Raw genomic sequence first — 72089 nt, forward strand, 5'->3', positions numbered from 1 at the left:
CTTGTGCTCCATAATAGCACCATGTTCTTCATGATTGACAGCCTCTCGTTTCGTCACCACCATATGCTAGTGGGAATCTTTATTATATAACTTGGCTAGTATATTCCAATGATGGGCTTCCTCAAATTGCCCTAGGTCTTCGTGAGCAAGCAAGTTGGATGCACACCCACCAGTTCTCCTTTTGAGCTTTCACATACTTATAGCTCTAGTGCATCCTTTGTATGGCAATCCATACTCATTCACATTGATATCTATTAATGGGCATCTCCATAGCCCTTTGATATGCCGAGTCAATGTGACCATCTCCTCCTTTTTGTCTCACAACCACCACCACACTCTATTCCACCTATAGTGCTATATCCATGGCTCACGCTCATGTATTGCGTGATAGTTATAAAAGGTTTGAGAAAGTAAGAGTGCGAAAACAATTACTTGGCCGATACCGGGGTTGTGCATGATCTACATTAGTTGTGTGAGGATGATGGAGCATAGCCAGACTATATGACTTTGTAGGGATAACTTTCCTTGGCCTTGTTGTTTTGAAAGTCCCTGATTACCTTGCTAGTTTGCTTGAAGTATTATTGTTTTCATGTCAATAGCAAACTATTGTTTTGAATCTTACGGATCTGAACATTCATGTCAGATGAAAGAAGTTGCAAAGGACAACTATGCTAGGTAGCATTCCACATCAAAAATTCAGTCTTTATCACTTCCCTACTCGAGGACGAGCATGAGTTAAGCTTGGGGATGCTTGATACGTATCCAACGTATCTATAATTTTTTATGGTTCCATGCTATTATCTTGTCAAACTTTGGATGTTTTGTATGCCTTTTATATCTTTTTTGGGACTAACTTATTAACTCAGTGCCAAGTGCCAATTCCTGTTTTTCCGTGTTTTTGACCCTTTCCAGAGGAGGATTTTAAACGGAGTCCAAACGGAATGAAACTTCCAAAAAGATTTTTTCGAAACAGAAGAAGATCGGGAAGCTTGAGAACCAAGGCAGGGGGTCTCCAGGGACCCCACAAGCCCCTAGCCGCGGCCAGGGGGGCCGCGCCTCCCAGGCTTGTGGGCTCCCTGGGCCTCCCCTGCCCTAGGTCTTTTGCCTATATATTCCCATAAATTCCAGAAAAAATCAAGAGATCATCGAAAGTACTTTTCCGCCGCCGCAAGCTTCTGTCTCCGCAAGATCCCATCAGGGGCACGTTCTGGTGCCCTGCCGGAGGGGGATTCGGATATGGAGGGCTTCTTCATCAACACCATGACCTCTTCGATGATGCGTGAGTAGTTCACCATAGACCTACGGGTCCATAGCTAGTAGCTAGATGGCTTCTTCTCTCTCTTGGATCTTCAATACAAAGTTCTCCATGATCTTCATGGAGATCTATCCAATGTAATCTTCTTTTGCGGTGTGTTTGTCGAGATCCAATGAATTGTGGATTTATGATCAGATTATTTATGAATCTTATTTGAGTTTCTTCTGATCTCTCTTATGCATGATTTCATATCCTTATAATTTTCTTCGAGTTGTGGGTTTTGTTTGGCCAACTAGATCTATGATTCTTGCAATGGGAGAAGTGCTTGGTTTTGGGTTCATACCGTGCGGTGACCTCACCCAGTGACAGAAGGGGTAGCGAGGCACGCATCGTGTTGTTGCCATCAAGGGTAAAAAGATGGGGTTTTCATCATTGGTTTGAGTTTATCCCTCTACATCATGTCATCTTGCTTAAAGTGTTACTCTGTTCGTCATGAACTCAATACACTAGATGCATGTTGGATAGTGGTCGATGTGTGGAGTAATAGTAGTAGATGCAGAAAGTATCGGTCTACTTTTCTCGGACGTGATGCCTATATGTATGATCATTGCCTTAGATATCGTCATGACTTTGCGCGGTTCTATCAATTGCTCGATAGTAATTTGTTCGCCCACCGTAATATTTGCTATTTTGAAAGAAGCCTCTAGTGAACACTATGCCCCCCGGGTCTACTCCACACCATATTTTCAGCCTTACTCTTTTGCTTCGTTGCACTTTCCGCCTTCAGATCTCACTTTGCAATCAATCTTGAAGGGATTGACAACCCCTTTATAGCGTTGGGTGCAAGCTCGTTTGTGTTTGTGCAGGTACTCTGGACTTGACGAGATTCTTCTACTGGATTGATACCTTGGTTATCAAACTGAGGGAAATGCTTACTGCTCCTGTGCTGCACCACCCTTTCCTCTTCAAGGGAAAAACCAACGCAAGCCCAGCCTCCGTCAACGTGTCAATCTCTGGCACTGTTGTCTGTTGCCGCAGCAGCTTTTAGGATACGGAGGCGCCGCCACATCCTGTTCTTCATTTGGAGGGCAGATCTCGAGTCTGTTCTGGGCTCCGGAGAGGGGAGATCGTCGCCATCGTCATCACCAACGTTCCTTCATCACCAATTCCATGATGCTCTTCACCGTTCGTGAGTAATCTTATCGTAGGCTTGCTGGACGGTGATGGGTTGGATGAGATCTATCATGTAATCGAGTTAGTTTTGACGGGGATTGATCCCTAGTATCCACTATGTTCTGAGATTGATGTTGCTACTACTTTGCCATGCTTAATGCTTGTCACTAGGGCCCGAGTGCCATGATTTAAGATCTGAACCTATTATGTTGTCGCCAATATATGTGTGTTCTTGATTCTATCTTGCAAGTTGTAGTCACCTACTATGTGTTATGACCCGGAAACCCCGGAGTGACAATAGCCGGAACCACTCCCGGAGATGACCATGGTATGAGGAGTTCATGTATTCACTAAGTGCTAATGCGTTGGTCCGGTTCTTTATTAAAAGGAGAACCTTAATATCCCGTAGTTTCCATTAGGACCCCGCTACCACGGGAGGGATGGACAATAGATGTCATGCAAGTTCTTTTCCCTAAGCACGTATGACTACATACGGAATACATGCCTACATTACATTGACGAACAGGAGCTAGTTACTTATCTCTCCGTGTTATAATTGTTGCATGATGAATAGCATCCGACATAATCATCCATCACCGATCCAATGCCTACGAGTCTTTTCCTACTGGTCCTTGCTATGTTACTTTGCTGTTACTGCTGTCACTGCTGCTACTGTTACTCTGTTGCTACTTCTGTTACTTTGCTGCTACTGTTGTTACTTTGCTGCTACTGGTTACTGTTGCTACTGCTGCTATCACACTACCTTGTTACTGATACTTTGCCGCAGATATTAAATCTTTCAGGTGTGGTTGAATTGACAACTCAACTGCTAATACTTGAGAATATTCTTTGGCTTCCCTTTGAGTCGAATCAATAAATTTGGATTGAATACTCTACCCTTGAAAACTGTTGCGATCCCCTATACTTGTGGGTTATCACTCTCCAGGAGCACAAGGACATGGCAATGGCGGCGGCGCACCTTCTGCCAGCGGGCGCGCGGCGCAGGGCCACGGCGGGGAGGTGGATCCGATCGGATCTGGTCGGCCAGCACCAGAGCCGGCCGTTTTAGAGGCGACGGCGACCGGAGGGGTTGGGGCACCGGCGAGCAGAGGCTCCTGGTGAACAGCAACGGGGCACGGGAACCGCGCGAGGGCTCCGGAGTGGCGAGGCCCTAGCCCAACGACGAGGGATCTCCGGCGAGGGGAGGCGGGGTCGCTGCGGCGGGCTGAGGATGCGGGCGCGGAATACTGCGGGAGGCAGGCGGTAGCGCAGATGCTTGTGGGAGCTCGGGCTCCTCCCGAGGGCGGCGCGGCGGCTCGATCCGGATGGGCTTGGAGGGCCTTGCATGGGCTGGAGCGGGCTGGCGGCGGGAGGGGGAGAGAGAGGGCGCGACGGCTGGGTCGGTGGGCGCGGTTTTTGACGCACAAGGCTAGGGTTAGCCATTTTAGGTAGGGTAGGGCATCTATTTATAGGAAGGGGCTAGGTTAGAGGGTTTTGGGGGGGTTTTCGACCCTCCGATCACGATCGGACGGTCCGATCGGAGAGGTCGGTTAGGGTTGGTTGTGTAGAGTAGGCTAGGTGGGGATGAGAGGGAAATGGTGTGGCGCGGCAACGACTTTTAAAGCACCGATAAAACGTCCGACGATAGACCGAATACGGTGCCGCTACGGTCGACCGTTCGGGTACCAGACGGACTCCGATTGCGACGAAATTTGGCAGGCGGTCTACCTATAACTAAATACGACCGCACGCCAAGTTCCAACCCAATCAGAGAAAGTTTTACACACACTTTTAAAAACAGGATTCGAACGATGCCGCGGGCGCGTGCGAGTGTGGTCGGGCTCAAAACGGGCAACGATGAGAACACGAGAAGAACCGGCAACTAATTAACGGATGCAACTTTAGAAAACTGGCGGAAACGGAATGTCGATGCAATGCGGATGATGCGAATGATGCGATGATGATGCGACAAATAAAAGTAATCACACGACAAAAATAGAATAAAGGTGGAATCTTCTGGAACGTCGGTCTTGGGTTGTCACAGCTCCTCCACGGGCTTATCGCTGCTTTGCTTGGGTGTGGTATCGCCCGTGTCACGGGGCGTGTTTACCATGTAAACATCATAAGTGGACTTTGCGGTCCATCGCTCAGTGTTTACGGGGGTGGGGTAGTAGGCCTCATCGTCCACGTCCTCGAGCTCTTCGGAGGCATAGTCTAATGTGTCGGTTAAATCTTCGACGATGGGGATCAAGTGGGTTGTGGGTGGGCCGTAAAAGTCCTCGTAACCCACCTCAGAGACGATCTTCGCATAGGTTGGCCTTCGGTTAAGTGAGATTTGGAGTGACTGGATCTGGTCGAGCATCTCGTTTGGCATCGAGAGGTTGTCTTGATCGATCTTTTTGAGATTTTTGGAGTTGTCCTCTGTGACTTCCGCAAGGAATGCCAATTCAGCAATGGTCGTTTCCTGTCATCCGGGCACCATGGTCGAGTCCAAGCTCGAGGCTGACTCTTCGACTAGGAGGGACCGAGGTCGTGGTCGGACAAGGGACCCAGAGTCAAGGCTTCGGGGTTTTGAGTTTCATCGGCCGATGTCGTGGTTTTAGCGGGGGACAGATTGCCCTGTGAGTCGGCGGAGAATTTGAAGTCTCCAAACCTTATTTGTTGACCGGTGACGAAACCTACGATCTGGCCGAGAAGGCCGGTTGAGTCCACGCGCGGCGTGATGCTGCCGAGCGCGGGGACCTGTCCAGGGGTGAAGATGCCCATGTTGTAGATTCGATCGCTGATGATCAAGCGAGCCATCGACCCTTCCAGTGATCCAGCGGCGGAACTCTCAATGAAAGCATCAATGTCGGTGTCAAAACAGGTAGATATCAGGTAGGGGGTCCCGAACAGTGGACCTACGATCGATGGGCATGGGGGAGAAGGGGAGACGATGTTTACCCACGTTTAGGCCCTCTTGATGAGGTAAATCCCTACGTCCTGCTTGCTTATATTGATGGGGAACAATGGTTACAGAGTTGATCTACCTCGAGATCGTATGAGCTAAACCCTAGATGACATAACATGCCTATATCCCTAAGAACCTCTGGTTTATATAGGCACCAGGGTTCCTCGGGTTACATGTTACCGACCTTAGTCGGGGATAGATGGGTCGAACTAGTCCTCTTGACTTAGAGTGCATGCCTAGTCTTCGGAGCTTTCCATCATGATTACGAAGTCATCACACAATCCGGTCTTCAATGATGCAGCCCACAAGGGATAACCCGACCGCCCGAGGACCCCTTAATCCAGAACTCCCTCATGTGGTTTGCGCTCATGTGTTGAGTGAGGTATAAAATGCTGAAGCGGGTTAAGAAATACAATCCAATTACTTGGCTTAACACCGTGGTGCTTGACATTTCTATTTATGTTGTGAAGACGGAGCCATGCCATGATAACATGATAAAATGAATGGGGAGTAACCATTTTTAGGGATCATAAATTTTGAAAATTGATGACTGTGTTACTTATGTTTATGGATATTACTATCTTGATGTTTATTAGTTCATCGTTCCTCAATTATCATACCTCAAAAATCTTACATGTTCGGTAGCATGTCACGTGAAAAATTATGCTTTTCTTATTTACCTACTCGAGGGCGAAGAGGAATTAAGCTTGGGGATGCTGATACGTCTACAGCGTATCTATAATTTTTGATTGTTCCATCCTATTATATTATCAATCTTGGATGCTTTATATGCATTTACATGCTAATTTATATCATTTTTGAGAACTAACCTATTAACCCAATGCCTAGTTCTAGTTGCTATTTTTCTACGTGTTTTTGGCTTTTCGGGAAATCAGTACCAAAAAATTCCAAGTGCAACAGAACTTTTTGGTGATTTTTTTGGGCCAAAATAAGACCTCGAAGCTTCACAAGGAGACCTGGCGCCACACGAGGTGGCGCCAAGCCAGCAGGGCGCGCCCTTATGGCTTGGGACCACCTCCCGGTGCCTCTTTCCCTAACGCCGCCTCTATAAATCCTAATATGTTGGGAAAACACCTCAGAGCCACCCGAAATACTTTTTCCGCCGATGCAAGCTTCTGTTCCACCGTGATCCCATCTGGAGCCCTGTTCCGGTGCCCTGATAGAGGGGGGTCAATCACAGAGCCTCTACATCAACCTTGATGCTCCCATAGTGATGTGTGAATAGTCTACCATAGGCCTACGGGTCCGTAGTTAGTACCTAGATGGCTATCTCTCTCTATGTTCTTCAATGCAAAGATCACCGCGATTCCCGCGGTGATCTATTCTATGTAATCCTCTTTGTGGTGTGTTTGTTCGAATCCAATGAATTATGGGTTTATGTTCAGATTATTCATGAAAATTATTTGAGTTATTTACGACTTCTTATATGCCTGATTATGATAGCTTCGTATTTCTCTCTAATCTATCAGTTTGGTTTGGACAACTAGATTGATTTATCTTCGGTGGGAGTGATGCATTGTGAATGGTGATAGGTTCACTCTTGCGGTGCTCAATCCCAGTGACAGAAGGGGACATGACACGTATTGTATTCTTTCCATTAAGGGTAAAATGACGGGGTTTCATCATATTAGGTGAGTTTACTTTGTCTTATGAACAACACGATCTAATGCTATGCTTAGGTTTGGGTCTTGTCCATCACATCATTCTCCTAATGATGTGATCCCGTTATCAATGACATCTAATGTCCATGATCAGGAAACCATGATCATCTATTGATCAACGAGCCAGCCAACTAGAGGCTTGCTAGGGATACATTGTGATCTATTTATTCACACATGTATTACTGTTTCCTGTTAATACAATTATAGCATGAACAATAGACGATTATCATGAACAAGGAAATATGATAATAACCATTTTATTATTGCCTCTAGGGCATATTTCCAACAGTCTCCCACTTGCACTAGAGTCAATAATCTAGTTACATTGTGATGTATCGAACACCCATAGCATTGTGGTGTTGATCATGTTTTGCTTGAGAGAGAGAGGTTTAGTCAACGGGTCTGCAATGTTCCGATCCGTGTGTACTTTACAAATATCTATTACTCCTCTCTGGACCTGGTCCTGGATGGAGTTGTAGCGGCGTTGGATGTGCTTCGTCTTCCGGTGAAATCTGGGCTCCTTGGCAATGACAATGGCTCCAGTGTTATCACAGAAGAGTGTCATCGGACCTGACGTGCTTGGAACCACTCCAAGGTCGGTGATGAACTCCTTCACCCAAATCCCTTCATGAGCCGCTTCTGAAGCATCTATGTACTCCGCTTCACATGTAGATGCTGCCACGACGTCTTGCTTGCTGCTGCACCAGCTCACTGCCCCACCATTCAAAACATACACGTATCCGGTTTGTGACTTAGAGTCATCTGGATCTGTGTTGAAGCTAGCATCGGCGTAACCCTTTACGACGAGCTCTTCGTCACCTCCATAAACGAGAAACATCTCCTTAGTCCTTTTTAGGTACTTAAGAATATTCTTGACCGATGTCCAGTGTTCCATACCGGGATCACTTTGGTACCTCCCTACCAAACTTATGGCAAGGTTTATATCAGGTTTGGTACATAGCATTGCATACATTAGAGAGCCCACAGCTGAAGCGTAGGGGATAATACTCATCTTCTCTCTATCTGATGCCGTGGTCGGTGACTGAGTCTTACTCAATCTCATACCTTGCAAAACTGGTAAGAACCCCTTCTTTGAGTTTTCCATATTGAACTTCTTCAATATCTTGTCAAGGTATGTACTTTGTGAAAGACCTATGAAGCGTCTCGATCTATCTCTATAGATCTTGATGCCTAATATGTATGCAGCTTCTCCAAGGTCTTTCATTGCAAAAACTCTTGTTCAAGTAGGCCTTTATGCTCTCCAATAACTCTATATTATTCCCCATCAATAGTATGTCATCCACATACAGTATGAGGAAAGCTACAGAGCTCCCACTCACTTTCTTGTACACACAGGCTTCTCCATAAACCTGTATGAACCCAAACGCTTTAATCACCTCATTAAAGCGAATGTTCGAACTCCGATATGCTTGCACCAGCCCATAGATGGAGCGCTGGAGCTTGCATACCTTGTTAGCACTCTTAGGATCGACAAAACCTTCTGGTTGCATCATATACAACTCGTCCTTAAGATACCCGTTAAGGAACGTTGTTTTGACGTCCATTTGCCAAATTTCATAATCATGAAAAGAGGCAATTGCTAACATGATTTGGACTGACTTCAACTTCGCTACGGGAGAGAAAGTCTCATCGTAGTCAACTCCTTGAATTTGTCGAAAACCCTTTGAGACAAGTCGAGCTTTGTAAACGGTCACATTATCGTTTGCGTCAGTCTTTTTCTTGAAGATCCATTTATTTTCTATGGCTCGCCGATCATTGGGCAAGTCCACCAAAGTCCATACTTTGTTCTCATACATGGATCCTATCTCAGATTTCATAGCCTCAAGCCATTTGTTGGAATCCGGGCCCTCCATTGCTTCTTCATAGTTTGAAGGTTCACCGTTCTCTAACAACATGATTTCCAACACAGGGTTGCCATACCACTCTGGTGCGGAACTTACCCTTATGGACCTTCATGGTTCAGTAGCAACTTGATACGAAGCTTCATGATCATCATCATTAACTTCCTCTTCAGTTGGCGTAGGCGCCACAGGAACAATTTCCCGCGTTGCGCTACTCTCCGGTTCGAGAGCGGGTGTAATTACCTCATCAAGTTCTACTTTCCTCCTACTTACTTCTTTCGAGAGAAACGCTTTCTCTAGAAAGGATCCGTTCTTGGCAACAAAGGTTTTACCTTCGGATCTAAGATAGAAGGTATACCGAATAGTTTCCTTAGGGTATCATATGAATACGCATTTCTCCGCTTTGGGTTCGACCTTGTCTGGTTGAAGTTTCTTCACATAAGCATCGCAGCCCCAAACTTTAAGAAACGACAGCTTAGGTTTCTTGCCAAACCATAGTTCATACGGTGTTGTCTCAACGGATTTAGACGGTGCCCTATTTAAAGTGAATGCTGCAGTTTCCAATGCGTACCCCCAAAATGATAGCGGTAAGTCGGTAAGAGACATCATAGATTGTACCATATCTAATAAAGTGCGATTACGACGTTCAGACACTCCGTTACGTTGTGGTGTGCCAGGCGGCATCAGTTGTGAACCAATTCCACATTTCCTTAGGTGTGTGCCAAACTCATGGCTCAAATATTCTCCTCCACGATCAGATCGTAGGCACTTTATTTTTCTGTCACGTTGATTCTCAACCTCATTCTAAAATTCCTTGAACTTTTGAAATGTTTAATATTTGTGCTTCATCAAGTAGATATACCCATACCTACTCAAATCACCGGTGAGAGTGAGAACATAACGATAGCCTCCGCGAGCTTCAACGTTCATTGGACCACACACATCAGTATGTATTATTTCCAATAAGTCGGTTGCTCTCTCCATTATTTCTGAGAATGGAGTCTTAGTCATCTTGCCCATGAGGCACGGCTCGCATGTGTCAAATGATTCAAAGTCAAGAGACTCTTACAGTCCATCAGTATGGAGCTTTTTCATGCGCTTAACGCCGATATAACCAAGGCGGCAGTGCCACAAGTATGTGGGACTATCATTATCAACTTTGCATCTTTTGGTATTCACACTATGAATATGTGTAACATCACGATCGAGATCATTAAGAATAAACCAGTCACCAGCGGAGCATGACCATAAAACATATCACTCATATAAATAGAACAACCATTATTCTCTGACTTAAATGAGTAGCCGTCTCGCATTAAGCAAGACCCTGATACAATGTTCATGCTTAAAGCTGGAACTAAATAACAATTATTAAGGTTTAAAACTAATCCCTAAGGTAGATGTAGAGGCAGCGTGCCGACGGCGATCACATCGACCTTGGAGCCATTCCCGACGCGCATCGTCACCTCGTCCTTGGCCAGTCTCCGCTTATTCCGTAGTTCCTGCTTTGAGTTGCAAATGTGAGCAACAACATCGGTATCAAATACCCGGGAGCTACTACGAGCACTGGTAATGTACACATCAATAACATGTATATCATATATACCTTTAACGTTGCCGGCCTTCTTGTCCGCTAAGTACTTGGGGCAGTTTCGCTTCCAGTGACCTTTTCCCTTGCAATAGAAGCACTCAGTCTCAGGCTTGGGCCCATTCTTTTTCTTCTTCCCGACATTTGGCTTACGGGGTGCGGCAACGGCTTTGCCGTCTTTCTTGAAGTTCTTCTTACCCTTGCCCTTCTTGAAACTGGTGGTCTTGTTGACCATCAACACTTGATGCTCTTTCTTGACTTCTACTTATGCAGACTTGAGCATCGAGTATAGCTCGGGAATGGTCTTCTCCATTCCTTGCATGTTGTAGTTCAGCAAAAAAACCTTGTAGCTTGGTGGGAGAGACTGGAGGATTCTGTCAATTACAACGTCATCCAGAAGTTCGACTCCAAGCTGAGTGAGATGTCCGTGCAACCCAGACATTCTGAGAATATGCTCACTAACAGAACTGTTCTCCTCCATCTTGCAGCTAAAGAACTTGTCGGAGACTTCATATCTCTCGACCAGGGCATGAGCTTGAAAACCTAGCTTCAACTCCTGGAACATCTCATATGCTCCGTATTGCTCAAAACGCCTTTGGAGCCCTGGTTCTAAACTATATAACATGCCACACCTAACCAGAGAGTAGTCATCACTCTGCGCTTGCCAGACGTTCTGAACATCTTGGGCTGCCGCGGGAACAGGGGGGTCACCTAGCGACACATCAAGGACATAAGCCTTCTTGGATGCAATGAGGATGAGCTTCAAGTTGCGGACCCAGTCCGCATAGTTGCTACCATCATCTTTCAGCTTGTTTTTCTCTAGGAACGCGTTGAAGTTGAGGTTGATAGGTGTGTTGGCCATTGGATCTACAATATTTGTTAAGACAACTTTTAGACTAAGTTCATGATAATTAAGTTCATTTAATCAAATTAAGTATGAACTCCCACTTAAATCGACATCCCTCTAGTCATCTAGGTGATACATGATCCATGTCGACTAACCCGTGTCCGATCATCACGTGATACGGACTAGTCGTCATGGTGAGCAACTTCATGTTGATCGTATTCAACCATACGACTCATGTTCGACCTTTCGGTCTCTTGTATTCGAGGTCATGTCTGTACATGCTAAGCTCGTCGAGTCAACCTAAGTGTTTCGCGTGTGTAAATCTGGCTTACACCCGTTGTATGCGAACGTTAGAATCTATCACACCCGATCATCACGTGGTGCTTCGAGACAACGATCCATCGCAATGGTGCACACTTAGGGGAATACGTTCTCGAAATTTTATGAGGATCATCTTATTATGCTACCGTCGTTCTAAGCAATAAGATGAAAAACATGATAAACATCACATGCAATCATATAGTGACATGATATGGCCATTATCATCTTTGCTCCTTCGATCTCCATCTTCGGGCATCGCATGATCATCATTGTCACCGGCGTGACACCATGATCTCCATCATCATGATCTCCATCATCGTATCTCCGTGAAGTCGTCACGCCAAGTACTACTACTACTACTATAGCTAACCGTTAGCAATGAAGTAAAAGTAGTAAACACATGGCGTTGCATCTCATACAATAAATTAAGACAACCCCTATGGCTCCTGCCGGTTGTCATACTCATCGACATGCAAGTCGTGAATCCTATTACAAGAACATGATCATCTCATACATCACACGTGTAACATCACAACCTTTGGCCATATCACATCACATGTCAAACCCTGCAAAAACAAGTTAGGCGTCCTCTAATTGTTGTTGCAAGTTTTACATGGCTGATTTGGGTTTGTAGCAAGAACGCCTTCTTACCTACGTGACAGCCACAACGATGACATGCCAAAGCTATTTACCCTTCATAAGTACCCTTTTCATCAAACCCAATCCGACTAGAGTGGGAGAGATAGACACCCGCTAGCCACCTTATGCACCTAGTGCATGTTGGTCGGTGGAACCTGTCTCACATAAACGTACGTGTAAGGTCGGTCCGGGCCGCTTCATCCCACAGTACTGCCAGAAAAGAATAAGACTAGTAGCGGCAAGCAATTGACAAAATCATCGCCCACAACCTTTTTGTGTTCTACTCGTGCATAGAATCTACGCATAGAAAACTTGGCTCTGATACCACTGTTGGGTAACGTAGCATAAATTCAAAATTTTCCTACGCCATATTCAGATCTTCCTATGGAGAGACCAGCAACAAGAGAGGGGAGAGTGCATCTTCATACTTTAAAGATCGCTAAGCGAAAGCGTTGCTAGAGCGTGATTGATGGAGTCGTACTCGCGACGATTCAGATCGCGGTGTGATTCCGATCTAGTGCCGAACCACGCCACCTCCGCGTTCAACACACGTGCAGCCCGGTGACGTCTCCCGCACCTTGATCCAGCAAGGAGGAGGGAGAGGTTGGGGAACATCTCCGGTAGCACGATGGCGTGGTGTCGATGGAGAGACGAGGTCTCCCGGCAGGGCTTCGCCAAGCACCGTGGGAGAGGAGGAAGACGAAGAGCAGGGTTGTGCCGAGAGAGAGATGGAAAACCGTGTCTCCAATGGCCAAAAACCCCGCTATATATAGGGGGAAGGGAGAGTGGCGCCCCTTTAGGGTTTCCCACTTGAGGGGGTGACAACCCTAGATGGGGGAGGGGTGGTGGCCAGGAGGGGAGGAGGGGGTGGCGCACCCCCTGGTGGGCCTTAGGCCCACCTACGCTAGGGTTCCCCCCTTCCCCCTCTTAGGCGGCATGGGCTGGGTGTGGAGGGCGCACCAGCCCACCCAGGGGCTGGTTCTCTCTCACACTTGGCCCATGTAGCCTCCTGGGGCTGGTGGCCTCTCCCGGTGGGCCTCCGAACCCTTCCGGTGGTCCCGACACTTTGCCGGTGGTGCCCGAAACATTTCCGGCGTCCAAACCCATCCATCCTATATATCAATCTTTACCTCCGGACCATTCCGGAGCTCCTCGTGACGTTCGGGATCTCATATGGGACTCCTAACAACCTTCGGTAACCTCGTATAACAATTCCCTATAACCCTAGCGTCATCGAACCTTAAGTGTGTAGACCCTACGGGTTCGGGAGGCATGCAGACATGACCGAGACACCTCTCCGGCGAATAACCATCAGCGGGGTATGGATACCCATGGTGGACCCCACATGTTCCACGATGATCTCATCAGATGAACCATGATGTCAAGGATTCAATCAATCCCGTATACAATTCCCTTTGTCTGTCGGTATAGAACTTGCCCGAGATTCAATCGTCGGTATACCTATTCCTTGTTCAATCTCGTTACTGGTAAGTCTCTTTACTCGTTCTGTAGCACGTCATATTGTGACTAACTCCTTAGTCACATTGAGCTCATGATGATGTTCTACCGAGTGGGCCCAGAGATACCTCTCCGTCACACGGAGTGACAAATCCCGATCTCGATTCATACCAACCCGACAGACACTTTCGGAGATACCCGTAGTGCACCTTTATAGTCACCCAGTTACGTTGTGACGTTTGATACACCGAAAGCACTCCTACGGTATCCGGGAGTTGCACAATCTCACGGTCGAAGGAAAAGACACTTGACATTAGAAAAGCTTTAGCATACGAACAACACGATCTAATGTTATGCTTAGGATTGGGTCTTGTCCATCACATCATTCTCCTAATGATGTGATCCCGTTATCAATGACATCTAATGTCCATGATCAAGAAACCATCATCATCTATTGATCAACGAGCCAACCAACTAGAGGCTTGCTAGGGATACATTGTGATCTATTTATTCACACATGTATTACTGTTTCCTGTTAATACAATTATGGCATGAACAATAGACGATTATCATGAACAAGGAAATATGATAATAACCATTTTATTATTGCCTCTAGGGCATATTTCCAACAGATAGGTGCATCACCTAGCGGTGCATCAAGGACATAAGACTTTTGGGAAACCGTGAGGACAATCCTTAGATTACGGCCGAGTCTACAAAGTTACTTCCATCATCTTTCAACTTGGCTTTCTCTAGGAACACATTAAAGTTCACGGGTGCTACTGTGCAAGCTATTGATCTACAACATAAATTTGCAAAGATTACTTAGACTATTGTTCAAGATAATGAGTTTAGTTAATCATATTACTAAAAACTCCTACTCAAATTGGCATCCCTCTAGTCATTCAAGTGGTACATGATACAAATTCACCAACCCAAGCCCGATCATCACATGAGATGAGGTGGTTTCCATGGTGAACACCTTCATGTTGATCATATCTACTATATGACTCATGTTGGACCTTTCGGTCTCTTGTGTTCCGGGGCCATGTCTGTACATGCTAGGTTCGTCAAGTTTAACCCGAGTGTTCCGCATGTCCCAAACTGTCTTGCACCCGTTGTATGCGAATGTACAGTCTATCACACCCGATCATCACCTGGTGCTTCGAAACGACGAACTTTCGCAATGGTGCACACTTGGGGGGAACACAATTTTATCTTGAAATTTAGTGAGGGATAACCTTATAATGCTACCGTCGTCCTAAGCAAAACAAGGTGCATAAAAGGATTAACATCACATGCAAATCATAAGTGACATGATATGGCCATGATCTTGTGCTTTTGATCTCCATCTCCAAAGCACCGACATGATCTCCATCGTCACCCGCACAACACCATGATCTCCATCATCGTGTTGCCATCAAGGTTGTCGCACCAACCATGCTTCTACTACTATTGCTACCGTTTAGCGATAAATTAAAGCATTACATAGCACTTAATGATCGACACACATGTCATACAATACAACCCTATGGCTCATGTCGGTTGCTGTAGCATCGACATGCAAGTCAATATTAATTATTACAACATGATCATTTCATACATCAAATATATATCATCATGTCATTCGGCCATATCATATCACAACATACCCTGCAAAAACAAGTTAGACGTCCTCTAATTTGTTGTTGCATGTTTTACGTGGCTGCTATGGGTATATAGCAAGAACGCTTCTTACCTATGTAAAACCACAACGGTGATATGCAAGTTGCTATTCAACTTTCTACAAGGACCGTCTATGTCGAATCCGATTCAACTAAGGTGGGAGAGACAAACACCCGCTAGCCATCTTATGCAACAAAGTTACATGTTAGTCGATGGAACCGGTCTCTCGTACGTGGACGAGTAAAGTTGGTCCAGGCCGCTTCATCCCACAATATCGGTGAATCAAGAAAATACTAAGGAGGGAAGCAATATGAATATCAACGCCCACAAACTCCTTTGTCTTCTACTCGTGATGTCATCTACACATAGACCTAGCCCATGATGCCACTATTGGGAACGTTGCATGGGAAACAAAAAATTTCCTACGCTCACCAAGATCAATCTAGGAGATGCACATCTACGAGAGGTGAGATTGTATCTACATACCCTTGTAGATCGCTAAGCGGAAGCGTTAAAGAACGCGGTTGATGTAGTGGTGCGTCTTCACGATCCAATCACGAACTGTCCATGAACTCCAGATCAAGCGCCGAACGGACGGCACCTCCGCGTTCAACACATGTACGGCCTGATGACGCATTCACCTCCTATATCCAGCGAACGATGGTGAAGTAGTCCTCCAGCAGCACGACAACGTGGTGAGGTGATAGTGGTGACAACTCAACAGGGATTCATCGTGCAATATTTGGAGGAGAAAAACTATGAGGGAGAGGAGGAGCAGCGCCATAGCACGTTGTGGTGATGCTTCCCTCCCTCTACCTCTCTATATATAGGGGGAAGGGAGGAGGAAAGGGCACCCTAGGGTTACCCCTAGGGGCCGGCGACCAAGGGGTGAGGCGGCGGCAGTTGGGGTGGCCCCTCCCACTTGGGTGCCTTGCCACCCAAGTAGGGCTGGCGACGCCCTAGGGAGAGCCCCACTCCTTTCGGCTAAAGTGGGCTGAGGTGTGGGGCGGCTCCCAGCCCTCTCGTGGGGTACAGTGCCCCCTCTCCTTGGCCCATGAGCCCCCCAACAATTTTCGAGGCCTCCCGAAACTCCTTTCGATATTCCGTCACTTCCTCGGTGTGCCCCGTAACACTTCCGGGCTCCAATGACCTTCATCCTATATAACAATCTTCACCTCCGGACCATTCCGGAGTTCCTTGTCACGTCTGGGTCTCATCCGGGACTCCGAACAACCTTCGGACACCAACACGATGAATCGATTATGCTTCTATCGTCACCTAACCTTAAGTGTGTAGACCCTGCGGGTTCGAGAACTATGCCGACATGACCGAGACACTCTCCGGTCAATAACCAATAAGGGGATTTGGATGCCCATATTGGTTCCTACATGTTCTATATATCGGTTGAATCTCGATGTCAATGATTCAATGGATCCCGTATACAATTCCCTTTGTCCATCGGTATGTTACTTGCCCAAGATTCGTTCTTCGGTATCTCCATACATAGTTCAATCTCATTACCGGCAAGTCTCTTTACTCGTTCTGTAATACAAGATACCGTGGCTAACTCTTTAGTCACATTGCTTGCAAGCTTGTTGTGATGTTGTATTACCGAGTGGGCCCTGAGATACCTTTCCGTCACACAGAGTGACAAATCCCAGTCTTGATCCATGCCAACTCAACAGACACCCTCGAAAATACCTGTAGAGCACCGTTATAGTCACCCAGTTACGTTGCGACGTTTGATACACACAAGGTACTCCTCCGGTGTCAGTGAGTTGCAAGATCTCATAGTCATAGGAACATATACTTGACATGCAGAAAATAATAGGAATAAACTGACACGATCATATGCTACATTCATAGTTTGGGTCTTGTCCATCACATCATTCTCCTAATGATGTGATCACGTTATCAAATGAAAACTCTTGTCTATGATCAGGAAACCTTGACCATCTTTGATCAATGAGCTAGTCCATTAAAGGCTCACTAGGGACAATGTGTTGTCTATGTATCCACACATGTATTTGAGTTCCCATTCAATACAATTATAGCATGGATAATGAACGATTATCATGAACAAGTAAATATAATAATAACTATTTTATTATTGCCTCTAGGGCATATTTCCAACAAATTGAAGCACCTTCCACCTGCAAACTTCCCCCATTCAAGAAATGGCTCAAAGAACGCAAACACATGCAACAAGTTCTCTCCGAACACCTTCATCGAGCCCCTAGTATCATGAAAGCCCAAGAGGACAAGAAGCGCACGCTCCACACCTTCTTTGTGGGCGACAGGCTCTTCGTCAAGCTGCAGCCATACGTCTAGACTACGATGGCCCGCCGCACCAAGCACAAGCTCACCTTCCGCTACTTCGGTCCATTCAAGATCACCCACGTCGTCAACCCCTTTGCGTACGAGTTGGAGCTTCCGGCAGGCGCCAAGGTCCACCGTGTCTTCCATGTGCCCCAGTTGCGTCACGCCCTATCTCGAAGCACTCCGATCGAGTCCAAGCTACCGGCGCCCTCCGATGAGCCTCTACGTCCGGTTGAGGTCCTGGACACGCGCTAGCGCGCGACACCCAAGGGACAACATGAGTAGATGCTCGTGCGCTGGGCCAACCCACCCCCCTCGACACTACCTGGGAAGATGCCAAGCTCCTTCGCGACCGTCATCCTACGTTGTTGGCTCGAGGACAAGCCAACTCTGAAGGAGGAGGGGATGTTAGCACTCGTGCTGACAAGGCCGCTGCAACCATGATAGATCACGGGTTCGACCCCAGGCACGCCTCCAACAGGCCGCCCCGGATCGCACAACCCAACAGGAGGTACCTTGGGCCTGAATGGGCCAACTAGGCCCGACGCAATCCACCTACCGCTACTTGTACCCCCGAGCGCGTCATGACCGTCGTCCATTGGGATCAGGACGAACCAGCGTCTCTCTTTCCCTTTCTCCACTCTCTTCCTCCTCCGCGAGATCCGCGCGGCTGTCGCGCAAAATCGAGCTTGTATGCTACCGCGATCTATAGATCGAATTGGTACCTAACATAAAAAAAGACGTTGCGAGCGTCCCTGATGTGTCCCGCAGACGTAAACTTATTCCAAATTTAGATCAAAGATAGATCTTAACATAAAAAACTAGACAACTTTACCTTAAGGCGTTGGAGCTTATATTCCGTGTCCTCGCGTTGGAGTTGACCTAACGACTCGCCTTTGCCCGCGGTGCAAAGAGACGATAGCTCATCTAGCCCCCATCCATAATCCAACGGCTGGGAGCAGAACCAGTTCTTACAGTCGAATAGAGGGATTTTTTCACTGTTTTGATCCTAGGGGTGCAAGTTAATCACGCAACGAACTCGTTTCGAAAGAATTTCACGTTTTGACCCTTTTTTGAAATGCCATAGGCCGTGGCGTTGCAGCCTTGTTATGAAACGCCACTCTATTGTGGCGTTGCAGACCTTCGGTGAAACGCCTGTCTAATGTGGCGTTGCAGACGTGAGGTGAAACACCTGTCTAATGTGGCGTTGCAGACCTGAGGTGAAACGCCAGTTGCTATGGCGTTTCTTGCCTTTATATTTTGCCACCCCGACCCCCTCGCCCACCAACCACCATTTCTCCTCTCCTCTTGTTCTTCTTTGCACGAAAAAGCTCTCCCTTGTCCTCAAGATCCCCCCTTCGATCTCCCTCTCCCTCAACCTTTTAGTTGGTTCTTTGGGGCAAATCGAAGAGGCCGGTAAGCTCCTCCAATCCCTCCAATTAGTTTTTGCAATGATTTTTTATTTGTGTAGATTTTTTTGCACTAGGTGTTCTATTTATGTTGCATTGTATTGGTTGGTTTCTTATTATTGAGGAGATTTAGTGTTATGGTTAGGGTTATGCCTAGTTTGGTTGGACAAGGGTTAGGGTTAGTGTTAGGTTTTGTGTTATGCCTAATTTGGATGGACAAGGTTTAGGGTTAGGGTTTGTGTTAATGCCTAATTTGGATGCAAATGGTTAGGGTAATGTTTTGTTAGTTGTTTTGTTATACTTAGAATTGGTAATTTTGTCCCCTTTTTTAGATGGACAAGATTGTGAATATTCATTATGTTGACAAAGAGGCATTCATGAATGTTGCTATTGTTGACAAATATGAGGAAGTGTTGACATTTCTTGATAGTCCTACTTATGAAGAGGTTGTGACAGAAACTCAGATAAGATTGAAGTGGGTTGATCCAAGTGACCAAGTAGAATTATTAGGAAGATATGATGTTGGGTCGGCACACAAGTGTCGAATGAAGATAATGCCTATCAAGTCTAATTTGCATTGGATTGCATACAAGGAGGCTGTTGCATCCTCGATAGACGGTGGTCAATGCTCCTCTTCATGTTGACTTGAACCAACCCATAGTAGATGATTTGAGCCCGTATAATGGTGTGGCACCTATTGTAAAGTAGAAGTGCAAGTCAATGAGTATCCCCAATATGAGTTTGGAGGTAGTGCACCGATCAAAGATGATGGTCATGAGTCCGACGAAGAGTATGAGAGGCAACACAACATTGTTGGTGACGTAGAGGCTCAAGTAAGGCATGATGACATGAATCCTGACATTGTTTATCAGCGTGCTTGTGTGGATAAGTCGGATGATGAAGGCCCGGTGAATGAGTTGGATGAGGATGGCTTCACTGAGAAAGAAGCGGAGTGGTATACAAAAATCACCGGTAGAGATCACAAAGTTCCCTTGTTTTGTGATGTTAGCCTTGCAGATCGAAGGGTGGATCTGGAGGAGGAGGGAGAGCTTTTTCGTGGAGAGGAAGAAGAAAGAATATGAGGTGGATGAAGGGGCGCGCGCTGGGCGCTTACATAGCCCCGTGCAACGCCAGCCTCTTTGGCGTTTCTGTTAAGGTCTGCAACGTCGAGTAGACTGACGTTGCACATGAGGCCTGCAACGTCCAGTAGACTGACGTTTCTCATAAGGCGTGCAACGTCATGATTTTCGACGTTTTCAAAAAGATCAGATGGTGAACAGCTTTGAAATCGAGTTCATTGTATGAATTTTTTTTCGTTTGGTGGGTCAAAACAGTCAAAAAAAAAACCGGGATAGAGAAGCAGTACCACTCGTGAGTCGTGAGTCAGACGCCCATTCCTCGCTCGAAATCCCGTCCAGACTCATTCGGAGATGGCGCGAGAGGGAGGAGGGGCAGCCATGGCGCCCGCAGCGGCGGTAGTGAGGTACGGGATAGTTGGGGTCGGCATGATGGGGAGGGAGCACCTCCACAACCTCGCCCACCTCGCCGGAGAAGTCGAATGGGAGCAGTCCGTCCGCGTCTGCGTCACCTGCCTCGCCGACCCCCATCCGGAGTCCCTCCTCCTTGGTCTCCGTCTCGCCGCAGAGCTTGGCCTGCCACCTCCCCAGGTACTTGCCACAGCCTCCAGTCACACGCATATGATAGTACATATAACCGCTGCCTTGCTGGTCGTAGATGTAGAGCCAGTCATACACAATCTGCTAGATTCGGTTGTCTACCGTGGGTTGGTACTCCCTCCGTCCTAAAATAAGTGTCTTACGGTTAGTACAATTTTATACTAGAGCTAGTATAAAGTTGAGACAGTTATTTTGGGAGGGAGGGAGTACTTTGATTCTAACTATATCTGGTTGGAAATATTAGGTGCATGGCAACAATGTTAAAAACACCAGCTGTTCCACGAATCCTTAAACGGCAGATGATAAACTGTATGTACCGTGCAATTGTGCGAGTTTCTGGTTTGTTACCAAATCCTGAGAACTAGAAGGTTTCAAGACATTTTCAGATCACCGCGAGTTGCTGGACAGCGGACTCTGTGACGCCGTTGTTGTGTCGTCGCCAAACATGACACACTCTGAGATACTCATGGACATCATTGGTTATGCCAAGCCGCACCACGTTCTTGTTGAGAAGCCTCTGTGCACCACGGTTCAGGACTGTGAGAAGGTGAGGTCATATCCTGGTCAGGGATGTGCTATTCAATGTGCTTGCTGTACAGTAAAATATACCTTTCTGATATACGAGGAGAAACTACTGTATAATTAACCATTTAAGGGAACCATTAAAACCAACTATTATGATTTGTCCGTCCATCGAATCTCTGCAAGCTCATTCATTTTGATATCCGAAATTTCGGTGTCCCCGTATAGGTCATAGAAGCTGCCAAACAGAGACCGGACATACTCGTGCAAGTCGGATTAGAATACCGGTATATGCCTCCGGTAGCTAAGCTGATAGATACTGTTAAAAGCGGCACACTAGGGCAGGTCAGAATGGTGGCTATCCGTGAACACCGGTTTCCTTTCCTTGTTAAGGTACAGGAAACAATCTGTGATACTTGTAATAATTAATAATTTCCTTGTGTCTGTAACTGCTAAAACCTTGCAGGTGAACAACTGGAATAGGTTTAATTGCAACAGTGGGGGGACTCTGGTTGAGAAGTGCTGCCACTTTTTTGATTTGATAAGATTGTTTGCAGATGCGAACCCTGTTCGTGTAATGGCCTCTGGAGCTATTGATGTTAACCACAAGGATGAGGTTTATCATGGAAAGGTGACTACAAGCTTGCTCCTCTCATTGTACTATTCATTATGGTCTTGCGAGTTTAAAAATATGCATGCTGAAGTAGTAGTACAGATAAGGATTCCTTATTAATTTGTTCTATTCTGGGATTTATGGAATACTGGATGGGATTAGAACTCGTCAAGTGACTACGATATATTAATTTTCAAGCTATCAAAGAATGTTTTAGCTCTTCTGATTATAATATTAGTACACATGTTTCAGTTAAAACAGTGGCGCTTGATTCCTGAAAGAATCTCTCTGGATGCAGGTACCAGATATAATTGATAATGCATATGTGATCATAGAATTTGATAATGGCTGTCGTGGCATGCTTGATCTCTGCATGTTTGCTGAAGGTAGTAGAAATGAGCAGGAAATTTCTGTTGTTGGTGACACTGGAAAGGTACAAACAGATGCTTTTACTATTTTGATTTTCGAAAATTAGATGCATGCAGTAAATAACTCCAGATATGTGTTGTTTTTTATGGTCAGTTTACAGTCTGGTGTCAATTATATTTTGTATTCACCCCCATATTTCCTAAACGATTTCAGTTTTCTAGGAGTATATATCATTCAGATGCTCAAAATATGTATCATTTTCATTAATTTGTAAGCAACTGAACTCCTGGAAAATCACCTGAATTTTGATATATATAATAATGATGCATATTACATGCTTTGCATATGATTGAACTACTGATTTAATTCCAGCATGGTCACATTTAAGTAAAATATGAATTATTTGCTCTATTGTTGTTGGAGATACATAATACGTTTCCCAGCAATGAAATGTTGTAGATTTGCACAATGTTATAGCCAAATAATGAGTGCCGTTTTATACACTGGCTGTACGTAGGCCTTGCCAACTCACGACACAGCAATCTTTGTTTAAAACATCCTCCTGTTGCTAGCAGCCTACCAGGTTGATACCGTCCTGCAATATTGCAAATAATTCTTCAGCATGATCCGGGACACAGATATTGAACCTTAATCTACAAGGAGATAACTTGGGTAGGGTAAAGGTTCAAGGACCAGGCACCAGGGATAGGGCATTCAGCCTCAACAATCCGGCGTGACATGGCTCGTCCCTGACGAGGAAGACAGGCTCTGAAGCTTAATATTTAATTTATTTCATTGCTTAGTTCGAAGAGTTATAAGGTAGTTCGTCATACAGGCAACTCAACCTGTCTCATTAGACAAACTCTCTGTATCTTCCTAACTAAATTTGTCTTGCCTTAATTAACTCATCTCTATCTCCTAATGCCATCATAGTTCTTAATTCCTAACAGCCTAGTATGGCCTGTCCTATAAACAGGCTGGGCTACCTCGGCAATAGATGTATATCAGATGTTGTAGTACAAACCATATCAAATGCATGGTATTGGTCTGTGTGGGTAATATTTCATCCTCTCTGTGAGAGCTTGCATTTTTTTTATATTTTTTTTGGAAAAGGAGGATCACCCCCGGCCTTTGTGCATGCTCAGCCTTTCGGAGAGGCTGCAACTCACTGGTGGATCTATTAGGAATGAATCGTCAATGGCCCTTGGTGATATATCACATGCATCTCTACATTTGATGCATATCAGATTAGTACAAACCGTATCAAATGTGGGGCCTGTCTGGGTAATATCACATCCTCTAGGCTAGCCCTTTTGCAAGCTCAGGTCTTCAGAAAGGCTGTAGCTCACCGGTGAATCTACTACATGAATGAATCATCATTATTTACCACAATCATTGGAGATAACAGTATCCAAAGTGCTCTAGTGTTCAATCTGTTGTTGATCAGCAGCCAATAAAAAATCTTATGTTTGAGTTGGCAACATGTCTTCTTTCATTAGCTCCTGTATAGATTTTTTTGTTTCTGGATTTTAAACACTTTCTTTGTACTATTTTGTGAAAATCAATAAAAATACACAGCAGAGCCCTAAAAAAAACTGAAACACCTGAAAAAAGGGTTAGCTTTGTGTAGAACTAAGAGTGTGAAAGGAGACAAATGTTTTGACGCGTAAAGGAGACAAATGTCATGAGCCATGACACAGTTAATACATGGTGGGATCAAATAAGAAAGGGAAGCATCGTGAAACGAAGTTCAAGCTGTTCGTGAAACTGAAGCTCCGTTTCTCTTATTACTAGGATTTCACGAAACTTGCTTCAAGTTGTTGCATTGGAGTGAGGAGCAAGCGCTAAGCGTGCTTGTGTTCCTCAAACAATGGACCTCCTGTCTTCCCAACCGGTGTGCTAGCTATACCTCTTAGAATGTTAATTGCATGTGTAGGATAAAAAAGGTCATACTTTAGGCACTCCAGAATCCAGACATGTAAGGCTTGCATATTAATTCAATTTATGGAATTCTAGTATTTGTTTGTAATAGGAATTTTCAAACAGGGTGAAGCTTTTGTTCCAGAGAGCATTATGAGGGTTGGAAAGCGAGCAGGAGGCAGAGATGGAGTTGTAACGATAAAGGCCGAAGATGAACGAATCAAGTATGTACTATGTATCAATGTTTTCCTGATCTTAACATTTCAACAGAAAAATATTAAGAAAATATTAGATTCTTCTGATGGGAGATACAGTTCCTATTGTAATAGTGATTCTTCTGTTAGGAAGTATTAGTATTAATCTAGGAGTCCTTGTTAGTCTATTAGTATTAGTCTAGGAATCCTTATTAGTCTATGTTTACTTTCCTTGCACCTCAAGTCATGTGTAATATATATATATATGCCCCTTGGACCTTCAATAAAGATAAGTTGCTTTCCTAACATGGTATTAGAGCTTAGGTTAATTTTTTAGCACGCGCAACTTGTGCAGATCCAATCTCGCGATGCCACCATCCTCCTCTGGCCGTCTCGCGCTGCTCTCCCTCCCCCTTCACGCACCCTGCCCAGGTCCTTCCTGGTCAACGCTCTCTCCATGTCAGGAGATTGGGCCGCCCCAGTCAAGGCTGGCTCCAGATCTTGCACCTTCAAGATCCCGCCGCAGGCCCGCTCTCCACCACTCGCACGGGCGCCTTGGGCTTGGCACGCGGCACTGGGAGCAGCGGCGGCAGACGGCGCGGCCGCCCCAGGCACGGCGCCCTCGTTCTCCCGTCCTCCCGGCCTGGTTCCCGCATGTTCCGTTCCCGTAGGTCCCGGCGCCGCTGCAAATCAACTGCCCCGCTGCTGATGTTACCCGGCCTCCCGATCTGGCGACCGCGCCGCGTCTTTCCCGACCTGGCGATCCAGTCCCCAGCGGCCGTTGGATCTCGCGCCCCCAGCCGCCGCTGGATCCCGCCGCCTCCCTCCTTATTTCATGCCCGCATGGCGGCATGGATCCAGATCGACCCGGGCCTTCCAGATCGACAGCCGCCTTCATCTTCATGCGGCCGTCGGGATGCTGCCTGCCTCGAGCAAGGAAGTGGTGTTGAGTAAATAGGCAATTTTCCGAGTAGATTAATCCATGAAATAATTACTAACATGGCATTGACTAGGTTCATGACATACTGATCACGGAGTATACTAGCAAGTACTACGCATATAGCAGAAACATCTACGCATATAGGCAGTACTACTAATGCAGACAGAAACAGGAGAGAGATAAACATATCATACCCTACGATCGGCCAATTGGCCGTAGCAGCAGCAGTGGCGGCGGCAGCATCCTCTGCCGCCTTCTTCTTGGCTTCGGCCTTCTCGCGGACGAGACGGTCAGCTTCGCTTGGTGAAGACATGGCGATGACGAGGGCGACGCGGACGTAGACGAAGCAGATGGACGGAGGCGAGCAGTTGCGTGATCGCTCCCCAAAAACCTAATCGCCCCTCTCCCGTACAAGAACCGGAGAGGCGGGGTTTCAGAGGCCTGCTCTCCCGTCGACCGTGTACGCGGTAAACGGGACGGAGTCGCCGGAGGCAGCAGCAGCAAAAGGAACGAACGCGTGAGGCAGATGCGATCTGATTCTCGTGACGGCTAGGGTAGGCGATAGCCTGCTTATAAAGGCGGCTGGGTGGAGAGACGTGGGCCGAACCCATGTCCGAGTCGGTAACAGCCCACGATTCGACGTCTCGGATCGTGCCGTGTCCATTACGTATTCTCCGTTCCTGACCGGCAAAAATAAGCGCGTAGGTATGAGCTCGGCTCGGCTCATTCCCGCAACCCGCGGCGCGTCGTGACGAGGCGTGGCGAGGCGGGCGGCGGAGGAGGAGTGCGCGAGGGCACCTTCTCTTCTCACTCTCCAATAGCATGTGGAAGAGAGATCCTTATAAAGGGGTCCAACTTCTCCTCAACGAGCGGGGTGGGACTAAACTTCCCACCACCTTGTCATGCCACCACCTACATGGGCCCTTGGAGATTTTTCTGAAATTCTCTAATGGGCCTAAGGCCCACTACCAATTTCAACAATCCCCCACCAGATCTCAAGGGCACATCGTGTTCCCTCGTTCCAATCACTGTTTTAATATACCAGCATTTCAGTGAAGACCTGTTAAGGTTGAGCTTCACCTAGAGCAAGTAGCTACACCCCTTTACAACTGAACAATGGACTATGCCTTGAATTGTCAGTTTGGCGTAAAGGAGCTTCACCACAAGTCTTACTAGTACTAGGCTGCCGAAGGTGACCCCTCGGGTGGAGCATATTAGTCACACTCCTGGCCTATTCATGAGTTTACTAGAGATCACCCAAATCTCATAGACTGTGATCAGCAGTCAAGCTCACATAGGTGTGTTCCTCCAAAGATCGCTCTGTAGGACAACATCTTGCTTACATATAAGCTTTAGAACACATTAAGACAGTAGTCATCCTACCATACAGTATCCGAGAGTATTGCATCTCCAACGGAGTGGGTTAGTAAAGTTACTCTCCTCAGTTCACCACTGGCTTGTTTTCCCAGGTCCTACTTCACGGCATCTCCCATCATATAGGTTGGGTTACTACCATGGCAACTCATGTGGGTCTCATACCCATCTCCCTCGATGCACTATCTATCACAACACGTGATAGCCCTTTAGTAAAGGGATCTGCCAGATTCTTAGCCGTTTGGATGTAATCCAACGCTATCACTCCGGAGTTTCTCAAACGTCTGACAGACTTCAATCTCATTCTTATATGTTTGTTGGATTTCATATTGTCCTTTGAACTCTTCACTTTAACAATAACTGTTTGATTATCGCAGTTCATAAGGATAGCCGGAACCGGCTTCTCAACCACAGGTAAGTCCATCAAAAGATCTCGAAGAAATTCTGCTTCGACACCAGATATGTCTAATGCTGTTAATTCTGATTCCATTGTCGATCTTGTTAAGATCGTTTGCTTGCAAGACTTCCAGGAAACAACACCACCCCCAAGAGTAAACATATACCCAGTAGTGGCCTTCATCTCATCAGCATCAGAGATCCAATTCGCATCACTATACCCTTCAAGTACCGATGGGTATCCCGTATAGTGAAGCCCGTGGTTGACAGTACTTTTCAAGTAGCGCATAATTCTTTCAACAACACGCCAATGAACATCGCCCGGGTTTGCAAAAAACCGTCTAAGTTTGCTCACAGCAAACGCAATGTCAGGCCTCGTTGCGCTAGCTAGGTACATAAGCGAACCGATAATTTGAGAGAATCTCAATTGATCTATAGCTGTGCCTTTAAACTTTCGAATAAGCACACTAGGATCATATGGTGTTTGAGAAATTTTGCAGTCTGAATATCCAAAGCGACTCAAAATCTTCTCAACATAGTGGGATTGCAGAAGTGTAATCCCACCCTCATCATCTCTCAACAGCTTGATGTTCAAGATAACATCAGCCACCCCAAGGTCCTTCATCTCAAAGTTTTGAGACAGAAAAGACTTAACCTCCTCAATTACTTTGAGGTTGGTTCCAAATATCAGTATGTCATCAACATACAGGCACAATATAACTCCTTCGCCCCCACCATGGCGATAGTATACACATTTGTCAGCTTCATTAACAACGAAGCCAACAGATGTCAGAGTTGTATTGAACTTCTCATACCATTGCTTAGGTGCTTGTCTCAGACCATATAAAGATTTCAGCAACTTACACACCTTTCCTTCCTGACCTTCTATCACAAAGCCATCTGGCTGTTGCATATAGATTTCCTCATTTAGCTCTCCATTCAGGAAAGCCGTCTTAACGTCCATTTGATGAACGGGAAGACCATGAGAGGCCGCCAATGAGAGTAGTACTCGAATGGTGGTCAGTCTAGCCACAGGTGAGTAAGTATCAAAGAAATCTTCTTCTTCTTTCTGGGCATAGCCCTTGGCCACAAGCCTAGCCTTGTACTTTTCAATCGTACCATCGGGCCTAAGCTTCTTTTTGAACACCCACTTGCATCCCAATGGTTTGCAACCATAGGGACGATCAGTGATTTCCCATGTCCCGTTAGCCATGATGGAATCCATCTCGCTACGGACCGCAACTTTCCAGTAATCAGCATCTGGAGAAGCATACGCTTCTGAAATAGAAGTGGGATTATCATCCACGAGGTATACGAAGAAATCATCACCAAAGGTCTTTGCAGTCCTTTGTCTCTTGCCCCTACCACGGGCTTCCTCGTCATCCTCCTCAGGATTTTCATCATGTGTTTGTTCATAGTATTCCATAGGAATGGCAGGCTCAGGAGTTATCTCAGGTTCCTGTCTAGAAGTGCTTTGCATATCTCTCATGGGAAATATATCCTCAAAGAATGTAGCATCCCTCGACTCCATTATTGTACCGACCTTCACGTCAGGTACCTCAGATTTCACTAGTAGAAATCTATAGCCTACGCTATTCTTGGCGTATCCCAAATTAACGCAGTCCACAGTCTTTGGTCTAAGCTTACGCTTCTTGGGGATCGGTACATTGACTTTCGCCAAGCAGCCCCAAGTACGTAAGTACGAGAGCGTCCTTCTCTTCGACCACTCCTCGTAGGGAGTGACCTCATTATCTTTTGTAGGAACTTTATTCAGGACATGACACGCGGTCAATATAGCCTCCCCCCACCATGCCTTGGATAAACCCGATGTATCTAACATGGCGTTAACCAAATCAGTTAGAGTACGGTTTTTCCGCTCGGCAACCCCATTTGACTGGGGTGAATAGGGAGGCGTCCTCTCATGAATAATGTCGTGTTCCGCACAAAATGAATCAAATTCGTTTGAGAAGTACTCTCCACCACGATCAGACCGGACTCGATTAATTTTCTTTTCAAGTTGATTCTCAACTTCCGCCTTATAGATTTTAAAGTAGTGTAGAGCCTCATCTTTAGTATTTAACAGATACACATAACAATATCTAGTGGAATCATCTATCAATGTCATGAAATATTTCTTTCCACCTTTAGTCAACACACCATTCATCTCACAAAGATCAGAATGTATGAGTTCTAATGGTGCCAAGTGTCTCTCCTCTGCAGCCTTGTGAGGCTTGCGAGGTTGCTTTGCTTGCACACACGAATGGCACTTAGAACCTTTGGCTAAAGTGAAAGTTGGGATTAAATTCAGTTTTGCTAGCCGCGACATAACACCAAAACTTATGTGACAAAGACGTGAATGCCAAACTTCAGATTCATTAACACTCGAATGAATATTGTTCACGACTTTATTACAAAAATCTGTAAGAGAAAGACGGAACAAACCTCCGCATTCATAACCTTTTTCAACGAAAAGTCCATATTTCGTAACTACTACTTTATTAGACTCGAATACCAACTTAAACCCTTCTATACACAGAAGGGAACCACTAACGAGATTCTTCTTGATGGCGGGGACATGCTGCACGTTCTTCAGCTGCACGATCCTTCCCGAAGTAAACTTCAGATCGACCGTGCCAACACCAAGAACAGAAGCACTCGCGCCATTCCCCATCAATACAGACCCGCGACCGGTGGCCTGATAAGAAGAGAACAATGATAAGTCAGCACACACATGAATATTTGCACCCGTGTCCACCCACCAATCGGTGGACTGACAAACTGTAAATACAGTAAGTAAATTACCGTACCCAGATGCACCACTTTCATTGTTGCCCACAATCATATTGGCAGACTTGGAGTCCTGCGCCGGCTTCTTGTACTTGTTTGGGCATTTGTTCGCCCAATGTTCCTCTGAACCACAAGTATAGCAGCCATCTCCCTTCTTATTCTTCTTGAAGGACTTCTTTCCCTTCTTCTTGAAGTCGGTATTCTGTTGGACAGAATTCTTTCCCTTGGGCTTGTGGGAATTGAGGTTCCTCTGATGTACCATATTGGCAGCAGAAGAGCTTTCCACCGCTTTTCCATTGGAGTCCTTTGCTCTCGAGTTCTGCTCAACACTCAGATGGCCGATGATGTCCTCTACTGAGAACTCACGCCTCTGATGTTTTAGAGTAGTAGCAAAGTTCCTCCAGGAATTAGGGAGCTTAGCAATTATACAACCCGCGACAAACTTGCCCGGCAAATTGCACTTAAGAACCTCAAGTTCTTTAGCTATGCATATTATCTCATGAGCCTGTTCAATACAGAACGGTTGTCAACCATCTTGTAATCGTGGAACTGCTCCATAACATACATCTCACTCCCAGCATCGGTGGCCCCGAATTTAGATTCGAGCGCCTCCCACAAGTCCTTGGCAACATGCATATGTAAATATGCATCAACCAGCTTATCTCCGATCACGCTAATGACTGCTCCAAGGAATAGGACGGTGGCCTCCTTAAACATCTTCTCCTGTTCAGGAGTGATAGTTTCCGTAGGAGTGACACCGGCTACCCAGAACACGTTCATAGCCGTGAGCCATAAGGTGGTTCTCGTTTGCCAACGCTTGAAAAAAGTACCGGTAAACTTATCCGGTTTCAGTGCAGCAGCAAAACCATTACTTGAAAAATTCCTACACACATTAGGTTTTTGGATTGTTGAGTAAATAGGCAATTTTCCAAGTAGATTAATCCATGAAATAATTACTAACATGACATTGACTAGGTTCATGACATACTGATCACGGAGTATACTAGCAAGTACTACGCATATAGCAGAAACATCTACGCATATAGGCAGTACTACTAGTGCAGACAGAAACAGGAGAGAGATAAACATATCATACCCTTCGATCGGCCAATTGGCCGTAGCAGCAGCGGTGGCGGCGGCAGCATCCTCTGCCGCCTTCTTCTCGGCTTCGGCCTTCTCGCGGACGAGACGGTCAGCTTCGCTTGGTGAAGACATGGCGATGACGAGGGCGACGCGGACGTAGGCGAAGCAGACGGACGGAGGCGAGCAGTCGCGTGATCGCTCCCCAAAAACCTAATCGCCCCTCTCCCGTACAGGAACCGGAGAGGCGGGGTTTCGGAGGCCTGCTCTTCCGTCGACCGTGTACGCGGTAAACGGGACGGAGTCGCCGGAGGCAGCAGCAGCAAAAGGAACGAACGCGTGAGGCAGATGCGATCTGATTCTCGTGACAGCTAGGGTAGGCGATAGCCTGCTTATAAAGGCGGCTGGGTGGAGAGACGTGGGCCGAACCCACGTCCGAGTCGGTAACAGCCCACGATCCGACGTCTCGGATCGTGCCGTGTCCGTTACGTATTCTCCGTTCCTGACCGGCAAAAATAAGCGCGTAGGTATGAGCTCGGCTCATTCCCGCAACCCGCGGCGTGACGAGGCGGGCGGCGGAGGAGGAGTGCGCGAGGGCACCTTCTCTTCTCACTCTCCAATAGGATGTGGAAGAGAGACCCTTATAAAGGGGTCCAACTTCTCCTCCACTAGCGGGGTGGGACTAAACTTTCCACCACCTTGTCATGCCACCACCTAGATGGGTCCTTCAAGATTTTTCTGAAATTCTCTAATGGGCCTGAGGCCCACTATCAATTTCAACAAGTGGCGCCCTCCTGCAGCTGTTGCCGTTCCGCCTCCAATTGCGTCCCGAGCCTTGTGGACATGCACGAGTCTCTTCCGGGAGCAGCTGGTAGCGTGCATGCTGCTCTGCATGCTCTATTCCGCTGCACCCCATGTTGCCTGCTGGTGCTAGCTGCTACTCGCTATCACCTGGTGTTGCCTGCTGCTACGTCGTGCTACCTGTTGCTAGCTGCTTACCTACTGCTACTGCTTGCTACTTTCTGCTGCTACTTCGTAGCTTAGCTAAAAAGATTTCTGCTGCTACTTCGTAGCTTAGCTAAAAAGAAGTACAATGTCTTCTGCATACACGATGGATTTTGCATCTTTGTATCGTGTATGCTTCCTAGCTTTTAGCTTTCATGTTTTCCGCTGCGTTCATCAAATCCGATGATATTTTGTGTTTTCTCATGCCATGCGAGTCCATCATACCTTAGTCCGTCAGCCTTTCTCCGGTCCTGATCCTTTCTATCCAACTTTTGTGGCCTACTTGCCATTGTTGTTTTCTACATGATTTTCTGGACTTCTTTTGCATTGTCGATCTATGTCCATCGTGCCTTATCCGCCGAGCTTCTTTCGCCGACGGTTGTCGTGGACTATGATTTTCTGCACAATCTTTATTCTCTTGGTGTGCCATCTTCTTTTGACAACCCATCTTCTCTTGATACTTATCTTGTATCTTCAAGTGATGTGGTGTCTACCTCTGATGTGCCATCTCTTTGTTATCTCCTTCGGCGACTCGACAAGTTTTGAAGACTCTTCATGGTACGACGACACTCTCAAGACACGGATTTGGATTATCATTTTTTTTAGTATTACACTTCTTCAAATGCAATGCTATTGCATACGCTTTGCATTTGAGGGGGGTGTTAGGAAGTATTAGTATTAGTCTAGGAGTCCTTGTTAGTCTATTAATATTAGTCTAGGAATCCTTATTAGTCTATGTTGACTTTCCTTCCACCTCAAGTCATGTGTAATATATATATGTCCCTTGGACCTTCAATAAAGATAAGTTACTTTCCTAACATCTTCAAGAAATGTAACCAACTGGTTTAGGGTTGTATTTGGTTCGGGAACGAAGTGGAACGGAATGTCATGGTTCCATTCCATTGGAACGGGTTGGTTCCGTCCTTGTGTTTGGTAGAGGAGATTTAAAGGAACGGAATGGTTACATTTTGATGTTTGGTTGGAGGGATGGAATGGAATGGAATGGATTTGTTCATCCTCTGCTGCATCTCATCGTCGCCATCACGGCACCCCATGGGGCTGCGGCACGTGCTCCCGGCGGCGGCGCAGCAGATGCAGGGGGCGGCGATGCAGCAGATGCAGGGGGCGGCGGCGCGGTAGAAGGGCCTCGGTGGCGCAGTAGATGCAGGGGGCGGCGGCGCGGTAGAAGGGCCTCGATGGCGCAGTAGATGGAGGCCGCCGGCGCAGCTGATGGAGGGAGGAATTCGGCCGCCGACGCAGCTGAAGGGGGCCGCCGGCGCAGCTGATGGAGGGATCTGGCCGACGGCGCAGCAGAAGGTGGCCGGCGGTGCGGCTTAGGGAGGGAGGGAGGAAGAGGGCCAGCGAGGTTATGGGAGAAAGGGGGCAGCGTCGGGGGAAATGTGAGAGCGCGAGGCGTTCCGCGTCGTTCCACCGATTCGGAGGTACTAGCGCGTTCCGGATCTGGGAGGAATATGCCATTCCAGGGAATGAGTGGGTTCCGATTCCTGGACCCAACTAAACAGAAGAACGACCTCTAGGGACGGGACGGACCCGTTACATTCCACCCGGTGACACAAACCAAACACACCCTTAGAGTTGAGACTTGAGACCTTGTACTAGCTTTCAGTAGAAGCTCCTTTCTGACTTTCGGTACTTTAGGGTGAGTGGTTTACCATCAAATTTGCCATGTAGGGTAGTGTCTAACGAGCTATACATACATTGCTTAGGTACCAGGGGCTTCACCACGGATCTAGCTACTTGGAGCACCTCAATTTCCTGTCTGCCATCAGGTCTCAAGGTGCATGTTGCCCAGCCATCAGTTTGGAGGACGGCTTATTATCTGTCGCGATCGGTGTGGCCGGCCAATTGTCGATCGAGAAAGGCCGTTTCGTCACCATTGAGGAGGTGCTATCAAACTGATAATCGGTGATTGTTGATGTACTACAGATTTAACAGCAGTTGTATACATCTGTAATAGCATAAGCCGATTTTCTTCAACTTGCATTGCCTGTCTTGCTCGGTAAAGCTGTTAAGGAATGATCATATTTTCTTTCTCGTTCTTTCTAAGAGCAACTGATCCACAAAATGGGCAACGATGATCATGTATGTATAGATATGTTCTACTAGTAAATATCAAATGATTTCTGATATCTGCCTTTGATTCCCTTGGCCGTATCAAATTTGAGGGAATCACCTAATCTGCAGCCAGTGGCGGAGCCAGCTATCTGGCTAGCTTTGGCCTCCGCCACACCTAACTTGCTGCATTTATTAAGATAATACATTATACATACTAATACAATTTTCAGATTTGGGCGAACACACTACTGTAGATCAATAGATAGCTGCTTGTATGCCGGGACTGGTTGCTGGTTAGTATAGATGATAAATTGATGACCAGTTATCCTCATTCAAGTGATTGCTAACACAAAGTAACATGTCCGTATATAGTACTCCCTCTGTAAAGAAATATAAGAGCGTTTAGATAACTAAAGTAGTGATCTAAACACTCTTATATTTGTTTACGGAGGGAGTATCTAGTAAGATTTTGTATTATACATAGTTTTTCCTTTCGTAAGCTCCGCCACATCTAATTATTTTTTCCTGCCTTCGCCACTGTCTGCAGCTTCCAATTCAATTTTCCCCCAAGTGTTTGAAACTGATTGGGGCGGTGCCTGTGGAAACGAGATACTCAGTTATGCGAGAGATGTATCGTGCATTTGTTGTGCACTAGTAGATGGTTGGTAACACAGTGCGTGGTTATAAGCTCCTCACAGAGCCACCGAGTTTTTTTTTAAACAAGGCAAAAGATTTATTATTTCATTAATTAAGGAGAAGGTTCAGACAAGCCACAAAGTTGCCAAAAGTAAGGTCTACTCCCGCGGTATTATATATTACTCAATTGGTTGGCGCCTGCCAACGTCCAAAGCTCCTCTTTTATCTTGCTAATGGTAACGGTCAAAGGAGCCGCTTTGTTGTGGAAAACTCGAGCCGTCCAAATCTTTCAAAAGATGAGCATCATGAGTGAAGCGAGCGCCTTAGGGAACTTGCAGCGAAGATAAACGTTCTCGGTCCACCATTCCCATACCGAGCCCTTGGCTGACCAAGAGGGGGTATCAATGTGGTGCATGCCAAGCCGTTGGAGAATATCGTTTCACACCCGGAGGGTGAACCGATAACGGAAGAGCAGGTGGGCCACCGTTTCTGGAGTTTGCTTGCAAAGGGGGGCACAGTCCATAGTTGGGCCACCCACGTCGAGCCAACCGATCCAACGTCCAGATTCTATCTTGAAGCACAAGCCAGGCAAAGAATTTGCACCGCGGGGAGGGGGGGGGGGGGGGGGACAAACCTTCCAGACCGATTGGACCATTGCCGTCGTAGTGAGGCCCTCAAAATGCACCTTATAGGCCGAGGAAGCAGAATACCGACCATCCTTGGTGAACTTCCAACTAATGGAACCCTCCAAGTCCTCGTTTAGAGTGACTGGGGTAAGTTTCTCCGAAGGGTAGCAAACAGCTGAACATGTTCAACTGTGAGACCATTGGAGAAGTCAATATGACCGATCCAAGTGTTGTTTGTCAGAGCCCGCCTGACCGTGCAATTCTTCTTTCGTGACAGGTCGAAGATGCCAGGTGCGAGGTCACGCGGCCGCAAACCATCAAGCCAAGGTGAGTTCTAGAATTTGGCCAGCTACCCATTCCCAAGAGTGACGGTAGTGGTAGCTGCGAAAAAATCCCTGTCATCATCTGTGCATAGCGTACCCAAGCCAATCCATGGTTTGGTGGGGTCCTGCCACTCATACCACAACCACCAAAGCCTTAGAGCCTTAGAGAATTTATCCACATTGAGCACACCGAGGCCACCATGCTTCTTAGGCTGATAGATGAGGTCCCAATTAACTTTACATTTCCCATCGGAGTCCTTATGAGTGCCAGCCCAAAGATATGCGCGACAAATAGAATCATTTTTTTAGGACCTCCACTTGGATGTCGAGCGGTGTGGGGGTGGTAAATGGCAATGGCAATAAGAACAACTTGTTGGGGAATGTCGCAAGGAAAACAAAAAAATTCCTACGCACACGCAATACCTATCCATGGTGACGATCATCTACAAGAGGGGAGAGTGAATCTACATACCCTTGCAGATCGCTAAGCGGAAGCGTTTATAACGCGGTTGATGTAGTGGAACATCTTCGTGATCCAAATCGCATCCCGTCCCGCGATCCCATCACGATCCATCCCGATCTAGTGCCGAACGCGCGACACCTCCGCGTTCAACACACGTATAGCTCGATGACGATCGCTGCCTTCTTGATCCAGCAAGAGGGGCAGAGAGGTAGATGAGTTCTCCAGCACGGCAATGTGGTGCTGGTGGTGTGAAGCTGATTCGGTAGAGCTTCACCAAGCTATACCAAACAGATCTAGAGGAGAACAGATCTAGAGGAAGAAGAGGGCAACACGTGGAAATTAGGGTTAGAGGCTGCCCTCAAAATCTCTCAATATATATAGGAGGAAGGGGAGAGGAGGCAGCCTTGGCCCCTACTCCAAGGAGGTTCGGTTGAACCAAACAAGGGAGGAATCCACCTCCCACAAGGGAGGTGGAATTCTATTAGGACTCCCTCCTAATTTGGCCTTTTTTGCCTTTTCCTTCCACTCCGGCCGCATGGGCCCTTAGGGGAGGCTTCGGCCAGCCCACTAGGGGATGGTCTGCCTCTTCTCACGGCCCATGAAGCCCTTGGGTCGTCACACCCCTCCCGGTGGTCCCCCGGTACCCTCCCGGCACTCCCGATACACTACAGATGAGCCCGAAACTTTTCCGGTGACCAAAACACGACTTCCTATATATCAATATTTACCTCCGGACGATGGCGGAGCTTCTCGTGACTTCCGGGATCTCATCCGGGACTCCGAACAACCTTCGGTCACCAACATACATAACTCAACTATACCGAAACGTCATCGAACCTTAAGTGTGCAGACCATGCGGGGTTCGAGAACTATGTAGACATGACCTGAGACATGATGACCCACAAGTATAGGGGATCAATCGTAGTCCTTTAGATAAGTAAGAGTGTCGAACTCAATGAGGAGCAGAAGGATCTGACAGGTGGTTTTAAGCAAGGTAATATCTGCAAGCACTGAAATTATCGGTAACAAGTGATTGTATGGTGAGATGATTCGTAGCAAGCAACAAGTAACAAAAGTAGCAACGGTGCAGCAAAGTGGCTCAATCCCTTTTGTAGCAAGGGACAAGCCTGGACAAATTCTTATAGGAGGAAAAACGCTCCCGAGGACACAAGGGAATTTCTGTCATGCGAGTTTTCATCATGTTCATATGATTCGCGTTCGTTACTTTGATAGTTTGATATGTGGGTGGACCGACGCTTGGGTACTGCCCTTACTTGGACAAGCATCCCACTTATGATTAACCCCTCTCGCAAGCATCCGCAACTACGAAAGAAGAATTAAGACAAAGTCTAACCATAGCATTAAACTAGTGGATCCAAATCAGCCCCTTACGAAGCAACGCATAAACTAGGGTTTAAGCTTCTGTCACTCTAGCAACCCATCATCTACTTACTACTTCCCAATGCCTTCCTCTAGGCCCAAATAATGGTGAAGTGTTATGTAGTCGACGTTCACATAACACCACTAGAGGAAAAACAACATACAACACATCAAAATATCGAACGAATACCAGATTCACATGACTACTATTAGCATGACTTATCCCATGTCCTTAGGAACAAAAGTAATTACTCACAAAGCATAATCATATTCATGACCAGAGAGGTAATGAGTAGCATCAAGGATCTGAACATAAACTCTTTCACCAAATAATCCAACTAGCATCAACTACAAGGAGTAATTAACACTACTAGCAACCTTACAAGTACCAATCGTAGTCGTGAGACGGAGATTGGTTACAAGTGATGAACTAGGGTTTGGAGATGAGATGGCGCTGATGAAGATGTTGATGGTGACGAGTCCCCTCCGATGAGAGGAGTGTTGGTGATGACGATGGCGACGATTTCCCCCTCCGGGAGGGAAGTTTCCCCGGCAGGATCGTCCTGCCGGAGCTCTAGATTGGTTCTGCTCAAGTTCCACCTCGTGGCGGCGGCGAATCCTCCGAAAACCTCCCCTATGATTTTTTTCGGGACCAAACCCTTCATATAGCAAAAGATGAGCGCCGGAGGGGCAATAGGGGGCCCACAAGCCCTCCAGCCCCGACCAGGGGGTAGGCCAGGCATGGCTGGCTTGTGGCCTCCAGGTGGCGCCCCTCTGGTACTTCTTCCGCCCAATATTTTTTATATATTCCCAAAAAATTCCACGTTGATTTTCATGGCTTTTGGAGTTGCGCAAAATAGGCATCTCAAACTTGCTCCTTTTTCAGGCCAGAATTTCAGCTGCCGGCATTCTCCCTCTTCATGTAAACCTTGCAAAATAAGAGATAAAAGGCATAAGTATTGTACCTTGAAGTGTAATAACAGCCCCAAAAGCAATAAATATCAACATGAAAGCATGATGCAAAATGGACGTATCAACTCCCCCAAGCTTAGACCTTGCTTGTCCTCAAGCGAAAGCCTAGCCCAATAAATATGTCCACATGTTTAGGGAGATAGGTGTCGACAAAACAAGATACAAACATGCAGGCATCATGATCAAGATTAGAACAACAATACCAACATATAATCTCTCATGCTAAAGTGACAAATTCTTCACAAAGTAAAGCATGAATCAAGAACCTTACCGAGAATCAACAACCGATAGCCTTTAGTCATAGAAGCAATTGCAATTTATCACAACATCAGAAAGAGTCAAATAAGAGCTTGTAAAGCAAATCCACATACTCAATCATCTTTTCGTTCTCTACAAATGCTACTACTCACGTGGTACTCATGAGATCAAAGTTTCAGCTGGACACAGAGAAAGATATGGGCTTATAGTTTTGCCTCCCAACTGCTTACCTCAAGGGTAATGTCAACAATAATAATTCATGAATACTTACCTCCAGGTTGACATATGAATATAGATCTTTCCCTAGCATGTGACGTTAGCCAAGATAAAGGCGAAACAAGGAATTGGTGAAGATCACCATGACTCTTTCAAGGGCAAAAAGTAAAGGTACAAGAGAGGCCCTTCGCAGAGGGAAGCAGAGGTTGTCATACGCTTTTGAGGTTTGGATGCGTGTCCTCTTAGTGCGGAGGAACGTCACTGTATATTGCCTCCTGTGATAGAGAACTTTATTATGGAGTCTGTCGCTTTTATGTCTTCCTCATCACAGGTTCATACAAAGCTTATTTCCCACACACTAATAGATCATACATATTACGGAGCAATTTTTATTGCTTGCACCGATGACAACTTACTTGAGGGATCTTATTCAATCCATAGGTAGGTATGGTGGACTCTCATGGCAAAACTGGGTTGAAGGTTTATGGATGCACAAGTAGTATTTCTACTTGGTGCGGGAGTTTTGGCTGATATGAGGTGGAAGCAATCGTCACATGCTAAGGGATCTCTAATCATATAACATTGTTTGGGACCAAGCAAACACAATTCATTATGTTGTCTTCCTTGTCCAACATCTACTTCTAGGCATGTAATAGTTTAGTGAGTGTTCACAATCATAGATGGTATCAAGGATGATATATTTATATGTGAACCTCTCATTCTTTATCACTTCCTATTAATTGGAACAATGACCAAGGTCTACGTTTGTCTACCCTCAACAAGTTTCAATCATCATCCTTTTTATATGTGAAGCCATCACTTCCCTTAAGATCACTATATGATCTTTCATGTTGTTGTTCTTTCTCGATCTTTTGATTATGGCAAGAGGCAAAGCCCTTCAACTAAGATACTCTTTATTATATGGCTCACGAGCTCGAATACATCAGGGGTGACACAAAGCAAAACTCAAGACTAAAACACTAAGACCTTTATTCTACTAGATAAAGAGAAAACTGAAAAGGAACAGACTAAAACAAAGGTAAAGGCAAAAGATATGATGGTGATACGATACCGGGGCAACTCCCCCAAGCTTGGCACAAGCCAAGGGGATTGCCCATACCCATGCTCAGTTGTCTTCCTTTGGAGGGGATGGTGGAGGAGTTGTTGCAATCTTTGATTCCAAGAGGGCCATTAATCTTTGATTTATACCTTGGAGATCTGTGATATGTTTCTCCATCAAAAGAACTTCATGAGTGAGATAAGTATTGCGAGCACGAGTTGTTTCACAAAACCTCAAAAGTTCAATCAAGTATGGAGACAGTAGGTGGAGGTAGGGTTGGAGGAAATCCACTTCTTTAACTTCTTCCTTGTTGAGCACAGATTGCACTTCGTCCCATGCCTGCCTCTTCTCCTTAGCTTTGCCCTGGTTTCTTTAGGTAGCCTTTCCTTGGCCTCCATGGCTTCCATCCTTTTTAGATCAGCATATACTTCTCCATAGACTTGAGGGAGATTGTTCTCCCCCACAGATTCTTGAGACGACATCTTGCTCTAAATCTGCGGCAGAAAACAAGCTCGAAACAAAAACAGAGGAAATTTGCGTGATACAGAGGTCAAACCTTTTGGGAGAATATATAATGATTTTTTCCAGACCAGAAGGAGTACTCCGCACGAAAACGGAGTTCGGGAGGCGCACGAGGTGGCCACAAGCCCTCCAGCCCCGGCCAGGGGGTAGGCCGGGCCTAGGAGGCTTGTCGCCTCCTCGTGCACTTTCCGGATTGCTTTACATTTTTCTATTTTTTCAAAAATTCCAAAACGGAGGAAAATTGCTACAGGAAAAGTTTTGGAGTCGGTTTACTTACCGAATCACATACTTCCTCGTTTTCGGAGTCTGAAACAAGCTGATAAATATCCCTTATGTACTCCTCCGGAGTTATGGTATTGATAATGTTGCTCTCAACATTTATGGGAGTACCTGAGATATAATGCTTGATTCTCTGCCCGTTTACCACTCTTGGACAATTACCTTCCGTGTTGTTGATCTTGATAGCACCGGAACGATATACTTCCTCAACAATATAGGGACCTTCCCATTTAGAGAGAAGCTTGCCTGCAAAAAATCTTAAACGAGAATTGTATAGCAAGACATAATCACCTACATTGAACTCACGCTTTTGTATCCTCTTATCATGCCACCTCTTAACCTTTTCTTTGAATAACTTGGCATTTTCATATGCCTGAGTTCTCCATTCATCAAGCGAGCTAATGTCAAATAACCTCTTCTCACCAGCAAGTTTAAAATCAAAGTTGAGCTCTTTACTAGCCCAATAAGCTTTATGCTCTAACTCAAGAGGTAGATGACATGCTTTACCGTACACCATTTTGTACGGAGACATGCCCATGGGATTCTTATAGGAAGTTCTATAAGCCCACAGTGCATCATCGAGCTTCTTAGACCAATTCTTTCTAGACCTGTTGACAGTCTTTTGCAGAATCAGTTTAATCTCTCTATTGCTTAGCTCTACTTGACCGCTGGACTGAGGGTGATAGGGAGACACAATTCTATGGTTGAGATCGTACTTAGCAAGCGTTTTACGGAAATCACCATGAATGAAATGCGAACCACCGTCGGTCATTAGATATCTAGGACTCCAAATCTAGGGAAGGTAACTTCCTTAAGCATCCTGATAGAGGTGTTGTGATCAGCACTACTAGTGGGGATAGCTTCTACCCACTTAGTGACATAATCAACAGCAACTAGGATATGAGTATACCCGTTGGATTTTGGAAAAGGTCCCATATAATCAAAACCCCAAACATCAAATGGTTCAATGACAAGTGAATAGTTCATAGGCATTTCCTGACGTTTACTAATATTACCTATTCTTTGACATTCGTCACAAGACACGACAAACTTACGGGCATCCTTGAAGAGAGTGGGCCAACAGAAACTGATTGCAATACCTTGTGTGCAGTTCTATCTCCCGCATGGTGTCCTCCGTAGGCCTCGGAGTGACACTTCTGTAGGATCTGTCCTTGTTCATGTTTAGGTACACAATGTCTAATAACACCATCTACTCCTTCCTTATAAAGGTGAGGATCATCCCAAAAGTAATGTCTCAAGTCAAAGAAGAATTTCTTCTTTTGCTGATATGTGAAACTAGGTGATATATATTTGGCAACGATATAGTTTGCATAATCAGCATACCACGGTGCACTACGTGAAGCATTGATGACATTCAGTTGCTCATCGGGAAAGCTATCATCAATAGGTTGTGGGTCATCAAGAACGTTCTCCAACCTAGACAAGTTATCTGCTACTGGGTTATCAACACCCTTCCCGTCGACAACGTGCAAATCAAATTCTTGTAGCAAGAGAACCCATCTGATAAGTCTAGGTTTAGCGTCTTTCTTCTCCATGAGGTACTTAATAGCAACATGATCAGTGTGAATAGTGACTTTGGAATCAACTATGTAAGACCTGAACTTTTCACATGCAAACACGACTGCTAAAAATTCCTTTTCCGTAGTAGCATAGTTTCTTTGGGCACTGTCTAGAGTTTTACTAGCGTAGTGAATAACATTCAACTTCTTATCAACTCTTTGCCCTAGGACAACACCAACAGCATAATCACTAGCGTCACACATGATTTGAAAGGGTAAGTTCCAATCAGGTGGTTGAACAATAGGTGTAGTTATCAAAGCCCTCTTAAGTATTTCGAAGGCTTCCTCACAATCATCGTCAAAAACAAAAGGAATATCCTTTTGCAAGAGATTGGTAAGAGGCCTAGAAATCTTAGAGAAGTCTTTAATGAACCTTCTATAGAAACCAGCATGACCAAGGAAACTTCTTATACCTTTGATATCCGTGGGGTATGGCATTTTCTCTATTGCATCAACCTTAGCCTTATCGACTTCAATACCTCTTTCAGAAATTTTATATCCTAAGATGATGCCTTCATTGACCATAAAGTGGCACTTCTCCGAATTCAAGACAAGATTGGTGTCTTTACATCTCTGCAAGACTCGATCAAGATTGCTGAGGCAATCATCAAAAGAAGACCCGTAAACGGAAAAGTCATCCATGAAAACCTCAACAATCTTTTCACAAAAGTCAGAGAATATAGCCATCATACATCTTTGAAAGGTGGCAGGTGCATTACATAGGCCAAAAGGCATACGTCTATAAGCAAAGGTACCGAATGGGCAGGTGAAAGTGGTTTTCTCCTGATCAGATTGTGCAACTGGTATTTGGGAGAAACCAGAATAACCGTCTAGAAAGCAGAAGTGTGTGTGTTTAGACAGTCTTTCTAGCATTTGGTCGATAAAAGGCAAAGGGTAATGATCTTTCCTAGTGGCTTTATTCAATTTCCTAAAATCGACCACCATCCTATAGCTAGTAATAATCCTCTGCGGAATCAATTCATCCTAATCATTAGGGACAACGGTAATGCCTCCCTTCTTAGGGATGCAATGCACCGGAGTCACCCAATCGCTATGAGCAACAAGATAAATAATACCTGCCTCCAGGAGCTTTAGTATTTCTTTTCTTACTACTTCTTTCATCTTAGGATTCAATCTCCTTTGATGATCAACAACTGGTTTGAAATCAGGATTAGTTTCAATCTTGTGCTGGCATAGAGTGGGACTAATGCCCTTAAGATCATCAAGAGTATATCCAATAGCAGCACGGTGCTTCCTCAGAGTTTTTAGTAGCTTGTTTTCTTCATGCTCTGAGAGGCTAGCACTAATAATAACATGATATATCTCTTTTTCATCAAGATAAGCACACTTAAGAGTATCAGGAAACTGTTTAAGCTCGAATACAGGATCACCCTTTGGTGGGGGCGGATCCCCAAGCAGTTCAACAGGCAAATTATTCTTAAGGGTATCTATCTCATCCCTTTCATCAACATGCATATCATTTTCATGCTCAAGCGAGTATTGCTCTAAGGGATCAGTAGGAGGCACAACAATAGAAGCTAAGGCAATAGTTTCATCCTTACTAGGCAACTCCTTTTCATGAGGTTGTCTACCAAACTTGGAGAAATTGAACTCATGTGACACACCTTCAAAGCCAACAGTGACAATTTGCTTCTCACAATCAATATGAGCATTGACAGTATTGAGAAAAGGTCTGCCAAATATGATGGGACAAAAGCTATATTGGGTGGTAGCAAGAACGAGGAAATTAGCAGGATACTTCGTTTTACCACACAAGACTTCAACATCCCTAACAATTCCCACAAGGCAGATAGTATCTCTATTGGCAAGATGAATAGTGACATCAATAGGCTCTATCTCAATAGGTGCAATCTCATCTTTGATTTCATCATATAAGGATTGAGGTATTGCACTAACACTAGCACCCACGTCACATAAACCATGATAGCAATGATCTCCTATCTTAACAGAAACAACAGGCATGCCAACAGCATGCCTATGTTTGTCTCTAGCGTGAGGTTTAGCAATTCTAGCAGCATCTTCACAGAAGTGAATACTATGTCCCTCAACATCGTCGGACAAAAGATCTTTGATAATAGAAATGCTAGGTTCAACTCTAATATGCTCAGGGGGTGTAGGTGTTCTAATGTAGCCTCTACGTGTCACAGTTGAAGCTTTAGGATGATCCTTTATCCTAACAGGGAAAGGTGGTTTCTCAATGTAAGCACTGGGAACAACAGGATCATTATAGGCAATGACTCTCTCTTCAAATGGATTGGGTTTAACTACATTGACTTCTAAAGGAGGATGATATTTAAACCACTTCTCTTTGGGGAGATCAACATGAGCAGCAAATGATTCACATAATGAAGCTACTATCTCACAGTCAAGTCCATACTTACCGCTAACGTCACAAAAAGTATTTGTTTCAACAAAGGATTTAACGCAATCAAACTGGAAATTCATACTTGACTCCTTACCTTCTTCAAGCTCCCAATCTTCAGAGTTGCGTTTAATTATCTCCAATAAATTCCATTTGAAGTCAATATCTCTCTTCATAAAAGAACCGGTACAAGAAGTATCAAGCATGGTGCGATCATCATGAGAAAGCCGAGCATAAAAGTTCTGAATGATAATTTCTCTCGAGAGCTCATAATTGGGGCATGAATATAACATTGATTTAAGCCTCCCCCAAGCTTGAGAAATGCTTTCTTTGTCACGAGGCCAAAAATTATAAATATAATTCCGATCACGATGTACTAAATGCATAGGATAAAACTTTTGATGAAATTCCAATTTCAAACGATTGTAGTCCCATGATCCAGTATCATCACATAGCCTATACCATGTCAACATCTTATCCTTCAAAGATAAAGGAAAGACCTTCTTCTTGACCTCATCCTCGGGCAAACCTGCAAGCTTAAATAAACCACAGACCTCATCTACATAGATTAGATGCAAGTCTGGATGTGATGTTCCATCTCCTGTAAAAGGATTAGCCAGCAGTTTCTCAAGCATACCCGAAGGAAATTCAAAGCAAATATTTTCAGTAGGTGCAGAAGGTTGAGGGGAAACTATTTTTGCTTCCATTCGAGGTGAAGATACCCCGAACAAGCCCCACAAAGGATTAGTATCCATAGTGACAAGTGACAATGAATTTCAGCACACTATATGAATGTTTCCTTACCAAGTTCCACTTACCAAAGACGCTTCACTCCCCGGCAACGGCGCCAGAAAAGAGTCTTGATGACCCACAAGTATAGGGGATCAATCGTAGTGCTTTCGATAATTAAGAGTGTCGAACCCAACGAGGAGCAGAAGGATCTGACAAGTGGTTTTCAGCAAGGTAATATCTGCAAGCACTGAAATTATCGGTAACAAGTGATTGTATGGTGAGATGATTCGTAGCAAGCAACAAGTAACAAAAGTAGCAACGGTGCAGAAAAGTGGCCCAATCCCTTTTGTAGCAAGGGACAAGCCTGGACAAAGTCTTATAGGAGGAAAAACGCTCCCGAGGACACACGGGAATTTCTGTCATGTTCATATGATTCGCGTTCGTTACTCTGATAGTTTGATATGTGGGTGGACCGGCGCTTGGGTACTGCCCTTAATTGGACAAGCATCACACTTATGATTAACCCCTCTCGCAAGCATCCGCAACTACGAAAGAAGAATTAAGACAAAGTCTAACCATAACATTAAACTAGTGGATCGAAATCAGCCCCTTACGAAGCAACGCATAAACTAGGGTTTAAGCTTCTGTCACTCTAGCAACCCATCATCTACTTACTACTTCCCAATGTCTTCCTCTAGGCCCAAATAATGGTGAAGTTTTATGTAGTAGACGTTCACATAACACTACTAGAGGAAAAACAACATACAACACATCAAAATATCAAACGAATACCAGATTCACATGACTACGATTAGCATGACTTATCCCATGTCCTCAGGAACAAAAGTAACTACTCACAAAGCATAATCATATTCATGACAAGAGAGGTAATGAGTAGCATCAAGGATCTGAACATAAACTCTTCCACCAAATAATCCAACTAGCATCAACTGCAAGGGGCAATTAACACTACTAGCAACCTTACAAGTACCAATCGGAGTCGTGAGACGGAGATTGGTTACAAATGATGAACTAGGGTTTGGAGATGAGATGGCGCTGATGAATATGTTGATGGTGACGAGTCCCCTCCGATGAGAGGAGTGTTGGTGATGACGATGACGATGATTTCCCCCTCCGGGAGGGAAGTTTCCCCGGCAGGATCGTCCTGCCGGAGCTCTAGATTGGTTCTGCTCAAGTTCCGCCTCGTGGCAGCGGCGAATCCTCCGAAAACCTCCCCTCTGATTTTTTTTGGACCAAACCCTTCATATAGCAAAAGATGAGCGCCGGAGGGGCAACAGGGGGCCCACAAGCCCTCCAGCCCCGGCCAGGGGGTAGGCCGGGCCTGGCAGGCTTGTGGCCTCCAGGTGGCGCCCCTCTGGTACTTCTTCCGCCCAGTATTTTTTATATATTCCCAAAAAATTCCACGTTGATTTTCACGGCTTTTGGAGTTGCGCAGAATAGGCATCTCAAACTTGCTCCTTTTTCAGGCCAGAATTCCAGCTGTCGGCGTTCTCCCTGTTCATGTAAACCTTGCAAAATAAGAGAGAAAAGGCATAAGTATTGTACCTCGAAGTGTAATAACAACCCAAAAATCAATAAATATCAACATGAAAGCATGATGCAAAATGGACGTATCAAGACACTCTTCGGTCAATAACCAATAGCAGGAGTTGGATGCCCATATTCGCTCCTACATATTGTACGAAGATCTTTATCGGTTGAACCTCTATGTCAAGGATTCAGTTAATCCTGTATGCTGTTCCCTTTGTCCTTCGGTATGTTACTTTCACGAGATTCGATCGTCGGTATCTCTATACCTAGTTCAATCTCGTTACCGGAAGTCTCTTTATTCATTCCGTAATACAAGATCCCGTGACTAACTCTTTAGTCACATTGCTTGTTCGGCTTATTTTGATGTTGTATTACCGAGTGGGCCCCGAGATACCTCTTCGTCACACAGAGTGACAAATCCCAGTCTTTCTCCATTCCAACCCAACAGACACCTTCGGAGATACCTGTAGAGCACCTTTATAGTCACCCAGTTAGGTGCGACGTTTGATACACACAAGGTATTCCTCCGGTGTCCGGGAGTTGCATGATCTCATGGTCATAGGAACAGATACACTGACATGCAGAAAACAGTAGCAATAATCTGACACGATCATATGCTACGTTCATAGTTTGGGTCTTGTCCATCACATCATTCTCCTAATGATGGGATCCCATTATAAAGTGACAACACTTGTCTATGGTCAGGAAACCTTGACCATCTTTGATCAACGAGCTAGTCAACTAGAGGCTCACTAGGGATAGTGTGTTGTCTATGTATCCACACATGTATTTGAATTTCCAATCAATAAAGTTCTAGCATGGATAATAAACGATTATCATGAACAAGGAAATATAATAATAACCAATTTATTATTGCCTATAGGGCATATTTCCATGCTCAAAATGTCTCCGTATGCTAAGTACATGAAGGATATTGTGACTAATAAGAGAAGGATACCTAAGGTTCAGATTTCCACCATGCTCGCTAATTACACTTTCAAGGGTGGAACTCCCAAGAAACTAGGTGATCCCGGTGTGCCCACTATACCTTGCTCCATTAAAGGCAACTACGTTAGAACTGCTTTATGCGACCTTGGAGCTGGTGTTGGTGTTATGCCTCTCTCTCTTTATCATAGACTTGAACTGGATAAGTTGACTCCCACTGAAATCTCTCTGCAAATGGCCGACAAATCAACTGCTTTCCCTATCGGCATTTGTGAGGATGTGCACGTTGTGGTTGCCAATGTCACTATCTTAACAGACTTTGTTATCTTGGATATTCCAGAGGACGATGCCATGGCGGTCATCCTCGGAAGACCCTTTTTAAACACTGCAGGAGCTGTTATAGATTGCAACAAAGGCAATTTCACTTTCCATGTCAACGGTAATGAGCATACGGTGCACTTTCCGAAGAAACAATATCGAGTACATTGCATCAATGCTATCGAAAAAACTTCATCGATTCTTATTGGGAGCTTTGAATGCCCTATACCTCGTGTCAAGATGAAGTATGATTTGCTTGTTGGGAAGATACATATCCCCATTGAGGTGACCTAGTGACTATTCGAAAATTCTCTGTTCTCTTTTGCGATTCAAAAAAGTTTGTCAAGGAGACTTGATCAACCTCATCGACGGATTTCTTTCGATGACCATGAGATGGATGAATCGAGGAGTCACAAACCTCTGTTCCAAGCTTTCACCTTCGGTTGCTTAGAAGAAAAATGATAGGTTTAGTTTAGTTTTCCCTGTTTTCTGTTTTAGCGTCCCGGAGAAAAGTACCCCGAAAATAAAAGTTCTCCGAACGTCGTGAAAATCAAGTATGATTTTTTCTGGAATTTTTGAAAAATACTGTGACGAAGAGCTAGTCTGGGGGCTGCACCAGTGGGCCACAAGCCCTGGAGGCGCGGGCACCCACCTGGCCGTGCCTACCTGGCTTGTGGGGCCCACGTGCACCCCCTCCACTCATTCTTGCTCTTATCTGCTTCTCCTACCTCTAGAAAAAATCGCATCGCAGCTCAAACCCGTGTTCTTGCTCCTCTTGCTGGGATTTTCGATCTCTTTGCTCAAAGCACCATTCTCCGAACTGTTTTGGGGAAATTACTCCTTGGTAAGTGACTCCTCCATTGGTCCAATTAGTTTTTTCCCTAGTGCCCTATACTTCGCGTATTTTTGCTGCCTTGGTGACCATGTTCTTGAGCTTTGCATGCTAATTTTAGCCGGTCCCAAGTAGTTTTGATGCGTAATATGGTCTCTAGGCACTTGTGGGAGTAGTTGCTATGAGTTTAGTTGAGCCTTGTTCACCTTTCCTTAGAATCACTGAAAATTTCAGAAAATGAAGATGTTCAGGAGAAACTATCATGGTGGTTCCTCAAGCAAGAGAGGTCCCCGTCTTGCGATTCGGGAGCCCGATCCTTACCAACCAAGGGACGCACAGGTACAACCATGTGAATGGCCTTCTGATGAATTCATGATTGAGGCAGGTTTCAAAGACGAGTTTGATGCACTTGTTCACAACGTCGGACTCGAAGAATTCATCTGTGATAAATGTGAACAGTATGTTGCTCTCAGTGCCTCTTTTGGTCGTAGATTGAAAATTTCAGCTGGCCGTGACACATCAGTACTGTTTGATCTCTATGACAAATCGTATACCATGGATTTAGAGGATTTCAATAGAATTTGCAAGATACCTATTTGGGGTAGCCTCACTGATCCTCCTAAATCTTCAGTTAGAGATTTTTTCTCTGGTATAACTGTTGGAGAAACTAGAGATATTACGCAATCTACCATGGAGAGCATTCATTTTCTTGCCTTGAATTACTTTGCCCTCTTCATAGGCAGATGCATTGATGGCAAGATTGAGCATTGTCACCTCTGCGTACCCGACCTTAGTATCCTTAAGGGCGCAGTAACGGGTGATAAGAGTTTCAACATGGGAGCTGTAATAGCAAGGAGGCTGAATAATAATGCTAATGAAGGAGATTTCTTTGGTGGGATCTATGCCACTCGCATAGCTAATTTTCTTGGAGTACCCATCCGCGAAGGAGATCCCCCGCTCCATACAGCCTTCCTTGACCGCGTCGCTTTGACACGCTACCAGTTCCTTGAGAGGGATGATGAATCCCTCCTATACCGTTTGATATTTAACCGGCAGCGTGTTTTCCATATTACCCTTCCTGCTCCTGCCTTCTTTGACTTTCAGGTAAAACGGAGATATTACATAACCAGAGGAGAGGCAGAGGAGTATGAGAGGGAGGCAAAGGCTGCTCGTCTCCGTGAAGCAGTTATTCAGGCAGTGGCTGCAGCGCTCCCGCACAACCCCCATTATGATTTTGGGTATCGCCCGGACCATCCATGGGAGTAGACCAACTTAGGCCAAAAGCCTAAGCTTGGGGGAGTACGTGTTTCTCACCGACTTTATATTCTTGCTTATGCTTTCACTTTGTTAGTCGGTGTTCACACTTTGCCACTGTATCATCCATGCTAGTTTATTTCTTTTTCTCGTTTTCTTTTCGTGTATCTGTTTATCTGTTAAAGAGCCATATTACTTTGTCTTCTCCTTTGTGTTTGCCTGCAGATTCCAGCATAGTCCAATGCACGAGCACGCTTATTATTGTTCACATCGTTCGGTCGTGCAAGTGAAAGGCAATAATGACGATATATGATGAAGTGACTGAGCCTGGAAAAGCTGGTATGAACTCGATCTATTTTGTTTTTGTAAATATAACTAGCTCATTGTGCCTGATTCAGCTTTGTTGTGAGAGAAACATGTTTTCAATGACAACTTAGAGATCATAGTTGCTTATGCCATGCTTACTTAGCTAGGAGCTTATAATGGTTTGTCTTGGATGCCCACATGAATGTTGAGATGACTGTGTTGTAGTATGATAGGATGGTATCCTCCTTTGAATGATTCAAGTGGCTTGACTTGGTGCATGTTCACGCATGTAGTTGAAACAAAATCAACATAGCCTCTATGATATTCATGTTCATGGTGATTTATGTCCTACTCATGCTTGCACTCAATGTTAGTTAATCTCAATGCATTTTGATGACTGTTGTCGCTCTCTAGTTGGTCGCTTCCCAGTCTTTTGCTAGCCTTCACTTGTACTAAGCGGGAATACTGCTTGTGCATCCACTTCCATAAACCCAAAGTTGTTCCATATGAGTCCACCATACCTACCTATACGCAGTATCTACCTGCCGTTCCAAGTAAATTTGCATGTGCCACTCTCTAAACCTTCAAGAAATTATCTGTTTTGCATGCCCTAACCGCTCATGTGGTGACAGGGGGCTATCAGTATCTTCCATGCTAGGCGTGTTATCCTCGATATGTGTTTATTCACTATCATTCATGAGAAAGGGGCCGATAATTGGAATGCCTAGTTCCATGCTCAAATCGAATAGATAATTGCAAACAAAACTCCCCTTGGATTGATGTTGGTACGGACGGCACCCGAGTATTTGGCTAGTCGTGGAATGTGATTGATTGGTGGTGGTGGGGAGGGGGGGGGGGGTCAAAACTTTACTTTTCTGTTTGGGAACCGCCTATAGTATGTGTAGCGTGGACGATGGTGAGAACTCTTAGTCATTGCGTTGACAATGAAAGCATGCCACCCAAAATTATTATCTCTGTTTTCAAAGCTTGAGCTCTGGCACCTCTGCAAATCAATGCTTCCCTCTGCGAAGGGCCTTTCTATTTATGTTCCTGTTGAGTCATCCTCCTCTTATAAAAGCACCAATTAGAGAGCACATCTGTCATTTTTATGCTTTGCTTTTAACTGTGTTGAGTATGACTGTGACCAGGTCTTCATTGCCATGAATTACAATGTTTAGTCAGCCCTTGGTCTTTGAAGGTGCTCTGCATTTATGTTTTGCGGTCTCAGAAAGAGCTAGCGAGATACCATCTGTTCGTACTGCTTCATGATTGTTTTGATTGAAGTGTTGACGTTTGAGACTTATTATTATTTGCTTGCTAGTTGATTATGCCATTGATATGAGTTTACCGTGAGACCTAGATGTCATATGCTTTTGTGGTTGGTTGTGATCTTGCTGAAATTCTGGTTATGAGTTAGACATAGTTGCAACAACAAGATCAACAGAGTTCGTCAACGTTTTTATTTTGTCTCTTTCAGTTTGTCAACTGAATTGCTTGAGGACAAGCAAGGCTTTAAGCTTGGGGGAGTGGGGAGTTGATACGTCTCCGTCGTATCTACTTTTTCGAACTCTTTTGCCCTTGTTTTGGACTCTAATTTGCATGATTTGAATGGAACTAACCCGGACTAACGCTGTTTTCAGCAGAATTGCCATGGTGTTGTTTTTGCGCAGAAATAAAAGTTTTCGGAATGACTTGAAAACTTATGGAGAATTTTTCTAGAATTAATGAAAAATACTGGCGCAAGAATCAGCGGGAGAGGTGGAGCCATGAGCCCACAAGCCCACCAGGCGCGACCCCCCTAGCCGCGCTTGGCAGGCTTGTGGAGCCCACGACGCTCCACCGCCTCCAATCTGAGCTCTATATATTCCGTTTCGTCCGGAAAAAAATTAGGGAGAAGGATTCATCGCGTTTTACGATACAGAGGCGTCGCCAGCTCCTGTTCCTCCTCTGGAGGGCAGATCTGGAGTCTGTTCTGGGCTCCGGAGAGGGGAGATTGTCGCCATCGTCATCATCAACCTTCCTCCATCGCCAATTCCATGATGCTCTTCACCGTTCGTGAGTAATCTCATCGTAGGCTTGCTGGACGGTGATGGGTTGGATGAGATCTATCATGTAATCGAGTTAGTTTTGACGGGGATTGATCCCCAGTATCCACTATGTTCTAAGATTGATGTTGCTACTACTTTGCCATGCTTAATGCTTGTCACTAGGGCCCAAGTGCCATGATTTCAGATCTGAACCTATTATGTTGTCGCCAATATATGTGTGTTTTAGATCCTATCTTGCAAGTTGTAGTCACCTACTATGTGTTAGGACCCGGCAACCCCGGAGTGACAATAGCCGGAACCACTCCCGGAGATGACCATAGTATGAGGAGTTCATGTATTCACCAAGTGTTAATGCGTTGGTCCGGTTCTTTATTAAAAGGAGAACCTTAATATCCCGTAGTTTCCATTAGGACCCCGCTGCCACAGGAGGGATGGACAATAGATGTCATGCAAGTTCTTTTCGCTAAACACGTATGACTACATTCGGAATACATGCCTACATTAGCTTGACGAACGGGAGCTAGTTACTTATCTCTCCGTGTTGTAGCTGTTACATGATGAATAGCATCCGGCATAATCATCCATCACCGATCCAATGCCTACGAGTCTTTTTCCTACTAGTCCTTGCTACGTTACTTTGCTGCCACTGTTGTCACTGCTGCTGCTGTTACTCTGTTGCTATTGCTGTTACGTTGCTGCTTCTGGTTACTGTTACTACTGGTGCTATCATACTACCTTGCTACTGATACTTTGCTGCAGACACTAAATCTTTCAGGTGTGGTTGAATTGACAACTCAACTGCTAATACTTGAGAATATTCTTTCGGTTCCCCTTGAGTCGGATCAATAAATTTGGGTTGAATACTCTACCCTCGAAAACTGTTGCGATCTCGTATACTTGTGGGTTATCACATACCCTGCAAAAACAAGTTAGACGTCCTCTCATTTGTTGTTGCAAATTTTACGTGGCTGTTATGTGTATCTAGTATGATCGCATCTTACTTACGCAAAGCCACAACGGTGATATGCAAATTGCTATTTAACCTTCTCCAAGGACCGCCTCGGTCAAATCCGATTCAACTAAAGTTGAAGAAGCAGATACCCGCCAGTCATCTTTATACAACGTGTTGCATGTTAGTTGATGAAACCGGTCTCTCGTAAGCGTACGAGTACTGTTGGTCCGGGCCGCTTCAATCCAACAATACCGCCGAATAAAGAAAAGACTAAGGAGGGCATCAAATTGAATATCAACGCCCACAAACTCGTTCGTGTTCTACTCGAGATATCATCTACGCATGAACCTAGGTTTGATACCGTTGTTGGGGAACGTTGCAAGGGAAACAAAAAAATTCCTACGCACACGCAATACCTATCCATGGTGATTGATCATCTACGAGAGGGGAGAGTGAATCTACATACCCTTGTAGATCGCTAAGAGGAAGCGTATATAACGCGGTTGATGTAGTGGAACATCTCCGCGATCCAAATCGCAGCCCGTCCCGCGATCTCATCACGATCCGTCCCGCGATCCAATCACGATCCATCCCGATCTAGTGCCAAACGGACGAAACCTCCGTGTTCAACACACATACAACTCGATGATGATCCCCACCTTCTTGATCTAGCAAAAGGGGCATAGAGGTAGATGAGTTCTCCAGCACGGCGGCGTGGTGGTCGTGGTGGTGAAGCTGATCCGGCAGAGCTTCGCTAATCTATACCGAACATATCTAGAGGAGAACAGATCTAGAGAAAGAAGAGGGCAACACATGACAATTAGGTTTAGGGGCTGCCCTCAAAGTCCCTCAATATATATAGGAGGAAGGGGAGAGGAGGCAGCCTTAGCCCCTACTCCAAGGAGGTTCGGACGAACCAAACAAGGGAGGAATGGAATCCTATTAGGACTCCTTCCTAATTTGGCGTTTTTTTGCCTTTTCCTTCCACTCCAGCCGCATGGGCTCTTAGGGGATGCTTAGGCCCGCCCACCAGGGGCTGGTCTGCCTCCTCTCACAGCCCATGAAGCCCTTGGGTCGTCTCACCCCTCCCGGTTGTCCCCAGGTACCCTCCCGGCACTCCTGGTACACTACCGATGAGCCCGAAACTTTTCTGGTGACCAAAACATGACTTCCTAATATCAATATTTACCTCCGGACCATTCCGGAGCTCCTCGTGATGTCCGGGATCTCATCCGGGACTCCGAACAACCTACGGTCACCAATATACATAACTCAACTATATTGACACATCACCGAACCTTAAGTGTGCACACCGTGCGGGTTCGAGAACTATGTAGACATGACTTGAGACATTCTCCGGTCAATAACCAATAGCGGGACCTGGATGCCCATATTGGCTCCTACATATTCTATGAATATCTTTATCGGTTGAACCTCTATGTCAAGGATGAAGTTAATCCCGTATGCTGTTCCCTTTGTCCTTCGGTACGTTACTTTCCCGAGATTTGATCGTCGGTATCTCTATACCCAGTTCAATCTCGTTACCGGAAAGTCTCTTTACTCGTTACGTGATACAAGATCCAGTGACTAACTCTTTATTCACATTGCTTGCAAGGCTTATTGTGATGTTGTATTACCGAGTGGGCCCCGAGATACCTCTCCGTCACATGGAGTGACAAATCCTAGTCTTGATCCATGCCAACCCAACAGACACCTTCGGAGATACCTGTAGAGCACCTTTATAGTCACCCAGTTACGCTGCGACGTTTGATACACACAAGGTATTCATGTGGTGCCCGGGAGTTGCATGATCTCATGGTCATAGGAACAAATACATTGACATGGAGAAAACAGTAGCAATAAACTGACATGATCATATGCTACATTCATAGTTTGGGTCTTGTCCATCACATCATTCTCCTAATGATGTGATCCCGTTATGAAGTGACAACACTTGTCTATGGCCAGGAGACCTTGACCATCTTTGAACAACGAGCTAGTCAACTAGAGGATCACTAGGGACAGTGTGTTGTCTATGTATCCACACATCTATTTGAATTTCCAATCAATACAATTCTAGCATGGATAATAAATGATTATCATGAACAAGGAAATATAATAATAACCAATTTATTATTGCCTCTAGGGCATATTTCCAACATAACTTTGACCAGGACAGCCCGACCGGCAGTAGCGACATGTCTTCCTTGCCATGGTGGTAATTTGGCGGCCACCTTGTCCTTAAGATGCTGAAAGTGGATCCTCTTGAGGTGCTTGACTGATTAAGGTAGTCCAAGATATCTCATTGGGAAGGACGTGAAGACAGCTGGAAAAGCATGGAGGATGTCTTGAAGATCAATATTTTCACACCGAATCGGGGCGACAAGACTTTTAGCACAATTGGTGATTAGGCCGGTAACTTCCCCAAATGAGGCCAAGGCCGAAGCGAAAAAGGAATGTCTGCCTTGATGGGCTTGAAAAAGATGGCATCATCATCGGCATAGAGAGATGGACGGATGGTGTTGGTCCTCCCACATAGAGGATGAAGATGCCCTTGAGAGGTGGCTTTGCTTAGAATATGGTGCAGGGGGTCAATATCCAGAACAAATAGTAAAGGGGAGAGTGGATTGCCTTGCCTAAACCATGACCATGCTTAAACGGGTCACCCAAGACTTCGTTCATCAAGACTCTTGAAGAGGCCGTGGAAAGGAGTGCTCCACCGAGTCGCGGAATCTTCTTGGAGAGGAGATCGAAAAGAAAATCCCATCTGATGGAGTCAAACGCTTTCTTGATGTCCAGCTTGAAGAGAAGTGTTGGTGTCTTGTTGCGATGGAATTTCCTTGCCAGGTTACTCACATACATGAAATTATCATGGATACTCCTCTTCTTGATGAAGGCGCTCTGGGCGTTAGAAAGTAGGTTGTGCATGTGCAAGTCTTGAGGCCATGACCTTAGCAATGATCTTAGCAAGAGCATGGATGAGGCTAACGGGACGAAAAATCTGACATGCACTCTGCCCCTCCTTCTTTGGAATGAGGGCAATGTTTGCCGAGTTGAGCCAATGAAGGTTGGATGTATGGAGGCTCGAGAAGTGATTGACCACACTCATGATGTCTCCCTTTATAATTTCCCAACAGTACTTGAATAAAGCCCTGGTGAAGCCATCTGGGCCTAGAACTTTGTCACTTGGCATATCAAAAATTACTTGCTTGACCTCCCCTTCGGTGAGAGCAGCCCCGAGGTCAAAGACATCGCAAGTGGGGGTTGACATGTTATCCTAATTTATGTGAGTGCTACAGGGCACACCTCTCTTGGTGACCTTAGCGAAGTGATCCTGTATGATGGATTTCTTATGCTCATGCTGAGTGACCCATCCATTGTTATGTCGGAGACGATGGATGAAATTCTTGCGCCTTCTTTGATTGACCCGAAGATGAAAGAAACGACTGTTTGCATATCCATCCTTGAGATTCGTAATTCTCGAACATTTCCTCTTTCGCGCACGCTCAAGCACGAACAAACTAACCACCTTCCGTTCCAGTCTCTTGCGAATGTCCCACTCCTCAACACTCAAAGGACGATTTTCTTGAGCCACATCCAGACGAAGGATGACCAAGAAGGCCATATTTATTTGCATATTTGAGTGTGCAAAAATGGTCTTGCTCCATGTTCTAAGGGCTTGTCTTGTCTTTTTCATCTTGTGAAAGAAAATGTGGTAAGGGTCAACATGGTTCACCTCATGGTTCAGTGCACTGTTGATGACCTCCTTGAATCCAAGCATCTTAATCCAAAAGTTCTTGAAATGGAATGCTTTCGTCCTATGTGTCCCTTTGTCATTTGCAAGGAGGATGGGGCAATGATCAGAGAGCGAAGAGGAGAGATCATGTAGGAGGTGCGTGCCGAAGTGTAGGTCCCAACCTTCATTGCAGAAAAAGGAATCGAGCTTGCTTAAGGTTGGATCGTTTCACTCGTTGCTCCACGTGAATTTCCTGTTTTGGACATGTATCTCTTTTAGCTCGCACGCATTGAGGGTGTTTCAAGAAGGTGTGATACCGGTCCACGTTGGCACAATTCTTGTCTCTCGCGTGGTAGATTTGGTTAAAATCCCCGTTAACCAACCATCTTTCGCTGGGGCTTTGCTTTTCACTAATCAGCTCATGAAAGAAGTCATCTTTAAGATTGCTTGTCGTTGGACCGTACACGGTTGTTAGCTTGAAGGATTCACTCGACGAGGCGATGGAAAATTTGGCTGATAGGAAAAGGCACCGATGTTTACATCTTGAATCTTGACATAATTTTTGTCCGAGAGGAGAAGGATTCCGCCTCAGGTGCTGATAGACGGGCGTTGAGCAAAACTCTTTAATCTGAATCCACCTAGGAAAGAAGCAATGGACGAGTCAATATTCTCCAACTTGGTCTCTTGAAGGCACACAATGTGGCACGGAGTGGAAGTGATGGTCTCATGGATGGTGGCACGATGGTCTGGGCAAGTTAAACAACCTCTCAGATTCCAACACAAAATACTCAGGTTTTGTTTTAACATGATTGCCACGAGATTACATTAGTGGGTCCAAACTTGTCGGATGCAAAATTAGCAGCGGTCATTCAGACCATTATAAAACGGGACAGGCGCACACACTACATGTTGTATCAATCATAAGCTACAAAGGACTTGGATTGGGGTCGGCATCACCGAACCTACGCCGTCTCACCGGCAACCTCGTCTCCACGTGCCTGCAACTCTTGACCAGCTTCGACACCATGCGCAACAAGGGCATCTTCAACAACCTGTGCGAGATCACAGTCAAGGTTGAACAGGGCCCTGAGTGCAGCAATCGTGATGTCGGGCTCGGTCAGCCTCCCCTAGAACATGGCGGCGAACTTGCTGATTGCCTCCTCGGTAACATGTTGGCCTTCGTAAATGATGATCATGCACTGGCAGAGCAGCCTCTCTGCCATCTGTGCAACATGCATCGCCCTTTTCTTGGCCTGTAGAAGCGGGCCACGCCTGCTTAGGTTGAACCCCTAGATGCCCGCCAGCATCTTCCTTGGAGTCTTGGGTGGCCTTGGAGGTGTGGAGCTTGGTGCAGGGAGCAGTGGTGGCTGGCATGCCACGAACAGCGAGGATCTCACGGGGGACGTGGCTGGGCTCTCAGCCGGGCTGGATATCGGGATGTGAATGAGGTTATCGACGAGGGAACATCAGAGCAGGGCAGGGAGGAGAACGACATCACTTTGATGACATCACAACCCGTTGAGCGAGGGGAGGCCAGTAAGGCTCTGTTGATGCGGGGCAGACTGAAGTTTGATTCTTCTTGGCTCGGAAACAAGGGACAACCCATCCCAGCCAGGAAGCATCAGTAGGGAGGAGCCGACCAACACGATGTCACGGGAGGTGGTGCACGGGGAAGGCGGGTGTGAGCGGCCCCGACTCTCTTCAGTGACGGGGCTAGCAGCAGCCCTTGCCACGAGATCAGCAGGGCGGCGGCGTCCGCGCCGACCAGAGGCGGGAAGGACCGAGCCATCTAGTAGGTGCCGGACACTCATGCGATCAAAGTATCACTCATTAGGGATAGACACCTCAAGGCCCTTGCGTCTGCCGTCACAACCACCCCCATGGCTGTCAACTGTGTCAACGCGGTGACCACCATGGTAGTCGCGGCAGTTGTCTTCATCGCACCGCTCACCTACTGCGGTAGAGGCACTCCTGCCAAGAGGAAGAGGAGGGACGATCGTCCTGGCACCTGCGCCAACAATCACGGTCCTCTTCGGTGCAGTCGTGGTCGTGGTCGTGGTTGTGGTCGCGGTCTCCAGGCCCATTGAGGCCACGCTGCCAACCATCATCAACATGGTGCTCCGGCACGCGGGAGTGACAATGGAAGATATGGTCACGCCAGGGTGAGGAGCCCCTACATACGATAGGGGGGGGGCTCTCCATCCAGCTGACTACATTCCGCCAGCCGGGGTAGGCCAAAAGCAAGAACTTCTCCATTCCCCTAGGGTAAGCCAAAAGTAAGCACTTCTCCATTCTCCTTTGAAAAACATACACAGGACGACGCATCTTCGCGAAGGGCCGGTTGCCCCTCGCCGGCTGCACGGTCGAACCGACTCGGGCAAGGCTGCTCTCCATCCGGCTCGACTGCATCCCCTAGCCGGTGGGTCAGCACCGGTCACATCACCCTGACAAACCGCGTCACGGGCATCATCATCAAAGGCATGGCTACAGCGGTTCGGTACTGATACGTCTCCAACGTATCTATAATTTTTGATGGTTTCATGCTATTATCTTGTCAAACTTTGGATGTTTTGCATGCCTTTTATATATTTTTTGGGACTAACTTATTAACTCAGTGCCAAGTGCCAGTTCCTATTTTTTCCATGTTTTTGACCCCTTTAAGAGGAGATATTGAAACGGAGTCCAAACGGAAGAAAATCTCCGAAAATATTTTTTTTTGGAACGGAAGAAGATCGGGGAACTTGGGAGCCAAGGCAGGGGAGCCCCAGGGGCCCCACAAGCCCCCACCCCGCGGCCAGGGGGGCGTTCCATCCAGGCTTGTGGGCCCCTGGACGTCCCCTGACCTAGGTCTTTCGCCTATATATTCCCATAAATTCCAGAAAAAATCAGGAGATCATCGCAATCGCTTTTCCGCCGCTGCAAGCTTCTGTCTCCGCAAGATCCCATCTGGGACACATCCTGGTGCCTTGCCGGAGGGGGGATTCGGACACGGAGGGCTTCTTCATCAACACCATGACCTCTCCGATGATGCGTGAGTAGTTCACCATAGACCTACGGGTCCATAGCTAGTACCTAGATGGCTTCTTCTCTCTCTTGGATCTTCAATACAAAGTTCTCCATGATCTTCATGGATATCTATCCGATGTAATCTTCTTTTGTGGTGTGTTTGTCAAGATCCGATGAATTCTGGATTTATGATCAGATTATTTATGAATCTTATTTGAGTTTCTTTTGATCTTTCTTATGCATGATTTCATATCCTTGTAGTTCTCTTCGAGTTGTGGGTTTTGTCTTGCCACCTAGATCTATGATTCTTGCAATGGGAGACGTGCTTGGTTTTGGGTTCATACCGTGCGGTGACCTCACCCAGTGACAGAAGGGGCAGCGAGGCACGCATCGTGTTGTTGCCATCAAGGGTAAAAAGATGGGGTTTTCATCATTGGTTTGAGATTATCCCTCTACATCATGTCATCTTGCTTAAGGCGTTACTCTGTTCGTCATGAACTCAATACACTAGATGCATGCTGAATAGCGGTCGATGTGTGGAGCAATAGTAGTAGATGCAGAAAGTATCGGTCTACTTGTCTCGGACGTGATACCTATATGTATGATCATTGCCTTAGATATCGTCATGACTTTGCGCGGTTCTATGAATTGCTCGACAGTAATTTGTTCACCCACCGTAATACTTGCTATTTTGAGAGAAGCCTCTAGTGAACACTATGGCCCCGAGGGTCTACTCCACACCATATTTTCAGCCTTACACTTTTTACTTCGTTGCACTTTCCGCCTTCAGATCTCACTTTGCAAACAATCTTGAAGGGATTGACAACCCCTTTGAAGCGTTGGGTGCAAGCTTGTTTGTGTTTGCGCAGGTACTCTGGACTTGACGAGACCCTCCTTTTGGATCGATACCTTGGTTCTCAAACTGAGGGAAATACTTACTGCTCCTATGCTGCATCACCCTTTCCTCTTCAAGGGAAGAACCAACGCAAGCCCAGCCTCTGTCAACGTGTCAATTTCTGGCGCTGTTGTCTGTGGGATAGCAGAAGAATTTCTGGCGCTGTTGCCGGGGAGGAAGATCAAGTCAAGAAGTCATCCAAGTAGGTGTCGCAAACTCATCTCTTGCATTTACTTTGTTTGCCAGTTGCCTCTCGTTTTCCTCCCCCCCACTTCACCAATTTTCCTTTTTCGTTCGCCTTTTCGTTCGCCCTTTTTCTCGTCTGCTATTTTTTTGCTTGTGTGCTTGCTTGCTTGCTGAAGTCACCATGAACGAAAACACCAAACTTTGTGACTTCTTGAATACTAATAATAATGATTTTATTAGTACTCCGATTGCTCCCGCCACTAGTCGGAGTCATATGAAATCAATGCCGCTTTGCTGAATCTTGTTACGAAAGAGCAATTCTCTGGCCTTCCTAGTGAAGATGCCGCATCCCATCTCAATACCTTCATTGAGCTTTGCGATATGCAAAAGAAAAAAGATGTGGATAATGACGTGATTAAATTGAAGCTTTTTCCTTTCTCGTTGTGAGATCATGCAAAAACTTGGTTTTCTTCTTTGCACAAAAATAGTATCGATTCTTGGGATAAGTGCAAAGATGCTTATATATCCAAGTATTTTCCGCCGGCTAAGATCATCTATCTCCGTAATGATATCATGAATTTCAAGCAACTTGATCATGAACATGTTGCACAAGCTTGGGAGAGAATGAAATTAATGATTAGAAATTGTCCCGCTCATGGCTTGAGTCTTTGGATGATTATTCAAATCTTTTACGCTGGCTTGAATTTCTATTTTAGAAATATCTTGGACTCCGTCTCAGGTGGAACATTCATGGAAATCACGCTAGGAGAAGCCACAAAGCTCTTAGACAACATCATGACGAACTACTCTCAGTGGCACACTGAAAGGTCACCTACTAGTAAGAAGGTACACGCTATAGAAGAAATTAACTCGTCGAGTGCTAAGATGGACGAGTTAATGAATTTGGTTGCTAGTAGAAGTGCTCCTTTGGATCCTAATGATATGCCTTTGTCTTCTTTGATTGAGAGTAGCAACGCTAGCTTGGACATTAATTTTGTTGGTAGGAATAACTTTGGCAACAACAACGCTTTTAGAGGAAACTATGTTCCTAGGCCTTTTCCTAGTAACTTCTCTAATAACTTTGGCAACTCCTACAACAATACTCATGGAAATTACAATAGATTACCCTCTGATATAGAGAGTAATATCAAAGAGTTCATCAACTCTCAAAAGATTTTCAATGCGTCCATAGAGGAAAAACTACTCAAAATTGACGATTTGGCTAAGAGCGTTGATATAATTTCTTGCGATGTTGATGCTTTGAAAGTTAGATGTGCTCCTCCAAAAATAAACATGGATGAAACTTTGAAAGCTATGCGTGTTTCCATGATTGAGAGCCAAGAAAGAACCGCCCAAATTCGTGCTAGACATGAATGGCTTAAAAAGGCGGGTTCTCGTGATGAGAATCACGAAGATCTTAAAGTGCTTGGTGTGACTCCCATTGAATCTTTGTTTTCTTGTGTCAAACCTAATGATTATGGGGCTGGATATGAATCCACTTTGGTTGAAAAGTGCCCGAATGATTCGGAGTCCATCTATCTTGATGCTAAAAGCATTAAAAGTGGAGTAGAAGACGTTAAAACTTTGAGTAGTAATGAAATTACGACCGTGGATTTCAAGGAATTCAATTATGATAGTTGCTCCTTGATTGAATGCATTTCTTTGATGCAATCCATGTTAAACTCTCCACACACTTATAGCCAAAACCAAGCCTTTACCGATCATATCGTCGAAGCTATGATAAAAGCTCTTGAAGAGAAACTTGAATTGGAAGTCTCTATCCCTAGAAAGCTTCATGATGAGTGGGAACCTACCATCAAAATCAAAATCAAAAACTATGAGTGCAATGCCTTGTGTGATTTGGGTGCTAGTGTTTCTGCGATTCCAAAGTCTTTATGTGATATTCTGGGTTTTAATGAGATTGAAGAGTGTTCTCTTAATTTGCATCTTACTGATTCTACTGTCAAGAAACCCATGGGAAGGATCAATGATGTTCTTATTATTGCAAATAGGAACCATGTACTCGTGGATTTCATTGTGCTTGACATTGATTGCAATCCTACATGGCCTATTATTCTTGGTAGACCTTTCCTAAGGACTATCGGTGCTATCATCGATATGAAGGAAGGGAATATTAGATTTCAATTTCCTTTAAGGAAGGGCATGGACCACTTTCCTAGAAATAAAATAAGATTGCCTTATGAATCCATGATGAGGGCTACTTATGGTTTGAGCACCAAAGTCGACGATACGTGATTCTATCGCTTCTATGCCTAGCTAAGGGCGTTAAGCCATAGCGCTTATTGGGAAGCAAGTCAATGAATTTATCTTTTTCTTTCTGTTTTGTTGCGTCCACACTTTCATAATTCTGTTGTGATTGTGTTTTTTGTGTTTCTTTTTGTGTTTGAGCCAAGTAAAGCCTTTATGACTAGTCTTGGTAATGGTTGTTTGATCCTGCTGGAAAAAGATAGAAACTTTTCGCTCACGAGATGATTTTTCATTTTTATTCAGAAAAAGATTTTGAGTTGATTCTTTTTGCTGCTGGTTGATATGCTTTTTTCCCAGGCCGTCGTAATGTTTCAGAAGTTTTGAGGTACCAGAAGTATACGAAGTATACAGATTGCTACAGACTGGTCTGTTTTTGTCAGATTCTGTTTTTGTTGAGTTGGTTGCTTGTTTTGATGAAACTATGGTTAGTATCGGGGGGGGGGGGGGTACTAGCCATGGAAAAGTGAGAATACAGTAGCCCATCATCAATATAGATAGAATGCAAGTTTGCTACAGTACCAAAGGAAGTGGTAGTTTGTTTTCTTGTACTAATGTTATCACAAGTTTCTGTTTTAGTTTTGTGTTGTGAAGTTTTCAAGTTTTGGGTGATGTTCTCATGGACAAAGAGATAAGGAGTGGAAAGAGCTCAAGATTGGGGATGCCCAAGGCATCCCAAGCCAAATTCAAGGACACCAAAAAGCCTAAGCTTGGGGATGCCCCGGGAAGGCATCCCCTCTTTCATCTTCAATCCATCGGTAACATTACTTGGAGCTATATTTTTATTCACCACATGATATGTATTTTGTTTGGAGCGTCTTGTATCTTAGGAGTCTTTTCTTTTTGTTGTGTCACAATCATCCTTGCTGCACACCTTTTTGAGAGAGAGACATGCACTCATCGTGATTTTGCTAGAATGCTCATAGTGCTTCACTTATATCTTTTGAGCTAGATACTTTTGCTCTAGTGCTTCACTTATATCTTTTGAGCTAGATACTTTTGCTCTTGTGCTTCACTTATATCTTTAGAGCACGGCAGTGCATGACTTGGTAGTTGGCTTTGTTGGAAATATGCCCTAGAGGCAATAATAAAATAGTTATTATCATATTTCCTTGTTCATGATAATCGTCTATTGTTCATGCTATAATTGTATTAACAGGAAACAATAATACATGTGTGAATAAATAGATCACAATGTGTCCCTAGCAAGCCTCTAGTTCGCTAGCTCGTTTGTCAATAGATGATCATGGTTTCCTGATCATGGGCATTAGATGTCATTGATAACGGGATCACATCATTGGGAGAATGATGTGATGGACAAGACCCAACCCTAAGCATAGCACTAGATCGTATTGTTCGTATGCTAAAGCTTTTCTAATTTTAAGTATCTTTTCATTCGACCGTGAGATTGTGCAACTCCCAGATACCGTAGGAGTGCTTTGGGTGTATCAAACGTCACAACGTAACTGGGTGACTATAAAGGTGCACTACGGGTACCTCCGAAAGTGTCTGTTGGGTTGGTACGAATCGAGATCGGGATTTGTCACTCCGTGTGACGGAGAGATATCTTTGGGACCACTCGGTAGAACATCATCATGAGCTCAATGTGACTAAGGAGCTAGTCACACGATGACGTGCTACGGAACGAGTAAAGAGACTTACCGGTAACGAGATTGAACAAGGTATAGGTATACCGACGATCGAATCTCGGGCAAGTTCTATACCGACAGACAAAGGGAATCGTATACGGGATTGATAGAATCCTTGACATCGTGATTCATCCGATGAGATCATCGTGGAGCAAGTGGGAGCCACCATGGGTATCCAGACCCCGCTGATGGTTATTGGCCGGAGAGGCGTCTCGGTCATGTCTGCCTGTCTCCCGAACCCGTAGGGTCGACACACTTAAGGTTCGATGACACTAGGGTTATAGGGAATTGTTATACGAGGTTACCAAAAGTTGTTCGGAGTCCTGAATGAGATCCCGGACGTCACAAGGAGCTCCGGAACTGTCCGGAGGTAAAGATTGATATATAGGACGGATGGTTTCGGATAATGGAAGTGTTTCGGGCATCACCTGTAACGTACCGGGATCACCGGAGGTGGCCCCGGGGGTCCACCGAAGTGGGGCAACGACCCCGGGAGGTAAGGTGGGCCAAGTGGGGAAAGGAACCAGCCCCTAGGTGGGCTGGTGCGCCTCCCCACTCAGCCCAATGCGTGGGGGAGAGAAAAGGGGGGGGGGCAAACCCTAAGCCAGGTGGGCCTAAGGCCCACCAGGGGTGCGCCATACCCCTCCTCCCCCCCTTGGCCACCGCACCAGCCCCCATCTAGGGCTGCCCCCCCAGGAGAGGGAAACCCTCAAGGGGGCGCAACCCCTCCCTCCCCCTATATATAGTGGGCACTTTTGGCCATTGGAGATCAGACTTTTGCCTCTCTCTCGGCGCAGCCTTGCCCTTCTTTCTCCTCCTCTCTGCAGGTGCTTGGCGAAGCCCTGCCGGGAGACCTCGTCTCTCCATCGACACCACGCCGTCGTGCTGCTGGAGTTCTTCCCCAACCTCTCCCTCCTCCTTGCTGGATCAAGGTGCGGGAGACATCACCGGGCTGCACGTGTGTTGAATGCGGAGGTGCCGTAGTTCGGCACTAGATCGGAATCGCTGCGAGTACGACTCCATCAACCGTGTTCTAGCAACACTTCAGCTTAGTGATCTTCAAAGGTATGAAGATGATCTTACCCCTCTCTCGTTGCTGGTCTCTCCATAGGAAGATCTGAATATGCGTAGGAAAATTTTGAATTTATGCTACGTTTCCCAACAGTGGCATCCGAGCCAGGTTTTCTATGCGTAGATTCTATGCACGAGTAGAACACAAAAGTTGTGGGCGATGATTTGTCAATTTGCTTGCCGCTACTAGTCTTATTCTTTTCCGGCGGTATTGTGGGATGAAGCGGTCCGGACCGACTTTACACGTACGCTTACGTGAGACTGGTTCCACCGACAGACATGCACACCGTGCATAAAGGTGGCTAGCGGGTGTGTGTCTCTCCTACTCTAGTCGGATTGGATTTGATGAAAAAGATCCTTATGAAGGGTAAATAGCTTTGTCATATCATCATTGTGGCTTTCACGTAGGTAAGAAGGCGTTCTTGCTAGAAACCCAAATCAGCCACGTAAAACTTGCAACAACAATTAGAGGACGTCTAACTTGTTTTTGCAGGTTTGACATGTGATGTGATATGGCCAAAGTTGTGATGTTGCATGTATGATGTATGAGATGATCATGTTATTGTAATAGGTTTCACGACTTGCATGTCGATGAGTATGACAACCGGCAGGAGCCATAGGAGTTGTCTTAATTTATTGTATGAGATGCAACGCCATGTGCTTACTACTTTTACTTCATTGCTAACGGTTAGCTATAGTAGTAGTGATAGTAGTAGTTGGCGTGACGACTTCACAGAGACACGATGATGGAGATCATGGTGTCACAGCAGTGACGATGATGATCATGCGATGCCTGAAGATGGAGATCGAAAGGGCGAAGATGATAATGGCCATATCATGTCACTATATGATTGCATTGTGATGTTTATCATGTTTTACATCTTATTGCTTAGAACGACGGTAGCATAATAAGATGATCCCTCTTAAAATTTCGAGAACGTATTCCCCTAAGTGTGCACCGTTGCGAAGGTTCATTGTCTCGAAGCACCATGTGATGATCGGGTGTGATAGATTCTAACGTTCGCATACAACGGGTGTAAGCGAGATTTACACACGCGAAACACCTAGGTTGACTCGACGAGCCTAGCATGTACATACATGAGCTCGAATACAAGTGGCCGAAAGGTCGAACATGAGTCGTATGGTTGAATACGATCAGCATGAAGTTGCTCACCATGGTGACTAGTCCGTCTCACGTGATGATCGGACGCGGGTTAGTCAACATGGATCATGTATCACTTAGATGACTAGAGGGATGTCGATTTAAGTGGGAGTTCATACTTAAATTGATTAAATGAACTTAATTGTCATGAACTTAGTCTAAAAGGTTTGTATTTGTAAATATTGTAGATGGCCAACGTCAACCTCAATTTCAACACATTCCTAGAGAAAAACAAGCTGAAAGATGATGGTAGCAACTATGCGGACTGGGTTTGCAACTTGAAGCTCATCCTGAAGCAGCTAAAAAGGCTTATGTCCTTGATGCGCCGCTAGGTGACCCTCCCGCTCCCGCAGCAGCCCAGGACATTCTGAACGTGTGGCAAACGCGGAGTGATGACTACTCTCTGGTTAGGTGTGGCATGTTATACAGTTTAGAAACGGGGCTCCAAAGGCGTTTCGAGCAACACGGGGCATATGAGATGTTCCAGGAGCTGAAGCTAGTTTTTCAAGCTCATGCCCGTGTTGAGAGATATGAAGTCTCCGACAAGTTATTTAGCTGCAAGATGGAGGAGAACAGTTCTGTCAATGAGCACATACTCAAAATATCTGGGTTACACGGTCGTCTGACTTCACTTGGAGTCGAACTTCCGGATGATGCTATAATTGACAGAATCCTCCAGTCTCTCACACCAGGCTACAAAGGCTTTGTGCTTAACTACAACATGCAAGGGATGGAGAAGACCATTCCCGAGTTGTACTCGATGCTCAAGTCTGCAGAAGTAGAAATCAAGAAAGAGCATCAAGTGTTGATGGTCAACAAGACCACTAGTTTCAAGAAAGGCAAGGGTAAGACGAACTTCAAGAAAGACGGCAAAGTTGTTGCCGCGCCCGGTAAGCCAGATGCCGGGAAGAAGAAAAAGAATGGACCCAAGCCTGAGACTGAGTGCTTCTATTGCAAGGGAAAGGGTCATTGGAAGCGGAACTGCCCCAAATACTTAGCGGACAAGAAGGCCGGCAACGTTAAAGGTATATGTGATATACATGTTATTGATGTGTACCTTACCAGCGCTCGTAGTAGCTCCTGGGTATTTGATACCGGTGCTGTTGCTCACATTTGCAACTCAAAGCAGGAACTACGGAATAAGCGGAGACTGGCCAAGGACGAGGTGACGATGCGCGTCGGGAATGGTTCAAAGGTCGATGTGATCGCCGTCGGCATGCTACCTCTACATCTATCATCGGGATTAGTCTTAAACCTTAATAATTGTTATTTAGTACCAGCTTTAAGCATGAACATTGTATCAGGGTCTTGCTTAATGCAAGACGGCTACTCATTTAAGTGAGAGAATAATGGTTGTTCTATTTATATGAGTGATATGTTTTATGGTCATGCTCCGCTGGTGAATGGTTTATTCTTGATGAATCTCGATCGTGATGTTACACATATTCATAGTGTGAGTACCAAAAGATGTAAAGTTGGTAATGATAGTCCCACATTCTTGTGGAACTGCCGCCTTGGTCATATCGGCGTTAAGCGCATGAAGAAGCTCCATACTGATGGACTATTAGAGTCTCTTGACTTTGAATCATTTGACACATGCGAGCCGTGCCTCATGGGCAAGATGACTAAGACTCCATTCTCAGAAATAATGGAGAGAGCAACCGACTTATTGGAAATAATACATACTGATGTGTGTGGTCCAATGAACGTTGAAGCTCGCGGTGGCTATCATTATGTTCTCACTCTCACCGATGATTTGAGTAGGTATGGGTATATCTACTTGATGAAGCACAAATCTGAGACATTTGAAAAGTTCAAGGAATTTCAGAGTGAGGTCGAGAATCAACATGACAGAAAAATTAAGTGTCTACGATCTGATCGTGGAGGAGAATATTTGAGTCACGAGTTTGGCACACACCTAAGGAAGTGTGGAATCGTTTCACAACTGACGCCGCCTGGCACACCGCAACACAACGGAGTGTCTGAACGTCGTAATCGCACTTTATTAGATATGGTACGATCTATGATGTCTCTTACCGACTTACCGCTATCATTTTAGGGATACGCATTAGAAACTGCAGCATTCACTTTAAATAGGGCACCGTCTAAATCCGTTGAGACGACACCGTATGAACTATGGTTTGGCAAGAAACCTAAGTTGTCGTTTCTTAAAGTTTGGGGCTGCGATGCTTATGTGAAGAAACTTCAACCAGAAAAGCTCGAACCCAAAGTGGAGAAATGCGTATTCATAGGATACCCTAAGGAAACTATTGGGTATACCTTTTATCTTAGATCCGAAGGTAAAACCTTTGTGGCCAAGAACGGATCCTTTCTAGAGAAAGAGTTTCTCTCGAAAGAAGTAAGTGGGAGGAAGGTAGAACTTGATGAGGTAATTACACCCCCCTCGAACAGGATAGTAGCGCAGCGCGGGAAGTTGTTCCTGTGGCGCCTACACTAACTCAAGATGAAGTTAATGATGATGATCATGAAGCTTCGGATCAAGTTACTACTGAACCGCGAAGGTCTACAAGGGCACGCTCCGCACCAGAGTGGTACGACAACCCTGTGATGGAAATCATGTTGGTAGACAACGGTGAACCTTCGAACTATGAAGAAGCGATGGCGGGCCCGGATTCCAACAAATGGCTTGAGGCTATGAAATCCGAGATAGGATCCATGTATGAGAACGAAGTATGGACTTTGGCGGACTTGCCCGATGACCGGCGAGCCATAGAAAATAAATGGATCTTCAAGAAGAAGACTGATGCAAACGGTAATGTTACCGTTTACAAAGCTCGACTTGTCGCAAAGGGTTTTCGACAAATTCAAGGAGTTGACTACGAAGAGACTTTCTCTCCCGTAGCGAAGCTGAAATCAGTCCGAATCAAGTTAGCAATTGCCGCCTTTTATGATTATGAAATTTGGCAAATGGACGTCAAAACAGCGTTCCTTAACGGGAACCTTAAGGAAGAGTTGTATATGATGCAACCAGAAGGTTTTGTCGACCCTAAGGGTGCTAACAAAGTGTGCAAGCTCCAGCGCTCCATCTATGGGCTAGTGCAAGCATCTCGGAGTTGGAACATTCGCTTTAATGAGGTGATTAAAGCGTTTGGGTTCATACAGGTTTACGGAGAAGCCTGTCTGTACAAGAAAGTGAGTGGGTGCTCTGTAGCTTTCCTCATACTGTATGTGGATGACATATTATTGATGGGGAATAATATAGAGATGTTGGAGAGCATAAAGGCCTATTTGAACAAAAGTTTTTCAATGAAGGACCTTGGAGAAGCTGCATACATATTAGGAATCAAGATCTATAGAGATAGATCAAGACGCCTCATAGGTCTTTCGCAAAGTACATACCTTGACAAGATATTGAAAAAGTTCAATATGGAAAACTCAAAGAAAGGGTTCTTGCCAGTTTTGCAAGGTGTGAGATTGAGTAAGACTCAGTCGCCGACCATGACAGCAGATAGAGAGAAGATGAGTTCTGTCCCCTACGCATCAGCCGTGGGCTCTGTAATGTATGCCATGCTGTGTACCAGACCTGATATAAACCTTGCCATAAGCTTGGTAGGGAGGTACCAAAGTGATCCCGGTATGGAACAGTGGACATCGGTCAAGAATATCCTTAAGTACCTGAAAAGGACTAAGGAAATGTTTCTCGTTTATGGAGGTGACGAAGAGCTCGTCGTAAAGGTTACGTCGACGCTAGCTTCGACACAGATCCGGATGACTCTAAGTCACAGACCGGATACGTATATGTGTTGAATGGTGGGGCAGTGAGCTGGTGCAGCAGCAAGCAAGAAGTCGTGGCAGCATCTACATGTGAAGCGGAGTACATAGCTGCTTCAGAAGAAGCTCATGAAGGAATTTGGATGAAGGAGCTCATCACCGACATTGGAGTGGTTCAAAGCGCGTCGGGTCCAATGACACTCTTCTGTGATAACACTGGGGCCATTGCCATAGCCAAGGAGCCCAGGTTTCACTGGAAGACGAAGCACATCAAACGCCGCTACAACTCCATCCAGGACCATGTCCAGAGTGGAGTGATAGATATTTGTAAAGTACACACGGATCTGAATATTGCAGACGCATTGACTAAACCTCTTCCACGAGCAAAACATGATCAACACCATAATGCTATGGGTGTTCGATACATCACAATGTAACTAGATTATTGACTCTAGTGCAAGGGGGAGACTGTTGGAAATATGCCCTAGAGGCAATAATAAAAAGGTTATTATCATATTTCCTTGTTCATGATAATCGTCTATTGTTCATGCTATAATTGTATTAACAGGAAACAGTAATACATGTGTGAATAAATAGATCACAATGTGTCCCTAGCAAGCCTCTAGTTGGC

General features: G+C 45.5%; 1 protein-coding gene across 7 annotated transcripts; it reads left to right on the plus strand.

Annotated features, from left to right (window-relative positions):
- Positions 1-20541: 20541 nt before the first annotated feature.
- Positions 20542-34889, plus strand: LOC123410061 (inositol 2-dehydrogenase). 7 transcript variants are annotated; one of them, XM_045102950.1, is made up of 8 exons: positions 20542-20835; positions 21221-21391; positions 21595-21759; positions 21833-21997; positions 22278-22412; positions 24395-24492; positions 27154-27190; positions 33772-33859. In XM_045102950.1, exons 1-7 carry the CDS (start codon positions 20599-20601, stop codon positions 27158-27160), a joined length of 978 nt encoding a protein of 325 aa, XP_044958885.1. In that variant the 5' UTR covers positions 20542-20598; the 3' UTR covers positions 27161-27190; positions 33772-33859. The 7 variants fall into 7 exon arrangements, with proteins under 7 accessions (XP_044958885.1, XP_044958882.1, XP_044958880.1 ...); XM_045102947.1 differs by lacking the exons at positions 27154-27190; positions 33772-33859 and adding an exon at positions 34668-34889; XM_045102945.1 differs by lacking the exon at positions 27154-27190 and having other exon boundaries at positions 20547-20835; positions 33772-34194.
- Positions 34890-72089: the final 37200 nt, after the last annotated feature.

This window comes from Hordeum vulgare, chromosome 7H, assembly GCF_904849725.1.
Source record: "Hordeum vulgare subsp. vulgare chromosome 7H, MorexV3_pseudomolecules_assembly, whole genome shotgun sequence".
Taxonomy (NCBI): domain Eukaryota; kingdom Viridiplantae; phylum Streptophyta; class Magnoliopsida; order Poales; family Poaceae; genus Hordeum; species Hordeum vulgare.

What these genes read in the sequence shown, in the direction of transcription:
- LOC123410061 (XM_045102945.1), top strand. Translation starts at nt 20,599, where the DNA reads ATGGCGCGAGAGGGAGGAGGGGCAGCCATGGCGCCCGCAGCGGCGGTA. An exon ending in CGGTTCAGGACTGTGAGAAG is followed by an intron (nt 21,392 to 21,594) that starts GTGAGGTCATAT and finishes GTCCCCGTATAG; the next exon opens with GTCATAGAAGCTGCCAAACA. An exon ending in GCCGAAGATGAACGAATCAA is followed by an intron (nt 24,493 to 33,771) that starts GTATGTACTATG and finishes TACATTGCTTAG; the next exon opens with GTACCAGGGGCTTCACCACG.